This window comes from Zingiber officinale, chromosome 5B (assembly GCF_018446385.1).
Source record: "Zingiber officinale cultivar Zhangliang chromosome 5B, Zo_v1.1, whole genome shotgun sequence".
Taxonomy (NCBI): Eukaryota; Viridiplantae; Streptophyta; class Magnoliopsida; order Zingiberales; family Zingiberaceae; genus Zingiber; species Zingiber officinale.
The window spans coordinates 2679998-2752086 of record NC_055995.1 but is presented as its reverse complement, the minus strand read 5'-3'; the positions used below and the strand labels follow the sequence as shown (position 1 = coordinate 2752086).

The window sequence follows — 72089 nt, the reverse complement described above, 5'->3', positions numbered from 1 at the left end:
TTAGGTATAGTTGTTCTAGCATGATATGACCTAAAATTTTTATTGAATTATCATACTTCCTATTCTCATGATAACAAACTCTTAAATCATAAAATTTAAGTCTAGCATGCTTTTTATCATGACACAAGGGAATTGCATTATTAAATGATACCTTAAGTTTGTTCTTAAGAGCTCCCCCTTGATTTCAAATCCCTCCTTCGTTCTTAGTCGAAATTCTCCCCTTGGACATTGATTCTGATAATGCCCTCATTGATTCATGAGAAGCACATAATGTACTCCTTGCCCTTTCGTATCATGGGACTAACTTCTCTCAAATTCTGCTTCACCTTGGGTGCCTCTTGAGCATTTTTCTTCATTAATTTGGGATATTTGTTCTTATAGTGTCTTTTCTCCCTACACATAAAACATATTATCAGAAGTTTATCATTATGAATTGCGTTTGCTATACCTTCTTTAATCGTAGAGGTGATACATGATTCTTCTTCATTGGTTCATGATATCAAGGTTTCTTCTTGTTACGATGTCAATGACACATACTCCCCCTCAATCCTTGAAGTGGATACTTCTTCAATTTCCTCCTTGGATGTTGAATTCCTCTTAGAGTCCTCTTCTTCTTTATCTAATGAGTCTCCCTCTTTGGATCCGTCTTCATTTTGCATTGAGGTTGGATCTTCATGGAGTTTAACTAACTTGCTCCATAACTAATTTGCATCCTTGCATTTACCTATCTTGTATAATATGCCATTAGGAATCAAATTAACCAAAATGTTGGTTACATTTAGAGTTGCTACTTAGTCCATTTCTTCTTAAGAAGTTTTCCTTGTCCATCGATTGGAGTTTCAAATCCCTCCATTAGGATCAACCACTCATCAATATTCATCATGAAGAAGTTCTCTATTCTTGCCTTCCATTGATCAAATCCTCCTAATCTGAAGTATGGAGGTGCTTGAATGTCATATCCGAATCCATCCTGAGGTTTAAACTTGAGCTCCCTTGATACTGTATGTATGTCTCATATGTTTTAACTTTTCTCTTCTACAAATGTTTAGATGCAGAAGATGGCAACTTTTTATGGAATCTCGGGGAAGGATCCATTGTATGCAGTCTTACACTGCTTTTTTGCAAGAGGTTGTTTCCTGGATTCGAACCCGTGACCTTTTGATCATTTGACAATAACTTTACCCTTGCGCCAATGCTCCCCTTCTTAATAAATAATTAATATGAAATTAAAATTAGACTATAATAATTTTAATATAAACTTAATTAATTATTTAGATGCAGGTGAAAGTCTGAAAGAGAAGAACAAAAACAGAGCCAACAAACCAACCAAAATGACCTCCCGCATGTCTATAGTTGTGGCTTGTGCAAAAAGGTCAAGAGTAGTGCAATGGATGGAGAAGATCAGAACACGAACACATCAAAGAAAGAAGTCAATTAATAATAGAGCTATACGTGAAGTTAATTTAATGGTCACTTGATTTGATTAATGGGGTTAAATGTAACCATATTTGTTTAAGAGAATAATAATCAATTTTGAAAATTTTCAAAGTTCTCTGTGTAAACTCGAGAGAGAGCTTCACATGTCTTTAGCATAATAAATAGAAAAATAATTAATATTAGACACGGTAGGAAAAGAGAGTTGGTTTTTATTTAATATATATTTTTATTTTTAAAAAAAATAAAAGAAAATTTAATTGAGTAGATTTTTTTAAAATTTTTAAAATAATAAATTTATTGTGTAAATAAATCTTTTTAATTTTATTTTCAAAAATAAATTTTAAACCGACATGAATTTTTTTTTATTTTGCACAAATTCTTTTGTTAAATTTTCATAAGAGGGACAACTTTTATTAAGCTTGCGACAAATGACAGATCAAATGTTTAAAAACAAGGTGAGAGACAAATTTATTGATGATGAGTCCCCTTTAACAGCCTTCTCCTTTATGGAAAAACGCAAGATCCATGAGCTGCCAAATATGAAAGCAAAAAAACTAATTAAGAAATTATCTAATAAAAGATGAACTCTATCTAAAGAACATGAACTATTAAAAAAATTATTATCGATCTTAATCAAAATCAACTTACATGGATTAGACATCGTTATGAATCCATCACCAGTACAAAATTGTTGCTGAGACTGATGATTCTTATAGTTGAGGTTCAGGGCAACAGAGGCATGATCTGCCACTGTGTTGGGATTATAGCATGAGCCCCCTGGTTGAATCGAGCTACAATCAACAATGCCATTGCATAAGCTATCGATGTCCCTTTGTAATACAGCTGGGCTTGCAAGGGGGTTTGCTATGCACCATGTTTTTGCCTATAAATGCACAAACACTTATTCAATTAAAAATTACAATAACCTTAGCTTATACACGTTAATTGAGAAACGAAGTAACTTACGACGATGCGATATCCTCCAAAATATCTCGACTCTTTACAAATAAGAGAAGTAAAGAGGTATTGTTAGAACCAAAATTTACATATGAGAGTCAAATTTAAGCATGAATATCTCTAAAAAGCATGGTAAAATGATAACTCTTACTATTGAACTATGATCAAACCTGTTGCAATAATATAACACGAGCAAATGATCATATTGAAGAGCACACAAAGGATAACTCCTTTTGTCGATGCCATCCTTCACTCTAGTCTTCTTATGTGCAATGCTTGTTAAGTGATATGTATTTCCTCACTTCTTCGTTGACTTTTATAGAGGTGCTATGAAATTTCTCAAATGATTTATGGAAATCCAAAACAAGAAATAGTGACCATAGAAACTTACCATTGTCCATGTACTGGTCAGAAGGTATATTTTTAAGGCATATGTATTTGTTTAGATTTAAAATAAATATATTTTATTTATAATACCATCTATACCCTAACCATAGTAAGCATGCATTCATGTTTCACACAATTTATAATGAAAATAGTCTTTTTAAATCAATTTTAAACAATATTAGTCATGTCACTTTTTAATAAAATAATATATTTTAAATATGCCAAGTACCACATATATAAAAATAATAACAGTGGAAGTAATGGTTTAAAAAAGTAAAAATATTTATCAATAACTGTTTTTGACATATTCTATAATGAAAATGTGTGATAGTAAAAAAAAAATATTTTAAAAATCTTTTGATAATAAAAAATACAAGTGAATAACGACAAGCTAATTTTTATTAACGTTATTTATTATTAATATTAAAATTATTCTTGCAGTTGTAATTTATAATTATCTTTTTAGAGTATTTCATGAGATATATAAATTTAGTTAAGTATTAAATTTATTATTATTTTAATGAAATATTTCTGTGTTTTGTTACAATTGGTGATGTCATTAGTCAGGGATGAATAGCGATACACATTATTTTTGTTTGTCTATTTTCTGTTGGTCTACATAAGGTTATCGAAAAATATAAAGAACATATACAAAACAAAACAAGAATAAAAATAAGAGATTCAATGATATACTTGATTTAGAAGTATCTATTTTGACTCCATGACCTAGATTTAGATCGATAGCATCACTATTTCTTTTCTTACCGAAGACCTTATAAAAATGAATAAAACCTCATATAAGACATATTCTTACCATCAAATACAAGCAAAATACAAATATATAGATAAAAATGACTACAATATAAATAAATAATGTACACTAGGAATCTTTGCTTTGCTTTGCTCGTATCGTGATTGCTTTAGAATGTCTTCTAAAGGTCTAGAATGCATCAACACTTATTTTCAAAATCTTCAAGAATTAGCATCTAAAATACTCCACGACACTCTCTTTTATATAATATGGCTCATGATTGGAAATCACCCATTAGTCGACTACTACTCCTATTAGTCGATTGTTCTTCTAAAATTTGTACGTTACACCTATAAAATGGCTTTTCCAGCTCAATATTGACCACAACAGTTAACTGCTATACCCTATCAATTGACTTCTATATCAACAGTTAAGTTCCCAAATCAACTCAAAAACTTGCTGGTGCTGGGAGCACAACATGTAACCAGTGTTTTGATATATGAATAAGGTTAAAGTTAAGTTTGTTGTGATCTAACAAGTTGTGTCAAGTGTATAGAAGTAGATTACTTGACAAATGGTGAAGTCTTAGTTGGGAACCAGGAAGTGGTAAAAACCTAGTGGAGCACAACATATAACCTAGAGTTTTGATGTATTACTGAGGTTAAAGTTAAGTTTGTTATGATCGAACAAGTTATGTTAAGTGTGCAGAAATCGGTTACTTGATAAATAGTGAAATTCTAGTTGGAAACCAATAGTGGGAAAGTCCTAGTGAAAATAGGCAACTGAAGACCTGATTGGGAATTAGGCATAAACTAAGTCTTGGTTGGAAACTAAGCAAGAAATGGGATCTAGGTGAATAAAGTCTAAGTGGAACAAGTTGAGAAATGAAAGCTTGGTAGACATGTCCAAGTAGAGTAAGTTGGGAGTTGGAGCTTGGCGGGCAAGTCTAATTGGAATAAGTTGGGATATGAAACTTGGTAGGACAAGTCCAAGTAGAGTAAGCTAGGACCTAAAGCTTAGTAGGAAAAGTTCAAGTGGAGTAAGCTAGGAGCTAAAGCTTGGCAAACAAGTCCAAGTGAAATCAGCTAGGAGCTATAGCTTGGAAACTTAGTCTATATGAGTTAGCTAGGAGCTGAGCATCTAGACCCAAAATAAGTATGAGTAACTTTACATTTCTATCATACTCATTACGCATAACCATTGCAGAAGAGTAAAGCTCGATGGTTTTAGGCAACCAGAGGGAGTCTAGGCAACTTGTTGATGATAACTCTCAATGAGGGAAATCGGAGAGTCCAGGCGACTAGAGCATATGAGAGACCGGAGCAACTTCTAGATGACCGCTCGGGAAAATGCACGAAAAAGAAATACTCCTTCCAGTATTTGTTGGAAGCCTACATTTTATCAAAGAAAATCAAGCCCACTCGGGCTTGGAAAAGGAAAGCCCTCGACTCAGACGACTTGGGATAATAAAAGTAATGGAAGAGTCGGGGAATAAGGGGAATGTCGTGCAGGCGAAAAAGAACCACCACCTCGCACAGCAACCGAAAGGAGTTCGGCACTAGCTGATGGAGGGAGACTCAAAAATATTTACACATGGAAGAAAAGAAGAGGTGGATGGGAAACCGCAGACAGACAGTGAAATGGTCCCTAAAGAAGCAAATATAGTCGGACAACGGATAATTCAGCCGATCGAAAGGAGAAGGAAGTATGACTTCATATTTGGGAGGAAACTCAAAAGCAACTTTCAGACTCTCAGAATCGTCGGCATCAAACCAGGACTCGGTAGAAATGTACCAAAGCCCTGGGATGCCGACGGGAGGTTGCGATGAACTTGCCATTGCAAAACAAGAAAGAAAGAGAAGGAATAAAGTGGTGGAATGGTCGTTGGAACATTGAGACGCCGAAAAACTCGAGAACGAGGAAGAACAGACGCCGGAAGACGTGAAAACAAGAGGAGATGGGGAGAAAACTTACGGGAAAGGTCGTAGGAGGAGCGAAAAAGAAGGATGTCACCGGAGCATAGGAACATCGTCGAAGAATTCGCTTCAAGTGCGCAAATGCGGCGACACGCACCGGCTTATAAGCCCGGGGGTCAGCCGACCGGAGCCATCCGATCTAGGTCACGGAAACCCAAGCCAAGATCTCATCGTTGAATTTGAACCACCAAACGTCACATCATAGCGGATATCCGCCTGTCACATCCGACATGCGGCAGCAGAGAGCAGGACATGTGGTACATTACCACGGGTCAACATTTAATGAGGGCATGGGAGCGTGCTCAGCCTTAATGCGAAGAGATTTGCATAATTTCCCATAAATCTGGGTGACATAAGCCTCGCTCGTGCTCACCCAGATAACCCAAGAAAAGATTTCACAAGTACAAACCTTCGTTGTGCCGATCGGATTAAGGGTGCATATCTACGGCCAAATGACAAGCTTCAATAGGTCGATCGACAAGGAGCGGTCGCATCCCGATCAAAAATTGTATAATGTCGAAGGTCGATCGGGTGGAAGACTGCTCAGACAAATTGTCCAGTCAGTCGGACTTACTTCCTCTTTCGACTAGACTTAAGGGGGAGACATGTGATGCTGTGATAATGAGGGGCCCACCCCCGCGGTCACGTTGGAGGTCAAGAGAGGTCAAAGTCAAGGTGGTCAAGCATGCCCCGACCAAGGATAAGGCTCCGACCTGCCGTCGTCTTCGACACGGGGAGCAATCAAACGAGCGACGCTCAAGGGAGACAATGTGCAGAAGCCGAGTCGAGCGGTTACCCCGCTCAGCCAGACAGCAGAGTTTGATATGGCAGAGTTTAACTTCGGCCGAGCGGCTACCCCGCTCGGCCTGGCAGCAGGCCTCGGCAGTGACAAAGTGGACTTCCGGTCGAGCAGATATACACTGAGGAATAGCGAGGTTCCGGCCGACCAGACGGGGCACCAAGGTGGTGGAATTCCGGCCGAGCGACCAACCCGCTCGGCCTAGCAGTACACTCCTGATGATATCCAGTGATATCCTTTTGGGAGTTGGTGCCACCGACACGGGGCATGGACTGCCAGAAGATCGTACGACGGAAGCTTCCACTGTCACTTCAGAAATATGCTCGGCTTGTTAAGATTGTTGGTCGCTACTTGGAATTCTGTTCTACTTCCCCTGTACAAAAATTTGTACAAGCACAGAACTTTTCTAACAACCTATGTGTTCCTCATGAGTTAAACTTGAATTGGAAACGAAACTTAACATTTTTACTTCAAGTTCAACTCATGTGTTCTTCAATAGTTAAAACTTGGATTGCAAACGATACTTAACATTATTAATCCAAGATCATCCCATGTTACAGAAATTGATTAAATATCTATTTCAAGGATTGACTTCCAGGTTAAACATAATGAGACACTCAGCCTTCTTGGGTATGAGATCATCCACCACTTCCTAGACAAAGTCTTTCAAAGAAATTGGATATTTAAACTTTTTACAGTAACCCTAGGTTTAACTACAGAGACCTCAATAGAAGCACAAAATCAAAACACTAAATCGAAACACAAAAAATGAAACACGAAATTGCTAGCCTCTTATGTTGGTATTTCAGGATCCATACAAAGAAAAACTAGTTTCGCTGCGAAATTAAGAACTAGTTATACCTTTCTTTGTAAACAAAGACCTCTTGATCTTCTGTTGTATTCCTCTCCTTCTCTTGGACGTCGTGTGGGTGACGATCTACCAAGATGAAATCCACCCAAACCACTTCTTCTCCTCCAAGAAATTTCGGCCACCAAGGAATACCAAAATAGGAAACTTTCTTCTCTTCTTCTTCCTCTCAAGCAACCAGCCACCAAGTGCTCCTTCTTTTCTTTCAAGTTTCGGCCACCAAGAAGAGATGAGTGCCGGCCTTAGAAAAAAGAAAGGGAGAGAAGAAACAAGGTGCCGCCGGCCTTAGAAAGAGGAAAGGGAGAGAGGTCGGCCACCAAGGAAAAGAGAGGAGAGAAATTGTAGAGATATGTGTGTATTTCATAAGGCACCCTCTACCTCTCTTTTATAATCCTTGGTCATGACAATAAAAGAAATTTTAATAATAATTAAAATCTCTCTCTTTTAAATTTCCTATTGTGATGGCTACAAAAGGAAAATTTTAAAATTAATCTCTCTCTTTTAAACAATGTAGAAGACTACAAAAAAGGACAGATTAAAATTAAAACTTCTCTTTTAAATCATGGTTACAAAAAAGGAAAGTTTTGTCAAAATTAAAATATCTCTTTTTAAACATTATAGATAACTACAAAAAAGGAAAGATTAAAATCTCTCTTTTAAACCTTTGTAGATAGCTATAAAAGGAAATATTTTAAAATTTAAAATTCTCTTTTAAAACCATGTGGATGACTATAAAAGGAAAGATTTTAACAAAAAAAAATAAAATCTCTCCTTTAATCCTATGTGGTCGGCCCCTTGCTTGGGCACCAAGCTTGGTCGACCACCTCTTGGGCTCCAAGCTAATGCTTGGCCAGCCCCCTTGCACCAAGCAAGGATGTGTTCGGTCCATTACTTGGGTAAGAAGTGGATTTTATGGATATAAGACTTTATAGAGGCTACAATAGGGACCGAGAGGAGGAATTGATTTTGGTCTCTCGATGAGCTTGAGCTTCCTGTGTTCGCCCCGAACACCCAACTCAAGTTTATCAATAATAACTCATACCACTAAAGAGTTATTATTGAACTACCGCACCAATCCCAAATTACATTATGGGCTCCTTCTTTTATGAGTGCATTAATCTCCTTGTGTTTAAGATATCGAATGTCCATTAATTAACGAGTTACTGACAACCCACTTAATTAATATCTAGCTCCAAGAGTAGTACCGCTCAACTTCATTGTCATGCCGGACTAAGTCCACATGTAGGGTTTACATGACAATCCTTATGAACTCCTCAAGGGGACATCATCAACCTAGATTACTAGGACACAGTTTCCTTTTATAATTAACAACACACCATATAAATAATAGTATTTCTCAACTTATCGGGCCTATTGATCCAACTGAATAAATCTCACCCATTGATAAATTAAAGAAATAAATAGTAAGTATATGTGTTTGTTATTATATCGGGATTAAGAGCACATATTTCCAAAATAACAGAGGTCCTGTTCTTTTATGCAGTCAGTATAAAAGGAACAACATCAAATGATCCTGCTCAATACACACATAGTATACTAGTATAATTTTATAGTCAAGATAAACTAGTCCAAATTACACTACAACCATTCTAATGGTTTGTCCCAATCCATCTTGGTTGTGAGCTACTATTTATAATTTATAAGCAACTGATAGCATGATCTTTTGTGTGACACCACACACCATGTTATATAAATTAAATGGACAACTGTATTTAACTAAATGCAAACATTCGACCAATGTGATTCTTATTACAAAATAAATGTTTATTCAATAAATGTTCAAACAAAAAGTTAGGCTTTTAGTATACATCCTAACAAAGGTACTGTGTCAGAGACACTTTACTGACAAGTTTTTTCAGGAAAAGCTTTGAGAAACGTGCACGCGCGCTATCGGAACTCTATATAGAGGGGAGTCCAACCATCGGCGGAGGTATGCAATATTCACGGTTTACGCTACAGTGTTCTTGTTGCTCCGTCTTATTCTTCATTGTCGGTGACTGCGTTGAGCGTAGAGGTCTAACGCCGGGACCCTTTCCCTTGTTCGGCACTGACGTAGTCTGTGTTGCAGGTCCGAGCGGAGTTCACAAGAGGTCAGCGGGAGCGCCACATCCCCAACTTTCCGTCTCTTCGACTTTCGGACAGGATCATATAGTTTAAAAATATTATTATCATTTAACTAAAAATTAAATTTAAAAATAGTTATTCATTAAACACTTAAATTTTATCCTATATTAATTTTTAGCTTCTATTTCTAAACCCTGGTATTTTAATTTTACATTAACTTCAAAATAATCACTTTAAAATAAGAAAACTCTCCGAAATACTCCATATTCTCCGTATGGCAAGCAGGCTCCACGAGGGAAAGAGAAGTGACCCACTCCGCCACGTGGTACAACGTTATAAATTAGTAATAATTTGATAAAAATAAAGTGGATAAATTTAGTATGAGTCGAAATTTATCAGTTTTTTTAAAAAAATTATTATAACATTTAAATTTTACTATTATCGAGTTGACAATTTATTAGATTTAGTCAACCTCGGGGCCTAGACTTAAACCCTAGAGCTGTCCTGTGGTTCTCAATCTCATCAACGCGCCGTGTTGGATCCGGCTGCGAACCACTGGGCGAGAAGCATTGGAGAGGATCTCGAGAGCCCAGGTGCCGCTCTGCGCTACCTCTTCTTCCCCATTCCTTGATTTCCTGACGCCTTTCATTTTCCAGGCATGGCGCCAAATCATGGATCCATGGGGCTTCGTTCTCTAATCTGCGCGCTGCTGTCCATCTGCGCGGCCGCCAGCATCCGGCCGATCTCCGATGCTCATAGATCTGCTGCTCTTGATTTGTTCGTCCCCAGTGGTGGATTGTTTCAGAGGTTAGTTGGTCGGTCTCGTCACATTTTAAGAACTCGCCAGATATTTAGTTCTGATCGGCGTTCCCTCTTGATCGGAGTTGGGCATCGTGCATCGATCTGAGATAAATTCACGCTTGGAATGCTGTGTTTCCTGAGGCACGGAGAACACTGTTTGATTTGACTTGGCGTTTATTTCTCTTGAGAACTTAGAATTTTCCTTTGTTTCCGTCATTTGTACTGAACTGATACTCAAGTGGGGAAGAAAAAGGAGCAGGAGAGTATCTGAAAATGAGGATATATATAGAATTCTAAAATAAGACAGCGGGAGATTGCCTCCCCTATGTTTGTTGGACCAATTGCAGAAAAACCTTCCTTTCTTCCAAAGCTTTTCTCTTTTGGGCAAAAGGATTGAAATAAATTTATGTTTCTCTACGTTGTTAGGAAATCTAAGCAATAATTGGTAACTGAATCTCTTCACTTCCCTTTTATTTTTGTTCATTAATAATCTTCTATCCTTAAGTTAAGTGTCTTGGGTTGAGATTTGATCCTAAGTGAATTTGAAATGAGGTCAGGAATGTATTATGTTTGATCTGAGCTAATATCTTTATTGTCTACGACATATAGAACTCATTGTCGTTGTGGAGAAAATTCTCATTGCATTAACTAGATCATTAAATATCTGATTAAGATGCAGGTAAATTTTCATTTCAGTTTTAGTTGATAGCTAGGAATGTAGTTCCTTGGTTGATTCCAGTTAATAATTGCCATTGTTGATTACTGTCTAATCTCTTGTGCCATTATCACTGGCTTGCTTACAAGTCAAGGATGGAGTATTCATTTGTCCTCTGGAAAAAAAAAAAAAAAAAAAGGCAGTTCGGTGCACGAAGCTCCCGGCATGCAGGGTCCCGGGGAAGGATCTATTGTATGCAGCCTTACCCTGCTTTTTGCAAGAGGCTGTTTTTAGGATTCGAACCCGTGACCTTTTGGTCACATGGCAACAACTTTACCGTTGCGCCAAGGCTCTCCTTCGTCCTCTGAAAAAAAAAAGGTTTGAAAATTGAAAATAATAGTGTAGGTTTCCTTTGGACTCAAAATGTCATTGTTATGCTAAATTTTCAGAAAGATACTCTTTTCTACACTTTATGATTTTTATCTTATCGTCCATATGCATGCATACCCAGTGACCGACTCATAAGATTGGGTGTCAACATCCCTAATTCAACCCATTGCTTAGTCCATTTGGTTTGAGTTGTTTCTTGCATATCCTTTTTATTTTTTTTAAAATTCTTTCATTCCTTTTCTAAACCTATATTAACATTTTGGTTAATTTCAAAATCATTATCTTTTTTTAGTTTTAGACAAGGCTGTTTGATGGAATGTCTCGAAAGTTTATGTTGTTTTTCTTAATTCTCTTAGTCAGCAATAGAATATATCTAACATGCATTTTGACTTGCAGCCTAGAGGAGACTTATGAAGCATTAAGGACGTTTCAGATTCTTGGAGTTGGAAATTTTTCTGACATTGGCCCTGCTACATGCCCAGTTATTATAGACAACCTTACATCACCAGCTTCAAGTCCTAAGGACTTGTTTGATGCAATAAGAGTGAACAGTATCTTAGAATGCCAGATTGGTTCTCAGACTTTTAAGGTACCTAGTTGCTTATGTTCATTGTGATTTTTAAAGTGCAAAGTAACTTTATGAGGGCCCCCTTAATTTTTTTTTTTTGCTTCTTTCCCTTTTAGGATGTTGCAGAAAAATTTCAAGATTTGATAAAAAGCACAGACAAATTGATGAACTTCTATTACTCCATCCTTGGTTTGCTTCATGTCAAGGTATGACCCTATGGCAATTAGATTACCATCTCTTCTTTACCTTGGTATCTATATATTTCATTTACTTCAGTTTTGTGATAGTGCTACTAATTTATAATTTGATATTCTATTATTTAGTTCTTTGTCTGTTTCCTTTTTACTATCTGGATCCTGTGATATTTTTGGTTCTAAGGCAAAACTCTTATGCAGGCGCAAGGAGTTAGTGTTGTCCTACCTGATGCTGAAGGGGTTTTCTATTCAATCAAGGTGATATAATTTCTTTTTACACACACTTTGATAATTTTCTATTTTTATCTGTTATCTTTGGGAATGACTACTAATGTTAGCAGGCACTTAGCCAAAATGATGGAAGATGGCAGTATGATAGCAACAATGCTGAATCAAGTACTTGTGCTGCTGGTATTCTCTTTTCTTTTGGTTGATGTCTTATCTTTTCGTACCTTGAATCAGACAATAGTTTTTGAAGGCTTCTATGTTATTTAAAGTATAAATTGAGTTAATTATTCATTCTTGTTCCATCTGATATTGTTGTAGGTATAGCACTTGAGGCACTTGCTGGAGTTGTTTCGTTGGCTGATATAGAGTTGGTTCAATCTAAGGTGATTCCATTATATACAAGATTTATAAACTAAATTTTCGATAGTGATCACAATTCTAATTTTCCTGGCATATCTAATTCTGCTGGACCTAGAATTCATTTTTCATTTATTTCTACTGTTAAATTAAAAGCAAAACCTAAAATTTCGTGTCATAGAAACCCCACGAGTTAGGCCTTTATATAGAAAAGAAGATAGACATCAAAAGACACAAATACCCTTTTACTTATTCTAACACTCCCCCTCAAGCTTGAGAATATAGATCATATATACCAAGCTTGTTACATATGTAGTCAATCCGGGGACCTCTAAGTGATTTAGTGAATATATCTGCTAGCTGATCATTTGAATTGACAAAACTAGTAGATATTTCTCCAGATATGACTTTCTCTCTAACAAAGTGACAGTCAACTTCAATATGCTTTGTTCTCTCATGGAAGACTGGATTTGAGGCAATATGCATAGCGGCTTGGTTGTCACATATGAGTGACATTTGTATAACCTCTCCAAACCTTAGTTCCTGAAGCAACTGTTTTAACCATATAAGTTCTTGACTAGCAATAGCCATAGCTCGATATTCTGTCTCTACACTGGATCTTGCCACAACATTTTGTTTTTTGCTTTTCCAAGAAATAAGGTTACCTCCGATAAATATACAAAATCCAGAAGTGGACCTTCTATCAGAGGGAGATCCTGCCCAATCTGCATCAGAATATCCTACGACGTTAGTATGTCCTTTGTCTTCATATAAAAGACCCTTTCACCACCCCTGATATATCGAACAATGTGAGTCACTGCATCCCAATGTTCTTTGCATGGGGAGCTAAGAAACTGACTTACTACACTCACTGCAAATGAGATATCCGGACGAGTGACAGTAAGGTAGCTTAGTTTCCCTACCAATCGCCTGTACCGTTCAGGATCTGAAAGAGGCTCCCCCTGATTTGGTAGGAGCTTGACATTAGGATCCATGGGATTGTCGACTGTCTTTGAGTTTAACATTCCTGTTTCTTCCAGAATATCCATTGCATACTTCCTTTGGGATATAATGATCCCATCTTTAGAATGTGCCACTTCTATCCCTAGAAAATATCTGAGTTTACCAAGATCTTTTGTCTGGAAATGTTTGAAAAGATGTTGTTTTACTTGTGAAATTCCAAGATGATCATTACCTGTGATGACAATATCATCAACATAAACCACTACATAGACGCAACCAGTAGCTGAGTGGCGATAAAAAACAGAATGATCAGCCTCGCTTCGAGTCATGCCAAACTGTTGAATTATGGTACTAAATCTACTGAACCATGCTCTAGGTGACTGCTTGAGACCATATAAAGACTTCCGCAAGCGGCATACAAGACCAGAGGACTCCCCTTGAGCAACAAAACACGGAGGTTGCTCCATGTAGACTTCCTCGAGTAGGTCACCATGTAAGAATGCATTTTTGATGTCCAACTGATGAAGGGGCCAATGGCGAATTGCAGCAATAGACAGAAAAAGACGCACAGAAGACATCTTGGCAACAAGAGAAAAGGTGTCGCCATAATCCAATCCAAATACCTGAGTATAGCCTTTAGCGACAAGACGAGCCTTAAGCCGATCAACCGTGCCGTCTACACCAACTTTCACCGTAAACACCCATCGACACCCAACCACTGACTTCCCAGGAGGTAGAGGAACGAGGTCCCAAGTCCCACTGCTCTGTAGGGCACTCATTTCATCAAGCATAGCCTGTTTCCATCCTGGATGGGCAAAAACATCACCTGCAGTCTTTGGAACAGAAACAGACGACAGGGAAGACAGACAATAATAATAGGATGGGGAAAGACGATGATAGCTTAAAGAAACATAGTGAGGAGAAGGATTACAAGTGGAACACATACCCTTTCGAAGTGCAATAGGAACATCAGAGTCAGGAGATGGGACCGGAGGAAACAACGAAGGACTTGGCTCCACAAATGTGCCCACAGCAGTGTCAGTGTTGGTCGGCGGCAAAGCAGAACGAGGACGGCGCTGATAAACCTGCAAAGGAGGAGACGAGGCAGGAGGTGATAGAGACGCCTCCGGAGGATAAAAGATAGTCATCGGTGCAGGTGGAGAGGGAGAAACTTCGGCCTGTGAAGCGGAAGGACCAAAAAAAGAAACCGACTCAAAGAATGTGACGTCAGCAGAGATGAAGTACCGACGAAGAGTAGGGGAATAACACTTGTACCCTTTCTAAGACCGTGGGTACCCAAGGAAGACACACTTATGAGACCGAGGAGAGAGTTTGTCAATGCGGGGATCAAGAGCATGAGCAAAACAAATAGAACCAAAGACTCGAGGTGGTAGAGGATGAAGGGACTGATGTGGATAAAGCACCTGATGAGGTATTTTACCCTGGAGAGTGGATGAAGGCATGCGATTGATGAGATAACACGCAGTAAGTACCGCATCACCCCAAAACTGATGAGGGACATGAGAATGGAGAAGAAGAGTCCGAGTGGTTTCAAGGAGATGACGATTCTTGCGTTCTGCAACCCCATTCTGTTGAGGGGTATGAGGGCAAGACGTGCGATGCAGCACACCATGAAATGTCAAGAAGGTACGAAACTGAGTAGACAAATACTCGCGTGCGTTATCACTTTGCAAAGTTCGAAGGGAAGTACCAAATTGAGTTTTTATTTCAAGGAAAAAGGATTTAAAAATAGAAAACAATTCGGAACGATCCTTCATTAGATATAACCATGTACAACGGGAAAAATCATCTATAAAAGTAACAAAATACCTTGACCCCATTGTAGAAGAAACACAACTCGGACCCCAAACATCAGAATGAACCAAAGAAAAAGGAGACATGGCCCGACTCTCCCCAAAACTGATGAGGGACATGAGAATGGAGAAGAAGAGTCCGAGTGGTTTCAAGGAGATGACGATTCTTGCGTTCTGCAACCCCATTCTGTTGAGGGGTATGAGGGCAAGACGTGTGATGCAGTACACCATGAGATGTCAAGAAGGTACGAAACTGAGTAGACAAATACTCGCGTGCGTTATCACTTTGCAAAGTTCGAAGGGAAGTACCAAATTGAGTTTTTATTTCAAGGAAAAAGGATTCAAAAATAGAAAACAATTCGGAATGATCCTTCATTAGATATAACCATGTACAACGGGAAAAATCATCTATAAAAGTAACAAAATACCTTGACCACATTGTAGAAGAAACACGACTCGGACCCCAAACATCAGAATGAACCAAAGAAAAAGGAGACATGGCCCAACTCTCAATACGAGGAGAAAAAGAACTACGAACATGCTTACCTAATTGACACGACGCACAAGATAAAGACTCTAAGTAAGAAAGACTAGGATGTAACTGTTTCAACTTATTAAGACCTGGATATCCCAATTGAGCATGAACAAGAAGTGGAGATGCCGACGCCGAACCAACAAAAGAGGGTTGGTGAAGTCGATATAGGCCATGAGATTCACATCCGAAGCCAATCATCCTCCCCGTACTCCGGTCCTGTAAAGAAACAGACGTGTTTGTAAAAGAAATGACACAATCAAGAGATCGAGTAAGTTGACTTATCGACAGTAAATTAAAAGGAGCACCGGGAACATAAAGAACATTATGAACTGAAAGAGATGAAGAAGGATGAACAATATCAATACCCTGGGATTGAGTTTGGGAATCATTGGCCATGGTGACCATTGGTAAATTACCAGAAGTAGTGAGAGAGGAAAAAAGGGATTTATTACCAGTGATATGATCGGTGGCCCCAGAATCAAGAACCCAAGGACTCGAAGAACGAGATATGCCAGCAAAGGAAGTACCAGCGTCTGCAATGGTAGCAGTGGAGCCCGAAGCCTGTCGATCCTCAAACCATTTCAGAAAGTCAGTATAGGAAGGTGTTGAAGTCGAATCAGGTGTTAACTGTGAAGTGGAAGCTGAAGGAGAACAGAACTCTGAACAATCTGAGCAGCACGAGGAGGATGACCATGTAGACTCCAGCATTTATCAATCGTGTGTCCCGGTCGGTGGCAATGATCACACCAAGGGCGTCCTTTGTCACCCTTGCGAGGTGGAGGTCCTTTGTGTCGAGAGACCAAAGCTGACGAATCGACAGGAACAGAAGAAGACATCATCAAGACTTTGGCCGGGACACGGAGAAGAGTCACCCAGGTATTTTCCATGGTAGCTTCTGTGGGGCTGCCCAGGATCTGGTCACGGACATGAGAATAATCTGTGGGCAGACCATATAAAGCCAAAGACATAAAAAATTTCTTTCGATTTTCAAACTCTTCAACAGGATCGGCCGCAGGTGGGAGCAGTTTATTGAAGTCACAAAGAAGGCTAGAAACTGAACCCAGATAATTTGACATTGAATCCTTAATCTGATTGGCGCTGAGGATAGTCATGAGATCTTCACAAACTTGATAGAGTCGCCGAGAGGTGTTTGTAAAGAGTTGTTGAGCTTGTGTCCAAACAGCTTTGCAGGTTTTATGAGTACGGAAGACATTCCTAAGAGATGAATGGATGGTGGCTCGGATAATACAACACAACTGAGCGTCAACCTTCTTCCACAGAGGACGATCGGCGTCTTGAACATCTTCTTCAGTTTGAGTGAGATGTGTCTCATACCCCTGCCCAACAAGCCAAAGTTCAATGTGAGATGCCCAGGAGATATAATTTTTACCATCCAACTGCTCGGAAGAAAGGGGTGCAGTAATATGGTTGGTAAAGATTGAGGTATCTGGCTTTGGGGCGCCAGATGTAGCCATGAATAGAACTGTGAACCGGACTGCGCTTGCTTCTTCTGCCCAATCGGATGAATCCGGGAACGAGAATAGCCACTGGAAAACTCACAGCAGGGTCGGATGAGATGTAGAAGTACGGAGATGCCCTACTCCAGCAGGAACTCTTCGAAGCTTGCTGATGGGCTGTTGATGACGGAGCAGAGACAGAGCAGAAGCAGAGGCGAAGATTCTTGGCTGCTGATGACAGAGCAGAGACAGAGCAGAAGGATGGGCTGACGGAGCAGGACCAAGGTTCTGTGGTCCTCTGGTCAGAAGGTTCTGTGCAACAGAAAACGGCAGAGGCTCCTCTCCCGCGAGGGATCAGGTCGAAGCGCAGCGCAATCGAACGCAGAGACGGGAGAAGGATTCGGGTTCGTGCTCAATCCTTGGTCGCGAGCCTCAAAGAGGAGGGCGAAGAGATCAAGGAAGAAGCAACGAAGATATGGTGGAGACGAGGCGGAGCTCGGCGTCCACGAAACAGCAGGCGAAGCTCGGCACTGTCGCTGGAGGGCTGTCGCTGCTGGAGAATTTGCGCGGCAGAAAGAGACGGCCCGTCGCGGAAGGAACTGCTGTCACGCAAACCCTAGCCGCGAGAGAAGAAATGTCGCGAACCAAGCGGCGCGAGGAAGGAGGAGGGCCGACGAAACGCGATCGAGGAGCGGGCACTGACCTGGAAACCGTGGAAAAAAGGGAGGGCGATGATGGAACGTGGCGGCAAGCAGCTTCGATTGGGATCCAGTCGGAGTCTCGAGGGAACAGGAATTCGGCGCGAGGTAACACGAATTCGGCGCAGGAAGAGAAAAAGAAATTAGGGTTTTGGCTCTGATACCATGTCAAATTAAAAGCAAAACCTAAAATTTCGTGTCATAGAAACCCCACGAGTTAGGCCTTTATATAGAAAAGAAGATAGACATCAAAAGATACAAATACCCTTTTACTTATTCTAACATCTACCAATAGTTTTTAGTTAATTGAGTTCTTGTATGCCAGATATTCCCGTATCTCTTGATTATGAAGCTGATGAAACTTATCTGGTTATGCTGCTAAGATTGTTTATGGGGGTCAAATTGGAAATCTAGGCAATGTCAATGACCCACTTCTTCCGAGGAAACTCATCCAATCCAGTCGAATGCATTTGAACTGCCCCCAACTAGTGGCCGCCTCCCTCTGATACCTGAACGCGGATCAAACAGATTGAACCCATCCGTCTCTCAACCTTTTCTTAGAACTCCTACCATTTTGATAAGAAAATGAAATGATAGTGGTGAATGAAATGAAGCTTGTGATAACAAGATATAAATCTAACCTGTTAATCCATTCTTTTAATGTGCCATTTTGAAATTCTATGACTGGGATAAGGGTCACAATGCACTGTAAATCCATGATGTGCAGAGTCACATGATATTTTCAACAGGAATTAAATATATTGAGGTCATTGAGGAAATGAGAAGCATGATATCAGTTTAAGTAGTGCAGCCTTCTCCTTTATGAACTTGGCTGAAGGGAATGTTGAATGTGGTAGGTGAAAGCCTTATTTAGAATATCTTTTACAGTATCGTTAATGTTGGCTTTCTGTGTTCTAGAGTGAACTAAAGGTCCATTAATGGTGGATATGGAATGGTAACTGTTTGAAAATTGATAACATGTTTGATATGGATTCATCAAGTTTGCTTCAATCTCTTAATATTATTAAATTCGATCAGCAGGTATACACTATACAATTCTATGATTTATGTTTCTTTACTTTTTGTTTCTCCTTTTGGGAGGCAATAGTAGAAAGATGCAGATGTGAAGACTTGAGTGAAGGTAGAAGGAAAAAACCAAATACTTCTCTAAGAAATTTATACCATCACCCCAACCCTTTTATGAGCAATTTTTATTTGAAGTAACATGACCCTTCAGCGAAAATAGTAGCCTCTTCCACTCATTACTACTGATACTAAGTTCTACAACAGCATACCAAACCTAGTCCATGCCTGCTCCACCGACATTCTATTTTTTGTTTGGATTTGTTCCAATTATTACACAATTCAGAGTCAGCAGTAAATTTGGAATTTGATGCATCTTCACAGAAGAAATTTGAAGTTCCAGACCCCTTTTATTATTTTCTTGAACCTTATATTTCCTATTTTTCTCTACTGATGTTAATTAACAAAATTATTTGATACTTTATCCAAGCATTATCTGAATTTTTTTGACTGTTTTTGGCAGATTGGAACTATTAAACATGATATTGTCAAGCTATTTGATAGCATCAAGAGCTATGGTATATATACTAGTTGTTTCTATTTATTTTTTTATCAAATTTCTCCTATATAATTACTTCCCAGTTTGTTTTTCCTATATACCTGCAATATCCAGTTATCTTCAAATTATAAATGTTCTTTGCTAAGTTTCTTTTTGGATCATATATGAACCTTGGTATTCTTGTTGTAATATAATGTCAAAGAAACATTCAACAAATTGTTCTAGAGAGTGGGTTCGATGCGTTATAAACTATGCTACCTATCAAGGGGAACTATGTGAATTCCCAGGCACCTTCTAAGTTAATTCTTCTGCGTAGTGCAACACAGTCACTTATTTTTGTTTGCATTTTGCTTTTTTGCCTCGGTGCTTTTAATGATTTGATTGCTAAAGAATCTCACCTCTTGTTGACCAATATTACTCTGGGAAATTAAAGGTGAATTCTTGAAGTTTTGATGCTTCTGAGCTAAATTGATAACATTTATCCATCAAAATTGATCAATGACATATAATATTGAAATTAGTTTTTATTTACATGTTTATAATATATCTCAATTAACCACATTGTAACCTGGATTTGTATTGCATGACTAGAACTAGGAAAGACGTAAGTGCAATATATGTATACATCTCGGTTCTTCAACTTTGATGCCAATTCTCCTTATTGTTGTTAGTTCTCTGATTGGTACTTTCCTATTTCCCTCTCCTCTTTTGATAGCATTTAATCTTCTTCCTGTGATTGGCAAATGAAAATTTAAGCCTGAGTCATAGGGAAAGAATTGTCCTACCTTGGCTAAATATGGACGATATCAAGTAAAACAAGCCCTACCATAGTCGATATCAACAAACCTATGTTGGCATGGGTAGCACGAACTCATGTATTAGTAAGTCAAATGATGAACTATAATGTATGAAAATTTTAGGGGATTTTTTTTTTGCTCACAAATTAGATCCAATTTTAAGACTACAATGTGGGTTGAATAGAGCATCAAAGTTTGATAAGGATTTCCTTTATGAATATGTTGTTTGTGACCAATGATTTTGATGCGATAATATGGAGTAGAAAAATCAGAAATAAAGCCGAGGTCTTTGCTATCATGAACAAAGTTTCTAACCTTCATCGATCTTTAGACTTCATAGAACTGAGTGTCTTCTGGCCAATCAAAAATTTCTAATTAAAGAATGGATTCCGCTTATTTTCAGCCAACTCAATTGTGCTTTAAATAAGGGATTTCCAAATAGGAGGTATAATATCTAAATCGACATTTTGATCCCTAGATTGCATCCAAGGAATCTCACTACATTCTTTTTATATACATCTTATGGGCAAGGTGAGCACTGAAAGCTCTATAAATTATGAATTTTACATGCCTGCTGTTCTGCCTCATGTCTTTTCTGTGTTTGTAATAGGGGGAACTTAACAGGACTGTTTCCATGCTGAATTGCTGTATGAGCCAATAATGCTAGATGGTCATCAATGCATCATCATGCAAGATTAGCATTGTTTGGTCCATTAATTTCGTTCGATTAATATATGTTTCTATCATCTTTTGGTTGTATTATTTTTCTCGAGAAAAATCTATGTGCTAGTTATTGTATTGGACTAATGTGATAACAAATTAAGAAGGTCCCTCATGTTGGAAAAATCCAAGCAAAGCCCTAGAAAAACCTTCCAATCTTACCTCTTGATCAATGTTTCAGTTGTTGCATTTGATTCTCTACAACAATTTTTTTAACAAGACATTTTTTCAGTGGTATATTTGGGATTATTCATGTAGCCTTTTATTATTTTTGTTAATGTTGAGAAAGCCTCTTGTATGATTTTTGTTAATGCTGAACAAATGTTAACTGATTGATCTGTTCTGAAATTCTGTCCACTACTTGTCCATCATGTATAATGTATTTTACTACGTGTGTATTATTTGGTGTGCTGTCTATGAGATATGAACTGGACATGATACAGATGATGGAACTTTATATTTTGAAGAAAAGCACATCGATGGTAGTGAATACAAGGGTCCTCTTGCAACAACAGCCTCAGTTGTGCGTGGTGCTAGTGCTTTTGCAGCAATTGTTTCTGAGAAGCTAAATGTATGGTTAATAAACTCCAGAAGCTATAGTTCCTCATTAGCTGAGTGATATAGACATCTGTGTATTATCTTCAAAGCTGAATTTCCATGCAGATTCCTGGTGACAAACTGGTGGGTATAGCGAAGTTTCTTCTTAGTGTTGGAGTTCCCGGTAGCACCAAAGACTTATTCAATCAGATAGATTCACTATCACACATTGAAAACAACAGGTATTATAATAGACTAATTAAAGGCCTGTCCTTATATAACTGTTGTAGTAACTTTGAATATAAATTGATAACTTAAACTATTACAGATTTCCTATTTTATAGGCTAATGTTCTGTTGTACCCGAGCAATCCAATATTGTTCCCTTTTTATAATGCCAATGTTATTTTTATGACTATGTTTCTGATGGTACTATGCTTGATAGAAAATGTTCTGATATCTGAAAGGAAAGATTCATCTACTTTTATACCATTAAGAATTGAAAATGTTAAGAGTTAATAATTATAGATTGTTGTTTGAATTATGCCATTAGGTGATTATTAAGGCGTGTTAGTTCGTTGCTCAATATATTTGATAATAATATTTTTCTTGTTTTTGGGAAAGATCCAGTATCCCTCTGTAAAAATAAATTTTATTATATGAGGGATCGAAACATGATGGTTATTTTTTTTTTTTTCATTTCATTTTTTTTTTGAAAGGAAAATGAAGTAATTGTTGAATCCTTCACATTGCCTAATGAATCCAGAAGAACAAATTATACTAAATGATAAGATGAAGAATCAGGAACTCAGGAATCTTTCTAATGATTGAGAAATTTTCTTATAATGATTTTATTAATACGAATCTTGATATGCATTTATTTATGGGCACTTAGTGATCTCAAGCTTGTTATCCTCTTGAATTGGTTTCTTTGCTTACTTTTTTCTACCAAATTGTGAGTTTTCTAAGTGTATACTGGAGACACATGACAATATTAGGAGGAATATTGCATTGAATAATGGTTATTATAAAAGTGCATGCTGCTTTGCCATAGCGGCTAAAAGAGTACAACAGAGGGAATTACTTTTTTTATGTACATCTCCTTCAATATTCCCTGAAGAATCTTCTTGTCGCCTCCACTAAACCGAACTACAAGATATTAATTTAAATGCTTATATATTTAACTGGCCGATGGACATGAGCATTGTCCAATTTTTAGCATAGAGGATTTGTTAACTTACTCGATCATTTTTGTTGTATTGATTTTGCCATAACGGGTACTTGTTCAATCTAAATTTCAACAGTTATATTCATCATTACTAGCATTAGACTTCTAGGGCGCAATCAATGTAAAAAACATTTATGATTCCTATAACTTCCAATCCTTGTTCTTTGGAGGCATGCCTAATGATGGCGGCAGCAATTTGTCAATGCTCGAGTTTATCTAGGTGGAGGAAAATGATGCAAATAAAAATATATATTGTTAAAATAAATTGATCCTAAAATAAATCAAATCGTTGTCTAAATATTGATTTTATTTTATTTATACTTGAAGGAGTAAATGCTAAACTCAAATCTTGATGGAAAATTCTGGAAGCGAAAGATTTTAGGCTTAGTAGAATAAAGATAAATATATGGAATTTAAGTTTAGTAATATTACACGTAATGAGATAATTGTTTAGATAGGCGATGACGAGTTGTTTGAAAATGAGAGCTTTAAGCATTTAGGTTCATTTTTGTAAAAGGATGGAGGGATTGAGAGAGACAAGTAGAATGGTTGAAATGGAGGAGAGAGTGGGGTTTTTTATGTGATCGTAAAGTAACTCTAAAACTTAAAGGATAGTTTTACAAAATGATGGTTAGTTGCTATGTTATATGGGATAGCCGCTCGGCCGGGGTAAAGTAACTCTAAAACTTAAAGGATAGTTTTACAAAATGGCGGTTAGTTGCTATGTTATATGGGATAGTCGCTCGACCGGGGCTCCGCTCCAACCAGACCCCGTTGCTTGGGCGGGACCCTTCCGCTCTGTCGACTCAGTTGCACTTCCGTGCGGTGACTGTGTAATAACATGCCCTCCTCCGTTCGGACAAGCTATCTGGTCTCCTTTGGCGCCCTGCTGCATATCATCCCTAGCTAGATGGGTGGTCTGCTCGAACATGTCTCCCGTCGGTCTGACCCGACCGGCTATTGCAATTGTCTTCCGTTAGGCCTTTTGCCACCTGGGCGTTGACCACCTTGACTTTGACCTCCACTTGGCAGTTGACCCCGTGCTAGGTGGGCTTCCCTCATCGCCACATCAAGCTCAATGACGTAGATGGATTCATATAGCCGACCCCACTTAGTAAGAGAAGACTTGGTTGTTGCTGTATTCTTCAATTTAGTTTTATTGCTTCTAGCAAACTTAGTATAATTTAACTTGAGTCTTATGATGGAAGGTGAACAACCAGCTTCCTAAAACTAATCTGTTAATGTCATCAATAGATGCATGTTCATTTGGCGCTAGAAAAATGTTTTTCTTCTATAAAACATGGAGTCTTTGGCATCCTATTAGAGATGCATAACTGCTGCCAGCACCTGATTTTACACCATTTTATATTTGTAACATGGATATGAACTCAATCATGTCTTAAAAACTTTAATATATTGTAAATTAATAGTTTCATAAAGGTCTAGAACACGAAGATTCTTGGTACATAAGGATTTGTTGTTCAAGAAGATGTTCGACGTTTTATTACTCATCACACCAATATCAACGCTGTGGGCATTAATTGTTTGGTGCTGCTTTGGATATTTTCACTTGATCTTGATGGGATTGTGTTCCTTTGTTGCTGAGTTATAAGTTTAGTTTATTTGTTTATTCTGTCCTGAAATAAAAATTTTAGCAGACAAAAGTAAATATTTTTTTTTGTCTTTCATCTGTTGTAACGATGCATATTCAGGTAGATTACATTTTTTATATTCTGTGTATACAAGGAAGTAGTTCTTTGTGTCTTTAGTGATTAATTGGACACTATTTTGGTGCTACAGGATCTCTATTCCTCTTATTCTTTCACTTCCATCCACAGTATTGTCTTTGACTTCAAAAGATCAGCTTAAGGTGATTGATTCTGTTGCTCGAAATTATTTTTACAATTTATTTATTTTCTTTATTTCTGTGATGTGGTATTTAAAGATGTTATCATTATTCCCTTTTTCTGAACCTCCCTATAATTGTCTTAAGTTGAGTTAGATCCCCTCTCTGTCTGGCCTTCTATAATGTTTGTTTTTAATTTCAAGGAATGGTAAGTCATACTTGTCTAAACTGTCTATTTTTGCTTTGCGTTTAGTTTTGTCATATATGTTGCTTCATAAGCTTCATGGTATCTCAAAAAGTATGTTGTAAGTTTCACTAATATTTTTTGAAGGTATCATGGCTATTAGTCATTCATTTTGTCTTTGGCAATCCAAATAGTGTTGCACATGTGCTAGATTGTATTGTAGCAATCTCGGGTTTTATGATTTATTATTCATGATCAGAATGCCTAATGCATTTAAATTACCCAAACATAAACTTATGCTCTTGTCCATACTCTTAAGCTAAGCCCTATATCGTTTGTGCTTATCTCAGGTTGAGGTGACTACAGTTTTTGGTTCAGCTGCACCTCCACTGACAGTGAATCTTGTACGAGCTTCCAGTTCTGATGTGAAGAACAACCCTATACTTGAAAACCAGGTTACATATTTTTCTTTGTTTTTTTTTAAAATTATTTAACAAGGCCTGATATATCCATTCATAATGGTGTGCTAAACTGAAAATTTTAGCTAAATTCATACAATATCTTTATCTGGAAACTGTAGGAATTACAATTTGACACAGAAAAGAACGTTCATTACTTGGACATCCTACCTCTGAAAATTGACATCGGAAAGTATACACTTGAATTTGAGGTAACCTCATATTAGTTTTTGCTAGGTATGAAGTTTCTTTTTATCATGTACCAATTAGATTTTCTGATTGTGCTGGTTGCAGATTTCACTTCATGACCCAGAGAATTTGAATACATATGCCACTGGAGGGCATGCTCACTCATTGATTTTTCTAACAGGATTGGTCAAAGTAGACAAGTCTCAAATTGGAATTTATGATACTGATAGCGAGTCTTCTGCAAGCATGTTAAAGTAACACCTTCATATCACAAAATATGTTTAAATATGCTTTTGTCTTTAGCACTCTGGTGTTGACCTGTGGTTCAAACGTGTAATTAATTCATTTGTTAACAACAATTTTCAACTTTGGGTTATTATTTCTTTTCTTCTTTATTTTATTTAGCTGATTTTCCATGTTAACAATAATTTTATAAGATGAGTTCAAATCGAACAAGAACATTTGTACTATTCTATGTTTGAACTTTCTCTGAGTTTACTCCTGGATGTGCATTTTGATATGCACTATAGACAATTCATTTTTTTTCCTACTGAATAGAACACATACTCTATCTTTCTTTCCTTCAGATTGGATTTCTTCAAGGATGACAAAATTTCACTAGTGGCAAATCATCTTCAGAAGTTGCGCCTAAGTTTCCAACTTTTCACGCCTCTTGGAAACACCATTAAGCCACATCAGGTCAGTTGACAAGGAAATATTATGTATTCATAAGAGAATAATTTTGTTGTAATAATAATAATAATAATATGTGGCTAAACTACTCATAACTCTTTTAAATTCTAAGTTGGTTTATGACTCTCCTTTAGATGATATCCAAATGCAAAATTGAAATATACAATTTTTATATATAATAAGAGCTTTATTTATTGTGTTTTAGTCTGATTGGAAATATTTGGTAACAGGCGTTTTTAAAGCTGAGGCATGAAAGCAAAGTAGAGCATATCTTTGCATTGGAGAATTCTTCCCGACAGTATAAGATAATACTAGTCAGTTTGTTTCTTCTTGATACAGCTTGAACACTATTGACTCTTAATTTCTTTAATATGGCATGCCATTTTTTTCAAGTTGCTGATAGTTTACATTGTGTATCTTTCTGAATTAATTGGTTGTTGATTTAAGTGTATACTGATTAAAGGGTGTGAGCTTTGGATGATAAATTGCACGTTTGTTTATTGTTGGCTGAATAAAACAAAGTATTTGATCTTTATATGCTGTTTGAAATCATTGTCTTAATAGAACAATGAAACTGGAAGCAATTAGATGGTACATCGTTATTGGAAAGCTTCTTATAACCACAATTCTTGCAGGATTTTCTTGCACTCGTCGAAAAATTTTATTACCTCTCAGGTAGATATGACATTGAACTTGCCGTTGGAGATGCAGCTATGGTACAATATTCCTAATACTCTGAGTGATTCTTTATTGATTTAGGTTGTGTAAATCTTTTTTGTTGTTATGCAGGAGAATTCATTCCTCTATGTTCTCGGATACATTGATTTAGACTTGCCAGAACCACCTGAGAGGGCATCACGTCCTCCATCACTCTCTGTCGACCCATATGCAAGATTTGGGCCAAAGCAGGAGATATCACACATATTCCGGGCCCCGGAAACAAGACCACCAAAGGAGCTTTCTCTTGCATTTCTGGCTTTTACCCTTGTACCACTTGGAGGGTTTGTGATAGGGGTGAGCTGTGTCTTATTTGACAATATTATTTCACAAATACTACTTTCAGCATTTCCTTGGCAAAAGATGCTAAGTAGACATTTTGGTTTATCAACCACTTTCATTTCTGAAAAGATGATTCAATTTTCCTTCAAATATGGAAGCTGTAATGTTATGGCTATAAGATTTTTGTTTGTTCAGGCTAGAGTGCTAGTTGATGGATTTCATTTTGATGCTCAAACTAAAGCAACCTTCATAAGTCATTGTTTTGTTTCTCTTTACACATTGCTTTGCTTGTAGACACATCTGAATTGGATGTTTTTGCTGTTGCTGTTATTCACTTGTTATTTATCAATCCTATGATTATCAGTTATCAATGTCTATTTTGGTATCTGTGCAGTTGCTAACTTTGGGAGTAAATTTGAAGAGCTTCCCTTCCTCATCTGTCCATGCCTTGTTCTCCCTACTCTTTCATGCTGGCATTGCTGCTATTCTACTGCTCTACGTCCTTTTCTGGTTGAAGGTGCTCTAATTTTTTCCCCCGTTTCAGTTTTATTATGATATGCATTTGTCGATCTCTAATTGTTAGCTGTCTTTCTGCAACAGTTGGATCTCTTCACAACTCTGAAGGTCCTTGGCCTTATTGGAGTTTTCCTCATCTTTGTGGGTCATAGGACTCTCTCCTGCCTTGCTTCAACATCAGCGGGGAAGGTGAAGACTAATTAATGGTAACGCGAGTGCCGAGAGCTGCATCATTAGTTAAGATGCCATACATGATCATGCACTTGAAATTATTTAGACATCACCATTGCTCTGGTAAACTGAAAATATGACAATTTTAGCTTTTGGATTACCAAGCAATCCGCAGGCTGACTGTTTTTTTAGGATGTGGCAGTAAATTTTGTTTAATTATGGAATTATGATTGCATACGGATCTGTGTTCCTTGAGTTTAATTTCCTCGTCACTGATTGTATTTATGTATTTCGAATATTGTATTATCATCCTCAAATTAGTTTGCTGAAATGCGTAGTTGGATCTTATAGTCGTTTTGTGCACGGCATTAAAAAAACTATGAATGCTAATCACTAAGTGAGACAATTATGTATATGCCATTAAGATTCCACACTAACTTGCATTTGGATTATTGATGCAGATTGTTACATTAGTAGGCCAAATTGGAGGACTAAACAAGAATGAATTGATGTATAAATAGGTAAATAAAATTAAGGCAGATGAATCTATTGATAGATTTAATGTTTAATTAGTATCAGACAAGAATATTTGTGTCAGTTTGACCTCAATAATGTATTTAATGATACTAGCTAGTAACATGAAACAAAATTGTAATTTCTCAATCCAGTGACGAACCAGCACTAACATTGAATATTTTTTTTTAATGTAGATTAAACATAAACATTCATTATTAGTCGAAATGAGAATGAGATATCTTCACCAAGTAGCACAGGAAGGTTTAAAGGGAGACAAATCGTCATTCAGCTCTTGGAATCCCATTGATTCACCAGCATCCATTGTTCTCTATTATTATTATTATTTTTTTTTCAAATTTTTTGATAGTAATAAAAAGTGATTCGCTCGTCTCAATACATCCATCAATCCATCCTCAAGTCAACACGGAAGAGGTAAATCATAGATGACTACTAGTCTTGGACAATTGAATAGCGCATGAGGATAGTATACACCTGACTACTAATCGAGATTTGACCTCAAATCTCATAATTTATAATGATAACATTTCTATAACATATATGAATTATTTCCATAAATTTGGCCGATGTATATTTAGTGACTCTACTGTGATGGTATATGTAATTTGGTATAACTATTCCCCATTTCTTAACTATGCTTTCCGATTTGACAACCTAAAATTTTCATAAAACGATTTTCAAGTATATAAAAATACTTCTTTTTGTCTTTTTTTTGCAAATCTGTTAATTCCATTTAATTTGGATAACTTAAAGAAGCCTAGAAGATTTTCAACATTGTCTCTCTTACGAGTTCTACTCTTGAAACCGAAGGCGTCGTCGGCCGACGGCTGGCCGGTGCTAATCAACGAGCCGGCGACGCCTGAAGGTCGCTGCCTCCACCGCCGCTGCTCTCAGAAAAGTTCCTGCTTGCCGCCGTGTAATGCCGTCGCTGGTGGAGGCTGGGCCGGTTGAGCGTCAAACAGAGCAGAGAGGTCGGCCATCCCCGGCGATGATTGCAGGTCCAGCACAGAGAAGGCAGACGGGGGCGTCGCCAGCTGCGGGGACGAAGTGGAAGGCGAAGGCGACGGCGAAGGCATTGCGGCCAAGTGAGCTTGCAAGTAAGCCAGCTCTGCTTGTAGGTTGCCCACCTATATAAATATAATCCAAAGAGCTAGCCAAATTTAAAGTCGAAGAGAATTTCTCTGTTTTAAATTAAAGACGCGGCATGGAATTTGAGCTGGATCATCACCTGCTGCTGGAGGGCGAAGATGCGGGCGACGCAGCCGTAGACAGGGTCGCGGAGGCGGGCATGGGCCTCGAAGCAGACGGTGATGACGGCGTCGAGGCGCTTGTGGACGGGGACGTGGAGGAGCAGCTTGGAGACGTTGCTGGCGCCGAACACCTTGTGCACCGCCGCGAAGTGCGCCGCTCCCTGCTCCGAGTCGAAGTAAGGCGCGAAGATGCACCCGCTCACGCACTTCCTCCTCAGAAACTTGCAGGCCCCGCACGGCCCACCGCCCCCCAACGCTCGTCCTCCTCCTCCTCCGCCGCCGCCGCCGCCGACGCTGCCTCCGGCACTACAACTCATGTCACCGGCCTCCTCGTAGTGGTAGATGAAAGGAAGATGACGATGATGAAGAAGTGAAATGAATTAATGGCGTATGTGGGAGGTGGAGGATTTTGTCTTATCGGTGGAAGGTGGGTCGCATTGGAGTTACAATTTGATGCTTGTTTGCTTCTGTATTTATGTCTTCAAAGCCACGCCAAGCAGCAGCCGAGCCAAAGCCAAGCTTCTTCTTTCTCTCAGTCCCTGTCTCTCTCTCTCTCTATCTCTTTCTCTCTACACCCACATTTATTAGCAGATTGCGTGAAGCAAGAACATATGGAAATGAAACATGGCAACACAATTCAATCTCTTCTTTTTTTGTTGCGATTGCTTCTGTCACTGAATACATGAAGGAGCACACTGCGTGCTCTGTTCTATGTCTCTGCTTCTCAATTAATCGGACATGAAGGTGCATGTCCGCGTCCATCTCTCTCTCTCTCTCTCTCTCTCTCTCTCTACCTCTCAGTGTGGTGGACGCGTAGAAGGTAAAGGCAGCAAGCTTCGACTTACACTGCATGTCTACGTTAATGACCCAATTAAATGGCATATGTTTCTGCTCCACGAACTAATTAATGCACGCACTACCTCCCAAGATGAAAATGCATAAGGACATCTCCCATAGTTATAATCCCAATATTTTAGCGCTCTAAAATGAATTTTATTTTATAATCTCAATATATCACATTAATAATATAAAAATTTATTAAAATATCTCTAATGATTATATTTTTATGATCCAATTCAGTTGTATGATTATATTACATTAATTTTGAATCCATATCAACTTTCTTAAATATAGATTATATCTTAAATTTTACATTTTATGTAAACAAAGTTTTTAGCATCAGCAAATTCATTTTCTAAAAATTAAAAACATATATATTACATGTGAATAAATTAGGTAATAGAAAGTAGATATTATATAAGAAAGAGAAAAAAATAATTAAAAAAAGTGAGAGAGAAGAAAATAATAAAAAAAATAAAGATAATACAAATTTTAACATAACTGATATAGTGTAGTGAAAAATAATTGACTAAATTTCATAAAGTAAATAATTTAATTTAAATTTTAAAAATATTATGGAAAAATGGATTACAAACCTCAAATCTCATTATTGTCTATAATGGTTCAAAATTTTATATTTATTTATTTTTTAATTTTATAAATCTCTCATAAACCTCGAGATGCCCCAATGAGAATGACATGAGAAGAACTGCAATTCTATGTTGTCGTTCAGAGAAGAAATAATGAAACTGATATAGAGTGTATTTAAGAGTGGGTATCTAAATTTAATAAAGTAATATTTTTATCATAAATTATATATTTTGGATAGAAAAGTAATATAAATACTTTTACATTCTGCAAGGCCTTGGACGTGCGATCCATCGCCCAAGCTCTACTTTCATTACTACCATATAGAATGCAACTGTACGATGAGTCCTTAGATATATATCTAGGGTTTGAATTTCATTCAAAACACATTATACCTGTGTAAAATTTTCGTGGGTATTAATTAATTTTTTAAATATATAAAAAAGGCACTTTAAGTTTTACGCACACATCACGTTAAGATTTATGCGTGAAATGGACAGGGGCACTTGGCGTGCGTGAATCTTGAAGGATGCGCCCCTACACGCACAGATCGTGCCAAATTTTATGTGCAACGTGAATAACCTTTTTAGGCCATCATCGGTATAGTGCCATTGCGCGATAATTCTATCCATGATTAAAAAAGTACTTTCTTTTCGCATTTTTTCATTTGGGATTCCTATTATATATATATATATATATATGATTATTCTATCCATGATTAAAAAAGTACTTTCTTTTCGCATTTTTTCATTTGGGATTCCTATTATATATATATATATATATATATATATATATATATATGATTATTCTATCCATTATTAAAAAAGTACTTTCTTTTCGCATTTTTTCATTTGGGATTCCTATTTTATATATATATATATTTGAAAAAAAAAAAGCACCTCAGACATTCCACACGGTAAATCTCATAGCCATCCTACAATCATATGTAGGGTATTTTCATCCATATTATTGAGAATTGACCTTGTCCATTATATTTCTATAAATTTATCATCTATCATGTAGTGGCCAATTTAGTTAGGGTTGTAAATGAATCCTGAATGTTCATGAATAATATTCGTGAATCATGTTCATTAATAAAACTCTTATCAATATGCTAAATAAATTAAAAAAATTTAAAATAAATAAATAAATTTGAATTATCAAGTTTAATAATTAATCAAACAAGGAAAAATTTTAAATCATAAAAAAAATTTGAATTAAGAGCTCGATAATATCTAAACTAACTAAGTTCAAGTCAAACTTGAATCGAAAACTCGATAACATCTAAACAACCAAGCTCAACAAAAATAAATCAATCGAATAATTATTTCAAAAGCTTGATTTATTTTAGGCTCGATTTCATTTGATTTAATTATCTTATCAAACAAGTTTAAGCACTCTATATCTTAGCTCGACTTGATTTATTTGCAATTCTAAATTTAGCTATACCCTAGGGGCAAAATGTATATATATATTAATCTATATGATTCGGGTCGTCACCTTCACTTGATGTCCAACCACATCTTTTTCTACATGTTCGAATCCGATAGTCTTCATGTCTACTCAGTGCCGCAATCAGCATTTTCAACAGGGCGAATTCAATAAATTTAAAAAATAATGCAATACAAAATCGAATTATCTAATTATAAAAACTCGAAAATACTTTAAAAAATATAGGTTGAAAATTTTTAAAATTCCAAACACAGTGTATGTCGATCTTCATAATTTAAAAATCTAAATTTCGAATTTAAGAGTTGAAAATGAACCTAAATTCAAAAATTTTGATCTAAGTTCTTAATTCTAATTGACATAACTATTCGTCGATTCCAAAGTTTATCTATAACTCAAAGTCAAAGAATCATTTATGATCCCGCTTCTTTATAATATTTAGCATTCCTATATATGAAACCTCTATTTTGATCTAAATAACTATCATAGTAATATAATAAAATACAGTTTATATTTTACAACTCTTCTTTAATTAATGACACATGAAATAACAAAAAAATGACTTACTCCTCTTGTTACTATGGTTGGATAAAGGGAAAAAGAGCTGCTTGAAAAAGATGCTCTCTAGAAAAATAAAAGGAAGACCGTTGCTTTTGAGAAAAATATAAAAGAAAAGAGAATATAGGAAAAAAGAAACAAAAGATATTTATCTTCTTCGTTATCAACCTTGATTAGCTTTGGTGAGCTCGACAATGACACAAAAAGAGCAAGGCAAAGTAAAATAGGGTTATTCTTGCGGTGCCAACAAAATCCTAGAAAACACGAGAGGGAGAAGATGTGAGGTCTGAGGGCTGCTCTTGTTGCTGGAAAAGGGCATTAGTTGATGTTGTATTTTTAGCTTGTTAGAGAAGAGAAATGAGAAGAAAAGAGAGCTCTTGTGCTTGAGAAGAGGAGAGGAAAAAAATGAAGATTTATTGCCATTGGAGAAGAGGAGAAGAAGGAAATGAGGAAAAAGAAAAAGGGAAAAATAAAAGAGAGAAATGGGCAAAGACATGGCGGGGGCAGTTTGGTGGGGGATCCTGCATGCGTAGGGAGAAAAAGGAGAAAAAAAAAGAAAAAAAAGGTTTTATCAAAAATATCTTAATTCATCTTGAATTGATCGAACTTTATTAAACATTAAACTTGATTCGACCATAATATAGTCAAATCAATCTCGGTTTGAATCGACGTAATCCTTTTCTCCGTGCCTATAAATTTATTGGATTTAGTTCGAACCTGATCCGATTTTAATTTAGTGCCCTTCGTATTCTTTAATTTAATTCATCCATTTATGATTATATATTTTATTTTTAAATTTTAATACTTAACATTTAAGTCATGATATTTACTTGTAAAAATGGTACGAATGAATAAATCAGGGAGAGGGCTTTCCAAATATATGGTCAAATTCAATTTTTTAGCTATGAGGTGGTGAATTGGCTAGTTAAAGTGACGATCAGGCCACTACGTCTACTCTAGCAAGCTGCTTTGAAACCTACATGGTAATGGCTTTCATTCTCCTTTACCTGAACGAGTACTTCATTCGAGCAGGTCCTTCACCTACATGTTAACACCGATCATCGAGGGTTGGCGTAGCCGACATAATCCCTTTGCTGGTCAACTCAGCTGGAGTTGAAATAAAGGAAATGTAAAGCTGTCGAGAGGAAAGAAGAATCGAAAGAAAGTGTAATGACTTCTTCCAGAGCGAAGGTCTTGAGGATTAAAGAAAATATGCAGTAATAAGTTGTTATCAATAACATCTTTTTTTCTCCTTTATATATTATTATTGATCGAGGAGTAATCAAAGAATGTCACATGGATAAGCGAGGTTAGTAATCTTGTTGACGTGGGGGTTCAAGTCAAGGAAAAATCACATCGACCCTGACTCCTTGACACCCCCTCGACTCCTTAGTGCCCCCGACTCCTTGACACCCCCAACTTTGTAGTGCCCCCATCTCCTTGGCACTGGTCCCTTTGGCACCTCAAATTGGGATTTCAAACTATTTCAGGTGTTAGAATTAAAAGAATTCATATATTTTCACAATGGTATGATATTATTTACTTTAGGGGTAAGCCCTCATGGTTTTATTTTTGGGTTCTACCCAAAATACTTCATTCCAATGAAGATATCTTCATCTCTTTTAAACCTATAATCTTTTTCATGTCTTTCCAATATGAAACTTTGATTGTATTCCCAATAATCCTCTCCTCAAATGAAGGATCACAATTACTCTCGTGGTCCGGGTCATCCCGCAAGTAGACCCGACCCCGGGCCGGGTCTGGCCCGAACCCGGCCCGAGCCCGTAACCGGGTCAACAGGCCGGTTGCCCGTTGACCCGGTTCGTCGGGTCGAACCGGCACCGGCCCGGCAAGTTGCCAGGCCAGTTCCGATTCATTGGTTGTAAAATCGGCGAACCGCCGGTTAACCGGCGGGTTGAACCAGCGGTTCAGCCGCAAATTTTTTTTTTTAAATGGCTTGAACCGCCGATTAATCGGCGGTTCATAGCCGTTGGAACCGCCGGTTAACCGGCGGTTCGTAGCCGTTGGGAGGGTTTTTTGGGTATTTTTTTCAACGGTTAGGATCATTTGACCATTTTTTGATCAATGACTATGATTTAGTATCCGTTACTATCAAAACTCTATAAATAGAGAGCTCATTTCATCATTTTTCACACACATCTTCTCTACTCTTAATCTCATTTTCGTATTCTCTAATCTCTACACGCTTTCGTTTTCAATTTTCAATTACAATGGAAGAAGGCCGCGGAGGTGCATCATCTCGAGCTCGGAAGGGAAAGCAAATAATGAATCCGCGGGAGGAGGACCTCAACATTCAATCCACCGATGATGAGATCGAGCATCTTCCGAATCCGACACCCGAAACATAAGGAAGTACCGATGCAATTACTTCTAAGGTTCGGGAACTTCCTCCTCTAAAGTCTTCTATTTTCACTAAACATTTTGAGAAGGTCACTCTTCCGTCGGGAGAAATGCGTGTAAAATGTAAGCACTGCAATGGTTCCTACAAATTCCAAGCCGGCGGTGGCTATGGGTCGTTGAAACGACATGTAGAAACGAAGCACCCGACGGAATATGGACTCGACCGTTCTAAAACACAATTATCAAGATTTTCTTCAACTAGCGGTAGTACCGATTCCGGTTTATTTTTATATTCGGATAATAAATTAAGAGAATCATTAGCTAAATTTATTTCCGTAGAACATCTTTCTTTTAGTTTTGGATCTAAATGCACATTTGAAGATTTTTGTAAAGAATCTCTTAATCCATGTGCTAAACGTGTTCCTAAGACTACACTTACTCGTACAATTAAAAAATTAGTAAAACAAGGAAAAAAGAATTTAATTGATGAATTTAGTAAATTAGATAATAAAGTTTCTTTATGTTCCGATATTTGGAGTGATAATTGGCAAACACATTTGTATATGAGTGTGACTCGTCATTATTATGTTTAATTTTAGAAAAATATGGTTTAACTCATAAAATATTTTCAATATCATTAGATAATGCTAGTTCTAATACCGTTTGTATAGATGATCTAAAATTTGTTTGTCAACCTATTATTGGAGGTTTATTTTTTCATATTCGTTGTGTATGTCATGTTTTAAATTTATGTGTTCAAGATGGTTTAAAAATTTTAGAAAGTTATATTAAACCAATTAGAATTACAATTTCTTATTTATGGTCTCATACATCTATAATAAAACAATGGGATATGTTTTGTAAAATTAATGGAATGAGACCTAAAAAATTTCCACGTGATGTACCAACACGTTGGAATTCAACATACCAATTATTACAAGATTCATTTCAATATAAAGAATTATTATGTTCATTTTTTGCACAAAATACTAATACTAATATATATTTATTTTCACAACAATGGAATATTTGTAGTAGTATTTGTGAAATTTTAAAAGTATTTAATGATGCAACCGAACAACTTTCCGGTGTTTATTATCCCACTGCTCAATTAGTTTTAGAAAAATTTTCTAATATAGTATTAGTTTTAAATGAACATATTAATAATGAATCTTTATCTCCTTGCATCTTAGCTATGAAAACTAAATGGGAAAAATATTTTTATTTAATTTCTGAAATTTATTTAATTGCATTTGATTTAAATCCTAGATTTAAATTAGAAGTTTTACAAGAAATGTTAACTTTATATTATGACGCTTTAATTCCAATTAAAGATTCTTCTTCCCCTAATCCAGTTAATATTATATATAATGTTAGAATTTATTTATATGATATTTATAATCAATATTATGTAAAATATGGAACACAAATTAATATTTCTGAAATTCAACGAACTATTAGTAGTAATTTAAAACTTACAAAAGCACAACTCTTATTAAAAGAACCGACAAAATGTCCACGAGGATCCTCAAGTTCCACACAGGAACTTGAGAATTATTTTACGACTTCTTTTGATTTTAATGAAGCAGATAGTGAAAACTTCGATATCTTAAAGTGGTGGTCACAGAAGGCTCAAAGCTTTCCCGTTCTCTCTGTGATCGCAAAAAAAATTTTAGTTTGTCCAGTGGCAACTGTTGCTGTGGAGCAGACGTTTAGTGCCGGCGGTAACATATTAGATGAACGACGATCAACTTTGTCTCCCGACTCATTGGAAGCCCAAGCATTACTAGACGATTGGACCAGAGTGGAGAAAAGAATCCAAGGAATGCAACTTTCAGATGACGAAGTTGAAGATTTTGATACTGAAGGAACAAATACGACAGGAACAGGAAATGGAAGTGAATGAAAATGTAAAAGGATACAAATGTAAAAGAACTACGTGGGCTTTGATTCCCCTAAAGGGATAGGTAGGCAACTTAAATAAGTGCAAGCCCTTTTTTCAATAAATTTTAATTTCTAATTTTTAATGTTTAATGTTTAATTTTTAATTTATCTTAACATATTAATCTTGAACCGTGGCGAACCGTGAACCGAACCGTGAACCGGCGGTTCTGAACCGTGAACCGTAATCGTCTTGGATGGTTAAGGTTAAGGGTCGACCTGCCTGGAACCGTCGAACCGACAGTTCCGAACCGTCGAACCGTAAGTTCCGAACCGTGGTAAGGTCTACCCGCAAATATCTGATCACTCTTGACCTACTTCAAACCTCCCCACAAGCATCCAGTTATTCTTAAACTACTGCGGGTCTCCCCTTAAGTTCGTTAGATTTCACATAGTACTTATTTTAAAAAAAAATTGATAAAAAAATCAAACTGGTTTATTTCGTACCTTTCGCTCAATGAGAAAATGGGGCATGTGAGACTTTGATTATATTTTCAACATTAGGAAAAGAATAATGCTTGCACGGATATAGAGATTTTTGACTATTTCAGAAAAAGCATAATGATAGCATGAATATTGAAATTTAAGACTATTTCAAGAAGCGAATAACAAATTGCATGGATTTCGGAACACACGGGGAACATAGGAATCAATCATCATTCTATAAAAGGTAGCCTGCTCCAATGGGCTCGGTTACGTGCAAAAATACATCCAAACCCTAGAGCTACTCTTCTTTATTCTTCCTCCACCGTCGTCAAAAACTGATTAGAGCGTTGGAGTGATTACACCAAGGAACTCCCTAGCTATTATTCTAACCCTCTTGCTTCTTAGTCTTCTTCTGTACAAGCTCTAGTGGATCTCCTCGCTGATCCTCGCTGTCGCTAGGTGATTGGCGGCAAGTCAGCATCCATGCCAACTCACTAATGGTTCATTTGTTGGTGTTCCAAGGCAGGATCAAATTGACATCGTCTATAGAAAAACTGAATGTTAAGATGGATAACACTAGAAGACCCAACGTCATCACCATGGTAACAAAGGATTTTGACAAAATGGTAGCTACGATGATGTAGGTAGTATTGCAAGGGAAAACCAATATCCCTTTCCGTCTGGAGCTAATCCACCAATCGAGCTACCACTGCAGTTAGTTGAAGCGACACTGACACCTCACCAGAAGATGCCTCGGCCCGTAGAAACACCTTGGAATGTGTTCCCCGTGTCGATTTGTATGTCAGTCATGAGGAAATCTTCTGTAGAAACCATGGGAGAAAACCCCCACTAAGATTCTTTGAAAGGAAAAGCCTCCATATCTGGAGGTGAGAAAGCACCCCGGACCTTCCTTCTCAATGGGCACCCTCCAAGATGAGTTATCAAGACACTTTTAGGAGTTACAAATTGGAGAATATAATGGTACAATCGATCCTAAAGATCATATATGTAAATTTAAAAATGCCTCTATTACATTAGTATACAGATGACATCAAGTGTTAAGTTTTCTTAACGACGTTCTTGAGTTTGGCGCAGAGGTGGTTCAATCTTCTCCCCACCTCTTCTATTCATACTTTTGAAAAGTTTAAGGTAGTATTAGTGCAACACTTTAGCACCAATCGAAGATATAAAAAAAAACTCACATGATTTGTTTGCTCTCAAGCAAAAGCCCAAAAAACCTTTGAAGGAGTATTTATAATGAATTAATCAGGTGGTCATAAATGCTCCCCTGATTTCCCCCAAAGTGCAGGTTAGTGTTTTCTTGCAAGATTTAATTGATAGAGATTTCTTCAAATCCTTAGTGAAGAAGCCCCCTACCGACTTCGATGGATTCCAAGCTCGAACACATAAGAATGTTCAAGTTAAGGAAGCCTAGTCATCAAAGAGAAAGAAAGCTCCGACTCTAGCTCTCGTCTCCACTCATCCAGATCGTAGAGCCCCTCCTCCTCCTTTACTAAATCGGGAGTTCACAAATCGAATGGGGAAAAAGGTAGTACAAGTAGTGGAAGTAGCCTCAACTCCTACTCCTGAATCTAATCGAGGGTCCCCTGAGGTGACTCAATATTGTATTTACCATCAATCAAACACTCACTACACTTGAGATTGTCAACAATACGTAAGGGAATTGAAAAAGTAGCTAATCAGCGGAATGTCAATCGGAGTTGGTCCAACAAAAGAAAATCTCCTGAGCCTTACAAGCGTCGTTACCATTCTGATCGCGATATCAATACCGATCGACCCTTAAGTCAACGATCATATTCTCCCTCAAAGGAGCCCCGAGGTTCCTCCGGGTCTCGTCGAGAGGCAAATGAGCAAGAAAAAACACAAGCAAGAACAAAATTGATGTCCAAGGGACTGTGAACATTATCTCAAGTAGTCCCATAGGTGGAGACTCCACTCAAGCTCGAAAGGCTCATGGTAGAAGGTTGGAGAGTTACAACGTCAGCACTAGTCAGAAAAGAGGAAAAAGTCCTTCCATAAACTTTGGACTCGAAGATTTAGTAGGAATCGAGGTCAACTATAATAATGCTTTAGTGATCAAGGTTTTCATTGTCAATTATCAAGTAAAGAGAGTGTTTATCAATATTGGCAGTTTTGTTAACATTATTTTTAAAATAGCTTTCAATCAAATGCAGCTCGATGGGAAGGAACTTAATCCTATATATACTCCCATGTATGATTTAATATGGCACAAAATATAGCTGATTGACCAAATGAACCCCTCCCTTTCCTTGGGGAGGAACTACTAATGCGAACTCGACACACATCCTTTATTATTATAAACATTGTCTCTGCCTACAATATCATACTAGTGAGGTATGTTGGGTTTGCAAGATTACAAACATAGTCCCACATTGTAAAACACATGGGAAAGATCATGATTTATAAAGAGAAAAAATATCTCCATTGGCATAAGGCCTTTTGGGGAGAGCCCAAGAGCAAAACCATGAAGGCTTAGGCCCAAAGTGGACAATATCATGCAAATGTGGAGATATCTAAATTCTTTTCGATCCTACAAGTGGTATCAGAACTCGGATTGTCAGAAAGGTTTAACCACCGACTGTGCAAAACAGCCATGGTCTGATTAAGCCATGTGGGTACAATATTACTTCGAACAAGGAAAATGGGGGCTCCTATGTTCGAATTAAGAGGATCATACACTAGATAAGGAAATCCTAGTAGATCGGGTGGACCGAAGGGCAGGAAGACCTGGTGGGTCGAAGGATCGGACTTGGGAAGCATGTGGTCCTTTGTTTGAAGGGGGGATTGTTAGGTTTGTAAGGTTGCAAATATAGTCCCACATTGTAAAACATATGGAAAATATCATGGTTTATAAAGAGAAAAGATATCTCCATTGGCATGAGGCCTTTTGGAGAGAGCCCAAGAGCAAAATCATGAGGGCTTATGCCCAAAGTGGACAATATCATGTAAATGTGAAAATATCTAAATTCTTTTCGATCCTACAAGGTAGACAATAAGTACCTTCCAACAGTAGTCTCCACTTTTTATCAAAAAAATTAAATTTCTAGTGAGAAGCTAGGTTGAGGAGGTAAAAGGTAACTGGTGCAAAATGCTAGGTTGATATAATTTGGACCAACCTATTCAAGGCCTATCGAACTCAAGATACTATTGTCCAAGTCATCGAGGAGGCATCGATATCCTAACTAGAGGAGAATCATAAAAGTGTGTAAGTTTATCCCGGTTGTTCAGATGTCACTCAAGTAGTTACTAACCTTCCTTTAGGGCTTAAACAAAAATTAATTGTATGTCTCTCACATAATCATGATATCTACACCTGGTTGTCAAAGAATGTTATAGGCATTTTCCCAACTATAATAGTTCACCAGCTAAACACACTGCTATAGGTTCGACTTGTTTGATAAAATAAGTAAAATTTCTCGCCAGAGCAAGACCAGGTGATTCGGGCAAAAATTAACAGGTTAATGGAAGCCAGGCATATATAGGATGTTCAATTCTAGACTTGGCTCATCAATGTTGTGCTAGTGTCCAAACCAGGAGCAAATGTAGCATCTACATCAACTTTCGTGACATCAACAAAGCCTATCAAAAGGATTGTTACCATCTACACCGCATCGATGAGCTCAGAGATTCTACTTTCGACTATGAGCTCATATGCATGTGTTAGTGCAATCAACCTCTAAGGTTTTAATGTCCGACAAATATGTTTAATGGACCTTAATCAAGGGAAGTCCTAGTCGCGGCTAGGCAAGGGTCAGAAGTCTACCGAGTGACTAGTCCTAACTGCGATTAGGCAAGGGAAGTCCTAGTTATGGCTAGGCAAGAAAAATCTCGGTAGATCATGGAAGCCAGGTAGAAATATTCAGTAGGTCTGGAGGACCCGATATCGAATTCATGGTGGGTCAATCCGATGCTAAATCTCGGTGAGTGAAGCCAGATGGAGAAACCCCTAAAGGGAGGTAACTCTAGGTTCTGGTGAGTGAAGCTAGATGAAAAAAAAATCTAGGGGGAGGTAACCTTAGGTAACAAGAAGTCTTGGAGGAGTGAACTCTAAACAAATTTGATTGGATGGTTTACGGTCGACCGTGCGTGGTCGATCAGACAGTGGATCTTGGCAAATGTAAGTTTAGTTTTACCATAATATTTTGTATTGCTATTGTTGCTATTGTCTAATGTAGTATTGTAGGAAAAGTCTTAGTGGATCAAGGATCAGACACTGAGCAGAGAAAGTCCAAATGGGTCTGGAGGACCAATATTTGACAGGTAGGTTGAGATAAGCAACTGGAGAAGAGCGACGATGAGGTCGTGTTTCGAAAAGAAACAACCTTAGGTCATTGATCCAATTGAAGAAATCAAGAAGATTTCAAAGTTGAGATCAAAACAGTTTTACTGTCAATTACTACTCATGCATCATATATTATTACTGTGCTAATTTTATTTTACAGGATTATTTGTTTTAACTCTATTTTACAGGAACCAAAGTTATCGGTCGATCGAACACCATGATCAGTCTACCGAACCAGGTTAATATAGAACAGAGATCAGATCGCGCCACAGCAAACATGGAAGTTAGGCTGATCAATCGACCGAACACAAGGATTGGTCGAGACTTGTGACCAAGGGTAATCAGAGAATGCCACGTGGATAAGAGAGGTTAGTAATAGTGCTGAGGTGACAGTTCAAGTCAAGGAAAAATTGAGTCAACCTCTACTCCTTGGGCGTGCCTCTGACTCCTTAGCACCCACAACTCCATAGTGCCTCCCATCTCCTTGGCGCGTGTCCCTTGGTGCCTCAAATTTGGATTTTAGAGTATTTGAAGAAAAGAATAATACTTACGTGGATATAGGGATTTTTTTATTATTTCAGAAAAAGGATAATGATCGCATGAATCTTGGGATTTAGACGATTTCTAGAAGCGAATAATAAATCGCATGGATTTTGGAGCACATGGGGAACATAGGAATTAACCATCTCTATAGGTAGGCTCGGGCACACACAAAAACACATCCAAAATCTTAGAGCTATTCTTTATACTTCCTCCTCCACCGCTGTCGAAAATCAACTAAGCATCAGAGTGGCTACATCGGGGAACCCTTGGTCGTCATTTTAACCCTCTTGCTCCTTGGTCTTCTTATGTCCAGGCTCCAACGAATCTCCTTAACTATCCTCGTTATCTCTAGGCGATTGGCAGCAAGTCAACATCTATGTCAACTTCCCAGTGGTTCATTTGTTGGCATTTCCAGATAGGATCAACCATATTTATATATGTGAGCTCCTAAATTATAATGGGTTATCGGATCTCAGGTCCTCAGGTTCGTTGAGCTAAAAGGAGAACCCGATAGCATCACTATAGAATATACATTTCTATTAATCCTTACGAGTTAGGCAAGGATAGTTCTGTGTTCATCCTTTACAAGGAGTCTTTGGCTCAGTGTTAATGCCATATAACAAGTGTCGATATTAATTGGGTCCGAACTCTGAAGGTATATACAAATATTATATGAAACTTTAATTAAAATAATTGTAACTTATTTAATATTGAATTGAACTTATTTAATTACTGTTAGGTAGATGGCTCCATCTTTCATTTCTACAAAATATCAATTCTTTTCAATAGTGCTGTTGCCTTAGTTGATTTGGTCCTTAAGAACTGAAATTTTAAAATTAATTATTGCTGGTCTAACTGATTAATTAATCTAAACTTGATACATTGGCTAACTAGTTATCCCAAAAGTTGAAGATGGATGGATACTTATGAAGCCATTGAACTTCAACACGCCGCCATCATGACTCAGAAAATAGATTGAGAGGTCTGAAAGGTCAAATTCAGGATATACAAGAAAGTTCCTTTCGATCTACTTTGTGGTTAATTGGCTCATCTCCACCGTATTGCAGATAAGAACCATATCTAATTAAAGATTTCCAATTAACTGTCAACTGACGGCGGTCACCACGTCATCGCCGTCGCTTTTGGCCCTGGCGATGCGTCGGACCTCACTTCATGTTAGTTGGCACCGCAACTATCCCACGCTTTCTTCATATGCCTTGTCGGAAACCCCTCGACAAAATATTTCCCCTTGGATTCGCATCACATCTCGCCTCGATCGCCCATGAATATTGATAAGGGGATAAAAATTGCCCTTCATAAATTAAAATAATGAAGATCGGCCGACGTAAAAGTTAAAGTTAAGTAGTTAAAGTTAAAGTTAAGTAGCTAAAATTATTAGACCGGATGGATTACGAAATCGTGGATTGTGGATGGTCGAACGAACCTCTAGAGCTGGTTAGACGCGAAAGACCGACTAGTGAAAGGCCGACTAGACGGCCCAAACAGCCATTCTCCACACTTGCAGGCGAGATTAAAAGTCAAATATTAAGTTATCCGACTAACCGTCCTAGTTGGTCGGAGCTTAAGTCTAATCGAATACAATACGCCTTTCCAACAACAGTAAGGCCGAGTGAAGAATATTGATAAGGGGATAAAAATTACCCCTATTAAGTTAAAATAATGAAGATCGGTTGGCGTAGAAGTCAAAGTTAAATGGTTAAAATCACAGGGTCGGATGGATTACGAAACGGTGGATTGTGGATGGTCGAACATACCTCTAGAGGCGGTCGGACACGAAAGACTAACTAATGAAAGGTCGACCAGACGACCCATGGCGATCGTTCTCTGCACTTGCAGGCGAGATTAAAAGCCAAATACTAAGTTACCCGGCCAACCGCCCTAGCCGATCGGACCTTAAGTCTAATCGGACGCAATACGTCTTTCTGACAACAGTAAGGCTGAGTGAAGAATATGTTGGTAGCTCTATTCAGTACAACAGAGTTGGTGACGTTCCGACAGAGCGACCCCCGATCAACCTATAGCGGGATCCACATATACGTCTTATCATACTCTTTTGGAAATTTGTACCACTGATAACGGAGAATGTCATACAGATAAATCGTACTATAAAAGTTTCTAATATATCACATCAGAAATTTACATGTTTATTTAAGAAAATATGTAAAGATACTTTTCGATTTATCTTTTCTTAGGAAATTTTTAAAAAAGTACATATACTTTAGGATACGTGCACAGACGATACAGTGATATTATAAAAAAAGTATCTTTATCTACATATGAAGATATGTAATTTTTCATATTTGAACATACTCATTACTATCGTCTTTTTACTGATCTTTTTCTCTTTATACATAAATCATTGACTTAAATATTAGAAGATTAATACTAAGAATCCTTTTTTTAAACCCGACACTAATACTTCTAATTTTATAGAACACTACGTAATCTTTTTCAGTCGACCACCTCAACCTTCCAACATGATTTAACTAACTACAAAAACAACTAATTAGCCAGTAAAAAAAGTAAAGCATGCAGAGTCGGCCGGTAAACTCATGATCCACAGAGAGGAGTACAATTGCAGACTTGCTCGGCTCAAGGAGACGTGCCGGTGTTTCCCAGCTCTGCTCATTTCTGAAACTGATGGTACTTGACGATAACGACGTTTATCTCAAGACACGTTCTTCACTAATTCTCTAGTCGGCGAACATTTTCTCTCTTTTTTCTCTGTCGTGCCAAAGTGGCATGTCGGCTTGAGCTTCAGGATGCATGAACTTGGAACGTAACTGAAGTCGATACTTATTACAATTGCACAATTTGGAGGATCGAGTTAGTTGAATCTTGCACAAGGGACGCCGTCACTGTGAAACAGGAAACGAGGAGCACACTGTGCCGTTGCCCTGCGCCCACCTACTCACGATCAATCCAAGAAAACTGTGATAAATTAAAGGTCGTGGTTTTAGATTAAACTATCAAAAATCTGACTCGACCAGATTGACTTTTCGGGCTCGGCTGAATCCGCATGTTCAATGCGTTGACAGATGTCTCTCAGGGGAGCTCGGATTAATCAGCTCCGGGATCATCGGGGTTCCACGGTCGGAGCAATCGGTGTCATACGTCGTCAGATCCACATCGGATAATATTGAATAAGAAAATTGGTGAAGCTTCCAAGAAACAGCGAGTTTGGAGGCGCTGTCAAAGCGTCATCCCTCGTTAAGCCTTGTTGGAAGAAGAACGATAACTTGCGAAGCACCGCCGAGTCAGTTGATCGTTGAGGAATTAAGCTCACTTATGAAGTTTGACGGAGCAGGGTCGAATTAGTTGAGGCCATGTGTATGGTCAAAGAGAAAAGAACGTGGGAGTGACTCAAAAGATCAGGAATGGGTATAGAAAGGATCTAGACATGTGGCGATCTAAGAATGTTGCTGGTGTTTTTATGGTAGGATCTATCATCAAGTTTGCTACTGTGGGAGAAAGATCCTTGGGCTGTCATTTCAATGCCACCTCAGCTGGCTTGACAATATCTATTACAATAGTTTGAATTAAGTTCATGGGGAAAAAAAGGATGCAATGCACATTTAACACTGACTTGTATGAATGAAAACATAATTATAAAATGGTAAGGAGAGGCATCCCTCCCTCTTGAGTCCCTCTCATAAAAAAAGAAAGTGGGGCTTGGGGTTTGATAATTGTTTCTCAGCCACACCGGTTGTACCTAATTTATTAAGGAAAAATAGCGAAAGATGACGTACCAACCACCAAACTAACATACAAATTTCAACATTTTATTTTAGAATGAGTACAAATTTATAAAAATCAACCCACAAGATTCACCCCAAAGATATTTTTTAGATCTTACTAGATTTTTTTTCCTATATAAGCACTAGTGTCTTTGCTATATAGGTCCTTTTGGGGCAGTGTGATAGTTGAGATATAGAGTCTTTGCTATAACCTCATTAGCTGCTACTTTGCACCAAGCATAATATTATCCTCATGGGCGGCTAATACAGTTAATTTATATGGGTATTGCTAAAAATTGATATATAATTGATCCTAACGGAAACGGGTGAGCTGTTGCGGACTCTGACGGAGGGGCCACTCAGATGCCTTTTTCGTACGTGCTTCCAAAAATGGACTCTTGCATGGTGCTGATGGATGATGATGACTGCGCCGGCAGTACCTGAGTTCTGCGCACACTCAAACAAGAACACGGGTGTTGGAGGCCAGAAACCAAGGAAAAAGTCCCCAGAGCAGGCACTCCGATGCTCAAGTCAAGTACTTTTTCTCCAGAAGAATAGTGTATGAAGAAGAAGAAAAGTAGAAGTCAAGTGCAAATGTGCGAGAGAGCGTACCTTCGTGAAGGAGAGGACCTCCCTTTTTATATAACATTACGTACCTTCTGGAGCCTGACCGATGTCAGAGAATGTCGGGTATTAGGCCTTGTCGGGTGAGGGAGGACACGTGTCATCCTCCTATGGCCTAAAGGAAGGTTCTATTTACAAGTGACTGTCGACCGTTGGAATATACCCTGACACTTGACAATTATTCTCTGACATGCGGTTACGATTCTCTGATCTTGTTGTCTTGTAGTGCTTCCCGACAAGGAAGAAATAGGGCAGCCCTGGATGATCAATCGGGTATAATACCTGGTCTAGACCTTGGAAGGCAGAGGTTGTCGAGAGATAGTCCCGGCGCTGGCCGAGAGTTGGCTGACCGAGAGCTTTAACTTACTGGGGAGCATCGAGTTTACGTATCGCCAGGGTGTGAGGGCTCAACCCGTCAAATCCTGGTCAGGTGTCATCCTACTGTCTACCTAGGTATTTCAGATATGGAATCCTGATCTGTTGGAATCCGGCCGGGAATTAGGTTGCAGACATTGTTCCCGACCTGTTGATCGTCATGTCTCCTTGACTTCTGATTGTCACGTACCCCTGACTACTGTCACGTACCCTTGACTTCTGACTGTCACGTACCCTTGACTTCTGACTGCCACGTCTTTATCGGACTTCATTATCATGCACCGTATCAATAATATTTCACTGATTGATTCAACTTTTCCTAGTGTTATTACCAGATGAATTTTTATAATTTATCTCTTTCTCAGATAGTAAAAATCATTTTAAGGAGTTGTGAGGCGCTCAAGGCCTATGCCTAGGGTTCTAATATTATTAGGGCTCATTGATTAAATAATTAAGTAAAGACATTAAAAAAAATTAAATTGAGACATTAATATTAATTAATGATAGCATATACATTAATAAATATCATGCTAACCCATTAATGACATCTTATTAATTAATTCATTATTCCTATTTATACATTACACATATCCTTATTTCCTCCAAATTACAATTAGTCAAGATTTTATTTTATTTAATATTATTTTCTCATGATTGCACTTAGCCAAGATTTTATTCTATTTAATTATATATCTTATAAAACTAATAAACTCTTTCCTTCTCAATATTTCTAAAAACCCCAAATTGTTCTTTCACCAATGCTTCGTGGATATTTCTTTTCTCCTCATTAATTGTGTATGTTTATATCCTCTCGCCGGTGTCTTTTTTCTTTTCTCATTAATAATTTTGTACGTTTATGCTCTCTCACCGATGATACTTTCAGATAACACCCTCCTCCTCCTTCGCTGATAATATTTCTTTCTCACTTTTTCTTTTTCTTCCTCGATAATAACATGCATCAGAGATTTTTTTATCCATACAACATAAAGTAAAATGTTTCATTAAAAAAATTCAAAATTAAAATTAATAAAATTTTATTTACGTTCAATGTCTCAAAAGATTAAATAATTTAACATTGTTAAAAAAAATTATCTAAATATTAACAAGAAAACTAAATTTTATATAAAAAATATTTTATTTTTTAAAAAATAAATCAATTTTTTTAAACCGCTCATTCTCAATCCCAAATTCAAATAGAAAAAAAAAACTTACGAAATTTTTTTTAAAATATATTAAAGAATTTTTTTAATTTATTTTTACCTAGGGCCTCGGGAAATCTTGAGATAGCCTTGGGAGTTGTCGTGATGACAAGACTGTCAACTAATATATTTACTATAAAATTTTACAATTGGTACGTGAAAAAAAAAATATAACACTTCTTATTATATGGTACTCTCTTCCAAAGTAGTTATGAAAAAAATCAAAAGAGCTAAGCCTAAGTATAGAAAAAAAACCTTTACTCTTATTGTGTTGTCAATAATAAACATTTGCTCCTAGAGTTTGTGTCATGGTAAGAGACATTATTGATCTTGTCCAGAGTCCGAGTCAGACGAAAACCGGATGAAGTGTCGCTAGTGTTAATGGGGAGGAGACTTCGATGCTGCGGTCGCACGGGCTTCAGAGAACGGACCCCTATGTGGCCCTAAAGAACTGCTGGGCCCGCGCCGGCGGTACCAGATCCCTACACACACTCAGACAAACACACGGAACGTTAGAGACCAAGAACCAGGGAAAAAGTCCTTGGAGCAGGCCCTCCAATGCTCAAGTCAGGTACTTTTCCCCAAAAAAATAATGTACGAAGGAAGAAAAGTAGACAAGTGTGTGAGTCCGCGTACTTACGCAAGGGAGAGAATGCCCCTTTTTATATGCCAATACGTACCTTCTGGAGACGGACCCCTGTCAGAGGATGTCTAGTACCCAAGTTGTTCAATTTCTTCTTCAATGTTGTTCTACAAATCTATCTGAGCTATTAAGAAGGTCTGAGCTACCAACCTGTCTAGTACCCAAGTGGTTAGGGAGCTAGCCATTTTGTCCAATTCATCAACCTGTTGGTTATCTGCCCGAGGAATTTTAGTTACTGTGACTTCCTTAAAGTCCTCCTTTATTTTCTCATATGCTTCCTAGTATACTTGCAACTTGTTACAGTTAACCTCGAAGTTGTCTGCTACTTGCTAAGCTACAAGCTGAGAATCCGAATATATAATGACCCGAGCAGCGCCGATATGTCGAGATGCTTGTAGCCTTGCTAATAGAGCCTCATATTCTGCTTCATTATTGGTGCCTCTGAAATTTAATCGGATGACCAATTGTAAGATATCTTCGTGAGGGAATATCAGAAGGATCCCCACTCTGCTTCCTTGTTGGGTGGACAACCCGTCTACGTAAACCTTCCAAGTTTCCTCAGAATCTTCCTGGCGAACCTCTATCAAAAAGTCATTCAATGCCTGAGCTTTGATCGCTGTGCGAGGTTGGTACTGTATGTCGTACCCTAGCTCGGTTGCCCATTTGATAAGACGTCTTGCCACCTCCACGTTAGTGAGAGCTTTACCCATGGTGCTATTGGTTAGGACAGTAACGAGATGCGCTAAGAAATAGGGTCTTAGGCGACAAGCCGTGAGTACCAATCCATAGACTAACTTCTCTAGGGTCGTGTATCGAGACTCGACCCCTTTCAATAAATGACTGAAGAAGTACACTGGCTACTGTACATCATCTTGCTCCTTGACCAACACCGCCCCTACGGCCTCAGGGGTGGCTGACAAGTACACCCAAAGTGGCTCTCCCACCGTAGGTTTAAACAAAGAGGGTAAAGTCTCCATGTGCTTCTTTAGTTCTTCAAAGTCCTGATTGCATTCTTCATCCCACTGAAATTTGGCCGCTCTTCTAAGAACTTTGAAGAAGGGCAGTGCTCGATCTGCTGATCGGGATATGAATCTGGACAGCGTCGTTATCCTGCCTACTAGTTTCTGGGCTTCCTTCAGGTTTTAAGGGGTCTTCATGTCTCGAAGCGCACACACTTTTTCAGGATTGACCTCAATTCCTCGTTCAGTAACGAGATATCCCAGAAACTTTCCTCCTCGAGCCCCAAATAGACACTTCAACGGATTCAACTCCAATCTATACTGCCACAATGTGTTGTAGGTTTCTTTAACGTCAGTAATCAGATTGACGGCTAGAGTAGACTTGATGAATATGTCGTCCACATAAACCTCCACGTTACGACCTATCAACTCTCTGAATATCTTGTCCATCATTCTCTGATAGGTCACTCCTGCATTTCTTAGTCTAAAGGACATGACAGTATAACAGAAGGTGTCATCGGCTGTGATGAAACTGACCTGCTCTTGATCTTCTCGTGCCAGAGGGATCTGATGATAACCTTGATATGCATCCAGCATGCAAATCCTTTCGCACCCCAAAGTTGAGTCCACCATTTGATCAATCCTGGGCAACGGATAACAATCCTTGGGGCTAGCGCGATTGAGATCGCGGAAGTTGATGCAGACCCTCCACTTATTATTGGGCTTAGAGACCAAGATCACATTAGAGAGCCAGGACGGGAACTGTACCTCCCTAACGTGACATGCTTTCCTGAGCTGATCCACCTTATCTCTAATGATCTTATTCTGCTCGGTCGAGAAATTCCTCTTCTTCTTCTTCTTAACCGGTCGAGTGTCAGGCAAAAGGTGCAACTTATGCTCGGCTACCTCTGGCTTGACTCCGGGTAGCTCTTCAGGGGACCAAGCGAAAACGTCCTTATTGCGAGTCAAGCACTGGACTAAGTCCGTCTCGACCTCAGTGGGTAAATCACTGGATATATGAGTGAGGCTTTCAAGGCATTCAGGATACAGTTGAACCTCTTCCCAAGGGATGAGATCCTCGGCGATAGGCAACGGCTCCTTCTGGATGACATGAATTCTACCATCCTGGGTTCTCTGGGCCTTGCGAGCCTCTACCTTCACCATGTCTATATAGCATCTGCGAGAGACCAACTGCTCCCCTCTTACTTCCCCGACCTGGTCTCCTACTGAAAACTTTATCTTTTGGTGGAAAGTGGAGATTGCCGCCCGAAACTCATGTAACTCCGGTCTTCCCAAGATGACGTTGTAGGAAGATGGTGAATCTACGACGATGAAAGTGCTCCTCCTTGTCCTCACCAAAGGTTCATTTCCCAAAGATATGACCAGCTTAATCTGGCCAATGGGACGTACCTCATTGTCGGTGAAGCCATACAATGAAATGGCCACCGGTTACAGCTCGCTGGCGTCGATCTGCATGCTCTCAAATGCACTTTTAAACAGCACGTTGACAGAGCTCACAGTATCTACGAAAACTCTGGCTACGCAACTGCTGGCTATGACGACCTTAATTATGAGAGCATCATCATGGGGAAGCTCTAACCCCTCCAAATCTTACGGCCCGAAATTGATTACGGGCCCAGCAGCTTGCTCCCGACTGCATCCCACAACATGTACCTCCAGACGACGCTCATGAGATTTTCGCGCCCTAGAGGAATCCCCATCTGTAGGCCCTCTAGAGATCATGCCAACCTCCCGGATGACCACGTTGCCTCGATTTTCTTCCTCCCTGGCTTCCCCAGGCTCCTGGTCACGACCGGGCTGTTGATTCCCTTGCCTGGAAACATCGCGCTGAGGTGTGCCAGGCTGGCCTACCCCAATCGTGACCTGTTAGTTGGCCAGTATCCTTTGTTGAATCCTGGGCGCGATTTCTGGCGATGGTAGGCCTAGGTCAGCAACACGCCTAGAGTCTTGGGCGAACTGAAAGTAATCACTAGTGGCATGGGTGTGGGAGCGATGGTAAGTGCAGTAGCACGGTCCCATGACCCAGGCCTTGGGGCTTGAACAGCAATGACCCGCAGAACCGGTCGGGTATCCAGATTGGGACTGAAGGGTAGTCGGGCGTCCCGAGTACGCGGAAGAGGCTGGGCTGGTGATGAGGTGACCTCTTTTCTGGTTTGTTGGTGGAAGTAAACACCTTGACTACTTTCAGTCGAGCAGCCTGAGCCTCTTCCACGTTAATGTAGCTGGCAGCCTTTCCCAACATCTCATCGAAGTTTTTTAAGGGATCTCGAATGAGGTCCCAGAAGAACTCCCCTACTACTAGTCCGTGAGAGAAGACACTCATCAATATTTCGGAGGTGGCTAATAGAACGTCCTGAGCCACCTGATTGAAACACTTGATATAACTTCGTAAGAGCTCAGCTGACCCTTGCTTGAGCGTGAAGAGATAATGATTCATCTTTTGGTACTTCCTGTTACTGGCGAAGTGGCACAAGAAGACTATCTTGAAATCATGGAAACAAGTGATGGATCAGTTTGGCAACCCATCAAACCATTTTTGTGCTGAGCCAGATAAAATATTAAGGAACACTTGATAGTATCACTATATTGATGCAACATGACAACGTTCCTAAACTTACAGAGATGATCTTCTGGGTCCTGACTACCATCATATTCACCGATAGCAGGAGGCCTGTATCCCTTGGGTAACTTTTCACCTAGCACCCTTGTAGAGAAGGGCACTTGCTCCTCAGGATCCATTCTGAGCTCCTCCTTGAGAACTATAGCTTTACCCTTCTTAGAATCCCTGGGCGGGGATCTTTATGCCTCAGAAGCTTGTGGTTGCTCCTTCTTATTATAACCGCTCGGGCCCTTGTGATGGTAATCAAGGCCCGACTCTCGATAGAAGGTCGAGGGAAACTCCTCGGGCTGCTTTCTTTTGGACCCTCTATCGGAAGCGTTGGTCGGCTCCTTAGAAATTGTCGGCATCTTATAAGGTTGAGAAGTGGTGGTCTGCTTCTCGGAGGCTGCCCTCCTTTTGGCTTCTTTGTACAACTCGTATTCTTCTTCTGTCATGGTTATGTTGATTCTGTCGGTGTCCTCCATTTTTACGCTCCAGAACAAGCGAAGAGGTTCCCACAGACGACGCCAAATTGATCATGTCTAGAGTCTGAGTCAGACGAAGATCGGATGAAGTGTCGCTAGTGTTGACGGGGAAGAGACTTGGATGCTGCAGTCGCACGGGCTTCAGAGAACGGACTCCCACGTGACCCTAAAGAACTGTTGGGCCTGCGCTAGCAGTACCAGAACCATGCACACACTCAGACAAGCACACGGAACGTTAGAGACCAAGAACCAGGAAAAAAGTCCCCAGAGCAGGCCCTCCGACGCTCAAGTCAGGTACTTTTCCTCCAAAAGAATAGTGTACGAAGGAAGAAGAAAAATAGACAAGTGTGCGAGTCCGCGAACCTGCGCAAGGGAGAGAACGTCCCTTTTTATATGTCAATACTTACCTTCTGGAGACTGACCCCTATCAGAGGATGTCGGGTGTCAGGACTTGTCGAATGGTGGATGACATGTGGCCTTCTCCTATAGATTGGAGGAAAGTTCTACTTGCAGATAATCCCAACCGCTGGAATATACCCTGACACACAGCAGATATTCTCTGACAGGTGGTTACGATTTCCTGATCTATTGTCATGTAGTACCTTCTATCCTGCCCAGGTGTGATTGAAACAGCCCTGGTTGGTTTGTTGGGTGCTGGTGAACAGACTGGTCGGGCCCCTTTTGCCGACCTTTATGATTCCGACCCCACCGAGGGTGATAAGTTTACTCACGCGGGCCAGCTTGACAACCCCTGATCGGTAAAGCCAGGTCAGGTTTGGTCCTGACTGTGCTTCCTTCAGTAGCCCTAGTTTCCCGATTGGTAGACCCCTTCTCTAGCTTCATACACCGGATGGCCCCGGGTGGGTTTACTCCATATATTGACTGTCATATCTCCTTGTCTTCTAACTGACGCGCCCTCTTGACCTCTGACTGTCACGTCCTCTTGACTCCTGACTGCCACGTCCTCTTGACTTCTGACTGCCACGTTCTCTTGACTTTTGACTGCTACGTCCCCTGATCAGATCCTACTACTATGCACCGTATCAATTATGTATCTGTCAATACTAAACACTTGCTCCTAGAGTTTTGTGTAATGGTAAGAGATATATTATGTATTTCTTAATTTTTTACGTAAGTCACGTATATGATTATTGAACTATTGGTATAATTGGAACACTATATTATAAATCATCGTACTTCTTGAATTTAGCCGATGAACGAAATATGAAATTGAACTGTCTATTGAGATTAATCAGATTATAAAATCTAAATATAAGGTAAAAAAAAAGGCTAAATAACTTTAATCCCTTCCTATGTTTTCTATTATATAGTAATTTGTTCTTCTATACTTAAAAAACAACACTTAACACCTTTGATACGAAGTCAAAAGAAAAACAAAAGAGTAAATGACCAAAATATTCATTATTTTATTAATCTAAACTCTAATTCTTAACGTTAAAACTATTCTGACTGAAACATTCTTACTGAAAAGTAATATGAGACTTTTTGATAAAAATAAAAAGTAAAAATAAAAAGTCCCATATGACCATTGAATGTTTAACTTTAACCAAATATGATCTACATATAGGTAAAAAAGCTCACTTGTTCTTAAAAGAAAAAACCTCACAAAATTTATACATGCACCAATGCAAATAACAAAAAGCAACAACATCCAAAAACTCATTCCATCACTATCATCAAATCAAAAAAAAGTTAGAATTTTAAATTGATGAACCAAAACCAAATGAAAATAAAATAAAGTTCATCAAATGTGGCATGTAATGAAGTATAAATGAAGTGTTGGTATGATAAAATTACACCAATATACACATCAAAGACACTACAAAATCTAAGAAATTTATATGCTGTTATAACTATAAGATTAATGCTCAAATATCTTAATATACTATATAAACTTAAAACTACTAATATTTAATGGATGTCAACTGCTATTTGTATAAAAAAAATTAATGAATATAGATTATTTAGATGGATGAATGAAATAGAAGAAAAAGAAGCATAAGACTTCAATAATTTCATCTTCTAAAAAGTTCAAGTTAAGATTAAACTTTCAACGATTTAATATCAGATAAAAAAATTATAGATTAAGTGTTATTTTTTAAATATAAAAAGATAACCACTACTCGGTAGAATAGAGGTTAAAAATTAATCTCGACGATATAATGTCTAGCACATGATACGTTGTCACGTAGAGATTAAAAGTTATTTAGTCTAGAAAAAATTCAATACTAAACACTTACTGTATTAGCAACCCAATAAATCATTGCATCATCACTTTTTTTCATAATAGAAAAAAAAAAAAAATCATATGCACACACTGCCTTGTTGGATACAAGGAGTCAAGGATGAAGGTGGAGCTACTAACGGCTAAACTAAACGTTAAGCTCCTCGACCTTCGAGCTGGAGGGCCGTGAACCGTGATCTGCTGCGCGGTTGGCCGACTCCAATCAGCCACCGTCAGTAACTGGTAGAGCAGCAGACAAGTCGCTGCACCGTCAAAAAGCTTGTCTCCGTGTCGTCGTCTCATACCGCAACATCCGTCGACTCTTTTGACTGTGCGTCTGCCGCCCTCTCTATAAATTCACTGCCACCCGCTTGCTGCAGAATTCCCCCAATCCTGAGTTTTCCTTCTTCCCCCCATCCTATCTCTGTGAGGCTAAGGTTGTGGTGACGGGAGTTCCGGCAGCAAGATGGCCGGAGTTTTAGTCGTTCTCGCATTTGTTGCCTTCTTGATCGAAGGTGAATTTTAATTAGGTGCTGCTTATAAATCGGGCTCTGTTTCCTCTGTTTTGTGACTAATCCTGCTCTGGTTTCAGGGGCTTCGGGTTCAAGGTTCACGCTGACGAACAACTGCCAGTACACCGTTTGGCCCGGTTTGCTTTCGAGCGCCGGCATTGCTTCGCTGCCCACCACAGGCTTTGCTCTGCAGTCCGGCGAGTCGCGTAGCCTCGACGCCCCCGCCGCCTGGTCTGGCCGCCTCTGGGGCCGCACCCACTGTTCCACCGACTCCGCCGGCAAGTTCACCTGCGGCTCCGGCGACTGCGGGTCGGGCTCCGTCGAGTGCTCTGGCGGCGGGGCAGCGCCGCCCGCCACCCTCGCGGAGTTCACCCTCGCCGGAAGCGGCGGAATGGACTTCTACGACGTGAGCCTCGTGGACGGGTACAACCTCCCGATGCTGGTGGTCCCCGAGGGCGGCTCCGGCGGGACGTGCGGCTCCACGGGGTGCCTGGTGGACCTCAACGCCCTGTGCCCGTCGGACCTCAAGGTGGTCCTCGCGCAGTCCGACGGCGGCAGCGAGGGCGTGGCGTGTAAGAGCGCGTGCGAGGCCTTCGGGACGCCGGAGTACTGCTGCAGCGGCGCGTACGGCAACCCCAACACGTGCCGGCCGTCGTCCTACTCGCAGTTCTTCAAGAACGCGTGCCCCAGGGCGTACAGCTACGCCTACGACGACGCCACCTCCACCTTCACCTGCGTCACCGGCTCCGCCAACTACCTCATCACCTTCTGCCCCAGCACCACAAGGTCGCAACTCGCAACCTACCCGTCTCCCTCCTCCATTTGTTAATTAGTCATTTTCTCGGCAGTTGCCGGCCACGCTTGACCATCAATCGATTGCTCGCGCTACGGAGTCTCTGTTTTCAACTAACGCATTTCTTCTTTCTCCTGCTTTCCGACGAACAGCCAGAAATCATCGGGCTCGAACCCGCAGGCAGTGCCGGCGACCAGCAACACCAGCGCGATGGTGTACGTGGGCGGCGAACAAGCCAGCGACGGCGCCGCCCTAGCTGTTTCACGCGTGCCGCTGCTCGCCCTCGCGCTCGCCGTCCTCTCTGTGATCTCGTAGAAGCCACGTCTCGAAGCGCGGACGGCCATGCTTCAGTCACGTGGGCTCTCTGCCATTTTTCGGCCGTTGGGGCGTCTACTTCTATCCGTACTCTCCGTCAGTTAAACCCCGATTTTACACGCAGTGCAGGAAGACACGTCATATGGCAGAATCTTTCACCTACAACACAGTAGCCAACTTATTGACCGGCAGACAGAGTGGGTCCATTTTTTTTCTCATTTGGGTAGGTGTGAGAATTATTATTTTTTATTTCAATTTGTCCTGCCAGAGAATGTAATTCTTAAAATAGAAATTGATTAATACAATGATATACGATATGCAGCCCTTGTTGTGGCTATCTCTGTCGGTCCTGGCGGTGGCCTTAGGAAGAAATCGAGAATCCTCTCTGTAAATAAAAATATAATATAATATAATATAATATAATTAGATTAAAATATCTCGTCGTATTTATTGCAATAAGATTTGCAATTCATTAATTACACATGTCTCAGTAGATCATGGTGGTTGTCGTGTCGTAGATGGGTCACGTCCGAGATGAGCCCTTTATCTAAATGGATAATGCGATAATGCCAGCTGCACAACTTTTAAAATATCCATACGTATTACAAGATATAAGAATTATCACATGCAAATATAATAATAAAAATAATAAGCCGGTTTGTATCGATTCCATATAGTTCGACGGGGTAGGATCCGACCGGCGCCGAATATTTGGTGGGATGAATCGATCCGTTATTGACGGATTGAGAAATCTTCAAGCTAACTTAAAATCTAATTCATAAATCCATTAAATATATATTAAAAAGATTAAAAAATTTTAAATTTAAATTATAAATTATAAATTAAGCGGGTCAAATGTAAGAATTCATTAAATCTTCTATTTTAATTTTAAATTTAGAAGTTTTTTTTCAATGTCTAGATCAATTCTAGACGGATCAGCCCGTCTCAACCCAGTTTTTAATGGATTGATAAAATTTTAATATAATATATTTAAATTATGTAGAAGGACGGATCAATCCAATAAATTCAATTCAAATTGATGATTCTAATTATATATCCTTTATTGACATCAAATTTTTAATTTTCATCCTCATATACATCATGAATTGGACATCCATAATGATATTTATACTCATAAAAGGATTGAATATTCTTTATACTAATATTTTTTTTTTTCATTTCATCCCAATAATATATATATATATATATATATATATATATATATATATATAAAATATGAATAAAATTCCATTAAATCTATCTCTATACAGATTATATGAATATCCTCATTATCTAATTATTTAATTGAATATACCAAATCTCTTTTGTATCCTCCTTGGATCATATATGGAATTCTCAATTGGATTTTTAGGAAATTATCCACCCTAAATAAAAGGAGATATATATATATATATATATCAATCGGAAATTGAAAAGAAAAATAGAAAATGATACAAATCTCCACAAGTTGTACATATAACCCCAACTCCAATATTCCATAAACTGAGCCACCTCTACTCAACTCAAGTCACAAGCCAGAAATATAATAAACCTAGTTAGCATTATTTATTAGCTCTAAGATGATCAATATGGTTATATAAAATTTTTTTATTGATCATCAGAATAAATCGAGAAGTGTTAGTGATGGATAGTTAAGAAGCCCAATACCTTTTTAGTTACGCATCTTATTTGGAGAAAAAAAAAATCATATTATAACTTAAAAATCAAACTATAAATACTTAAATAATAATATGAATATACTATGGTTGCACCATAGTTGAGGCATCTCAAGTCATAAGTCAAGCTAGGTGTGCTACTGGTGTAGACCAACTTATACCTGTAAATTAGTAAAAGAGAAAACACCCGAGTTCCAAAGTGACAAGCTCATCTCATCTCTAGTTTATCCAGTTCCAAGTACACAAGACCTTTAATATAAGTTTGTATATGCTAAACAACTCTTTCTTAATGCACATACAATCGTTACTTAGATATCAGCCACCGAACTGCCAAAGACACACAATAATACTAAATTGTCATGAGAATAAAATATATCTTGTTAAGACCACCGATTAGGTAGAGCCAATTGATCTATATTGCAATCATATGCACGTTTAATACACCACTACAAAACTCCCCAAGGACCGACCCACAATCTCTTAATGCTCAGCATTCCTCTTCTAGAACCCATCTCTTCAATCGATCTGTATAGCAATTCCTCGACGGTTCTGTGTTTCCCGGGTAGTGGACGGTCCACTACCTGAGTCCGGTGGACTGCACTGCCTTTCCGTTGGTGAATACTGGCGCCACAAGTGTATCATTTCCCTTCCAACTTTGTGCCCACTTCCGCTTTGCTGCGCTCCAACTCTTGCCACTGACCACGCCCGCCTTCACTCGCCACTCTGGTTTTGACTGCTCGACTAGGCGACCAGGGACGAAACATGCTCTAGAGGGCATGCTGAAACGTGCGGCTCTGTTTCATGCTCATCGCACTTTGATCGGTGGAGGGGACTCATAACCCACCGAGTTGCATATCCCTGGCCTCCAGTGGCCCTATAAATCCAAGGACATCAAGTAAACAATCGAATGGAGCTGCGCCACGAGATGAAGATCTCCGCGGTCCTTTGCTTTTGGTGCTTTCTGATCATGCAGGGGCTAAGCTGGGCAGAGGAGACGCAGGTGTACGTGGTGTACATGGGAGCTGCCCCTGCTGATTCCTCCGTGGACATGCTGACGGAAAGCCACCTCCAGCTTCTTGCCTCTGTTTCCATCAGGTTTAAATGTAACAATTAAGTGAGTCGAAAACGTGAGCGCGTCCACTAAACAATGCCGTTAATATAATGAATCAGGGGAAAGAAGCTAATTAGGAGCTACAGACATGGATTCTCAGGGTTCTCGGCGAGACTGTCGAAGGAACAGGCCGTCGCCATTGCCCAAAAACCGGGGGTCTTGTCAGTTTTTGAAGATCCAATCTACCAGCTTCACACTACCAGATCATGGGATTTCTTGCAGCAAACGTCGGTGGAGATCGACTCAAATCTCGACGAGGATGATGCGCCCTCTCCACGTCCAATTTCGGACACCATCATCGGACTTTTAGACACAGGCAAGATTCATACTGCATTTCCATCTCATTTTGCATTGCTGAAAGTGAAATATTTCTTTTCAAGGAATTTGGCCGGAATCGCCCAGCTTCAGCGACCAAGGAATGGGTAGTGTTCCAAAGCGATGGAAGGGGATTTGCATGGAAGGAACGAACTTTAGTGCAGCTAATTGTAATAAGTGAGCTGAAATTTAAAGAAGAGTTTTTAGTGTTTTAGCTGACACAAAAAGCGATACTCTGAGCTTCTGCTTCATTTATCGACAGGAAGCTGATTGGAGCAAGATGCTATTCGTCGGACGAAGACATTGCCGCCGTTTTCCCGGGTGAATTGTCTCCTCGAGACACCAACGGCCATGGCACGCACACCGCTTCCACCGCAGCAGGGAACTCGGTGGCCGGCGCCTCCTACTACGGCCTGGCGGCGGGCACCGCCAAGGGCGGCTCGACCTCGTCGAGAATCGCAGTCTACAAGGTCTGCTTCTGGGATGGCTGTCCCGGATCCGCCATCCTCGCCGGATTCGACGACGCCATCGCCGACGGAGTCGACTTGTTGTCGGTGTCGATCGGAGCTCCGGCGATCTACATGCCCGATTTCGACAAGGACCCGATCGCCATCGGAGCGTTTCATGCCGTGGCGAAGGGGATCACCGTGGTGTGCTCCGCCGGCAACGATGGGCCCACCTCTTCCACCGTCACGAATGCTGCTCCATGGATTCTAACGGTTGCAGCGACCACCATCGATCGACACTTCGAGTCGGATATCGTCCAGGGGAACAACAAGTCGATTGAAGTCAGTGGAATTCTCATTCTCACTTGTCTAAGTTTAATTTTGAAAAAAAAAAATCAAACAATTATAATTCTATTTCATCTGATTTCCCTTCACTGTTGGATTCAGGGAGAGGGTATCAACTTCTCTAATCTGACCAAGTCCCCGGTTTACCCCTTGATATACGGGGAAGCTGCAAGGTCTAACTCAAGCTCCGGTGAAGGATACGCAAGGTACGTAATTCACCAATATCTCTGTTTGATGCATGCATTTGGCTTGATTATTTTTCTGAACCAGTCACTGCGACTACGAAACGCTCGACTCGAAGAAGATCAAAGGCAAGATCGTTCTTTGCATCAACAACAAGAACGACGACAGCTCAGAGACTTTGAAGATCGATGGATTGCAGAGTTCGGGAGCTGTTGGTGCCATCTTTATCGATGACTTGGAAAGAGCCGTGGCTAATATTTACACCTCCTTTCCTGTCACCAAGATCTCCTCGCGTTCAGCTGACGAAATTCTCAGCTACATCAACTCAACCAAGTAAAGCCGATTATTTTGATGATTAATTAAAATGATCAATGTTCGGATTCACAGTTAGAACTAATTCCATTTGGCTTCCTTGAAATTAGAAACCCCGTGGCCTCCATTCTGCCTACGATTACAGTTAATAAATATAGGCCGGCGCCGGCGGTGGCTTATTTCTCCTCAAGAGGTCCTTCGTCGCAGACAAGTAACATTTTGAAGGTAAGAAAGTCCTCAAATTAAATCTGCTTATCGATTACAGAAAGTTAGTTCTCTTGTTTATAAGTCAATCTGCATGCAGCCTGACGTTGCGGCGCCGGGAGTCAACATCCTCGCGTCATGGATTCAAGAAGTTGATTCGTCGGACAACGTTCCCCCCGGCCAGAAGCTTTCGGGATTCAACCTCGTCTCTGGAACTTCCATGGCCTGCCCGCACGTAACAGGAGTTGCGGCGACGATCAAGGCTTGGAATCAGAAGTGGAGTCCCGCTGCTATCAGATCGGCCATCATGACCACCGGTATATAATTTCGATATTGATCCTGCTTCGTGAGCACCACCATTGCTTGTTTAACCATGCATCCTGCGGTCCTCTTGCAGCAACTCAGCTCAACAATGATAAGGCTCCGGTGACCACTGACGCCGGATTGACCGCCACTCCCTACGACATTGGAGCAGGGGAAGTGAGCCCAACTGCTGCACTGCAACCAGGCCTGGTCTACGACATAGAACCTGATGACTACCTGTTCTTCTTGTGCAACTATGGCTACTCTCCTTCCAAAATTAGCCTCATAACTACCATTCGGCAAGGTTTCGAATGCCCGGCGAACTCGAGCAAGGATCTCATTTCTAATCTCAACTATCCGTCGATAGCTATCTCGAACCTCTCGGGGAAGGGGTCCAAGATTGTGAGCCGGATTGTTACCAACATTGGAGCTGAAGATGTTACCTACAATGCGACTGTCAATTCTCCGCCTCAGTTAAACGTGAAAGTGGTACCGGACAAGCTCCACTTCACCAAATATGTGAAGAAACTCAGCTACCAAGTGATCTTCTCTGCTACAAACTCTTATGCGAAGGCTGACCTATTTGGATCGATCACTTGGTCAGATGGAGTTCACAGAGTTAGAAGCTCCTTTGCAGTGAGAAGCACTTAATTATATATATCTCATGCCATCTAATTGTAACCGAACGATATCTAGAATCCTAATTGAAGTGATAAATAGAAAGAATCATAAACTACTACATTCTCTTGACTTCATCATGAACTGACCTGTAAATCATACACAATACATCAGAGGGAAACCAGTAATAAGGCTATAATTGGCAATTGCAGTACAAATATTCAGAATCATTTCTTCCCCAATTGTTTTCAGAGCAAGTATCTTAGGTAATTGGTAAAGATGTTGTTCACTACGATCTTGTAAGCCTTTTCTGTGGGGTGGTAGCTGTCCCAGAACACATACTCATTCACGTCGCTGCAAGTGGTTACTGTCTTGCTGTTGCAGAGGAGAGTGACCTCTATTTCTCCACTTCCACAGCACCCTTTTGTGGACTCCTTAAATCCTGCGAAAGGGCAAGAATTCAGCAGTGAAATTTACATGGAGGAGATCAGAGATCATCAGTAGTCATCACCATAATAGCCAGGTCTTTGAACAAGATCAAGAAGAATGTCGTATATGTCGATGTAGACAATCTTCACTTGAGTAAACTCTGCTGAAAGACCTTTGATCACAGTCTCAATCCTGGAGTTGAACAATTGGGCCGCTTGGTTCCGAGTCGCTTCGCATCGTCTTTCTTTACCTCCGCCGAGAGTTCTTTGCGACGGCACGCAGCCGATAGGCGGAAGACCCACAAATCCGATCTTCCTCGCGCCGATTCCTACTACTTGCTGAAACAAACCACCACCACCACAACATATATACGGAAGTTACACATTATAATAGCTCCTTAAACAGGGTGATATATTTATGTAGCAATTTACTAATTAGGCTGGCACCCTGATGAATTCTGAAGCAGAAGAGATCAACAAGTTGATGTAGGAAGGAACGTCATAGTTCCTCCGGAAGGGGGTGGTGAAATAAGTGTTAGCGAGATCGTCAGTTCCCGCGCAAATGATGAAGAGGGCTTTCGAGATGATTTCCGCGCCTCGATCTGGACCAGCAATGGAGTACAGCCTTGCTCTGTACTCACTGAAGAGATCGAGCTGATCCTTCATGGGTATTACATTCTTAAACAAGAGCAATTATAAGTTAGCATCCTTCATCAATTACTTCACAGTTAATTTTCAAATTATGGAACGAAGAATTGTGGGATTAAGTGGACGATCACCAAGATTTTGGGGGTGAGAGGGTCATAGCCCGTTGCGCCGGAGGCAAAGCTGACACCGGTTAAGATGTCCTCGGGTGAGAGATCCACGCCGAGGTACGGGGGAAGTAATTGCTTCACACCTAACGTTTGAGCTGCATGTGAAATTCAACTGCATTAGCTTAAGTAAATTAAACTGCACAGTAGAAAACACACACCTATTAGATCAGTGGGAATGAAGCCGTTGGAGAACCTCCCCGTGGCGCCGCCCGCAAAGTTCTGGCCGTAGGGCGGGAAGTTGCACTTGATGATGGTGGTCAGCACGTCGTTGTTGCCTGGGTCGACGATGGAGTCCCCGAACGCGATGATCGCCGGCACCAACGGCGCTGCTGCCGTTGTCCGGTTCGGAGAGCGCACCAATGCGCATGCAAACGGCAGCTGCAGCAGGAGGAGGCCTGCAGCCAGAACTAACTGATCGGCTCTCATGAACTCCATGTCCATGTGCAAAGTGAGTGTGCGATATACCTTCTTAATTTATAGGGCAATTGCATGCCGACGCAGAGAGAATATCGTGTGCGGGTCCGTTGATAGATTGAGTCATGAGCAGGGAGTCCAGGCTAACTTCGGGTTGGACCATGCGCTGTAAGGAGCCGACAAACTGTTTCATGAGTTAATGGGTTCGGTGGCTCTAGTTGAGAGGGTCAGCGTGTAATAGTAGAACATATCTAATTTTTCCTACGAAAGTTAAAGCCATCCATTCATGTTCGTGAGTTGTAGGATGAATTAATGTTAGTGCACCTACCTCGCTAGATTAGCTAAGGCCAGTATTAAAGAATCACTTATTCGGTATTCCCTACCCTTGTGGCATACTGTCCTCCTACTGTGTCATCCACAACATTGTTATGTCCTTGCTCGAACTCTCGACTCTTGAGGAGTCACCATCAGCTACGTACGTACTGCTACCATGCATTCACATGTATATATAAAAATTATTTCCTTGTTATCTATTGATCCTGTCTGACATGCTAAGATTGATTATCGTATTGATCACCTAACCACGTGGTCATACGAAACTTCTACGAGGGGTCTAGGATGGAAACATATCAAGAAGAGGAGGTTAGAATGACGGCAAAAGGATTCACTGATGCAGTCACTCCGACGTTCAAGTAAATCTTCAGAGGAGAGATGGAAGATACAGAATTAGGGTTTGATATACTATGTATGTGTACCTTTTCTTATGAGGGTCGACTGCCTTTTATAGGGTCATGATTATTCACCACATTCTCCTCGTGTCGTTTGTTTCTTGTGATCGCTACCACATTTCCGAAAATAAATGATCATCGCTGTTCATTAATTTTAGATTGAATAGTTGCGTTTTCCACCTATTCCGCGATAATGGCTGTGTTGTCATGTCTTCAATAAATAGCAGTTCGTCGCTTTAATTCTTGATAGCTAGGGTCATTTCAGTTTAGCTAGGAGCGCTCAAAACCCAAGTCGGGAGTCGAGAGTCAGATTCGAACCCTAGTCAGAAGTCGAGAGGCGGGAGTTAGATTGGAATCTGACTCAGGAGTTGTTGGGACCATAGTATACTTGAAATTGACTTTTGACTACCACCTTGGTAAGATTGTGGACATCTTCGGCCACATGGCCTCTCCTAATTATCTCTATATCACTAATCTCTCCTTTAAGTCTAGTAAAAAAAAAAAAGGCGAAAATCTAATTGACTGAACTAGAATAACATGGCATGATATCTTTTTTTATCCTGGTTATCCGGATACATGGCAAAGAGCAAATCCTAGGTGCGACCTTTAACAAGATCTACGCCTTAATTGCTGCCACGCCTCTTAAATATGGGACATGCTTTATCAGCATTGGCTTTCGAGCCTTGAAGACACCTTTGTCTCCAAGGTTATATCACATTAATACGAGATGACCCCTAGCAGGGAAGACTGAATGTCTACCTCAGCGTAATGATTATTAGGGGCTACCACGATCTATGTGCTTGATCATGCGGCCAATGATCCCCTGTGTTTTCAAGATGGTCTGAATCAAACGGTCCTAATTAGATGTATGCAAATATAAATTTGGTTATGAGGCCTGTTGTCACATTATGCAACCCTTGTTTGTGCTCACGTCGCTCTTCGTCATCTTCTCTTTGAGCTTTTTGCATTTTTTTCTTTAAGTAGGTCGCTCATCTATTTTCTATTTGTCGTTCACCAACCTACCTTTAGCCCTCCCCTTTCTTTGCCAGCGTATGTGCCCTGGTATTGGCCTTGTGATGGTTGTGAGGTCTTCATCTACTCCTTGGTATAGGTCCATGGAATCAAGCTTTATAGTAGTGGAGCGTTAGATCAACTAAGGAACCTATGAGATTCCAACCAACCATGGCCTAATACTCCCCAACTGGAATGATAGCCATGACCATCCGCCTCCGGGATGTGTGACTTCTTCCGAAGTCATTTGCTAAGTGAGTTACGCTTTCCCATTCCTACTTTCTTTATCAAGGTGTCCCAATATTTTCACATTCCCTTATATCAATTGGGGTCAAACTCATTCCGAATTTTAACCAGAGTAGTTATCCTGTTTCATCTGTACTGAATCCCTATATCTGCTCGACTCTTCCATTGCTTCTTATATCCAAAGAAAATAGAGGAAGGAGTATTCTTCTTTTCATCTCTAGTTGACCTTGGCCTACTCAAGGAGCTTCCATCATCACATAAGGGGTAGAAACCATAGTTCTTTTTCATCTAACCCTCGAGAATTGTGTCCTGGCCAACTCGCCGACAACCAAATTACCCCCACCTCCCATTTAAAAAAAAATCATCACCTGGAGCAAGGCTATTTTCATGCCTTAGAGCAACTATATGATATAAAGTTTGATAGCACTTTCTTACTAGAGGAGGGTTTGCTTTATATGTTCGGACTAAGCCCCGTTTCGGCTCCCCTTCAACTCCCTTTTGGTAAACTCTTTTTTTTTCCCCTTATTTTTGAACTTTGATTTCTAACTTAAGGCTTATCTTTATTTCTGTAACTGCAACCTTGTTGAAACCTTTTTGGGACAAGCGATGAAGTTGTCATATGCCGAGTTGGAGGCTCGTGGAGGCAATAATCAATAGGGAGGCTCCACCAGTTCTAGTACTAGTCTTGGTTGAAATATCACCTCAAGCATCAACAGGCGCAGAGTCCACACTCTGGGGGGGCATTGGGGCTCCTTTATGGATAACTCAAAAAATATGCTGATAGTTTGATTGTGGCCCCTCTCCATCACAGGCTCAGGACTTGGTTTTCCCTCCCTCCTCATAGAATTCCTGTGTGAGAATTCTGTCCCTTGATGGTCCTTTACCTCTACCTATCTAACTCTTGACTCCCCTTGCGGGGACAACAGATAATCCAAAGGATGTCAATTCCTTGCATCCTCTAGTTCTGCCTCCTCCCAAGGCCACGACCCCAACTTCCCTCCTACAAGGAGATCTAGGGGCCAGCTTATTGCGTCCCCCATTGGGACTCGATCTTCTAACTCAAAAGCTAGTGCGACCACTATGCCTATTTTTTTTTTGCTCAAGGTAACGACCCTACTCTATCCGATGAGGGAGCCCCCAAGGACAAGTAGTTCCAAGAGAGTTCTAGTTAGATCTTACTCTCCTTGGCTTGTTGGCGAAGAGGTGGAAGGATGGTGAAGCGGTTGCAGAAGGTCTTGTAGGATTGAGGCATATGAGAGAGGGAGGGTGAATCACGTGAATTTGAAAACTCTTTTTTTTTTTACTTTTAAAATAAGTGCGAGTGTGTAGCGGAAAAAACATTTAAGAAAAAAAATATTTATTTGATTTTATTTGGTTTGGAACCTTCGACAACTCTTACTCCAAGACTCAAGTCATCTGGAATTTTCTGATGGATAATCTACTAACAAAGAATCGAGTACAAGAATAAGATAAGTATAACAACTTTGCACTTCCTTAGCAATAAAGCAAATAACTGTAAATTAAATTTTACCAACACACAAATGAAGAAGTTCTGAGCTTAGGTGTTGGAGTTGATCCGTGTGCAACAGTTGGGCAAAATAGCGTTGTAGAATGTCATGATCATGAATAAGCGTAGAAGATTGATTCCTAAGGCTGTTGTTCAAGGCTCCTTTTATAGGCATTTTCAGGCACTTGGACCACCCTTGTCGTCTATATTGAGACCTATCCAATCCTACTTTATCACTAAATTATTCATTTTCGGGCGCTTGGACCACCTCTAGGAGCCTGGATTGTTGACGTGGCTACACGTAGGTGAAACTTTATTCGGTAGCCACAATCAACTCTCGGGCGCCTAGACCAACCCCGGGTGCTTGGACACTAATGTGTACCATCCAATCAGAGTGTGCCAACTCATGCTATTCGAGTGATTGGATTCAAGAGCATACGGGTGCTTGGATGATGCTCAGACCTTTAAGCGCCTGGATCTTTCTCGGGCACCTAGAGATCCTTTTTTTTAGCCAACTTTCAACTTTAATTTTCTATACCAGAGAGTTAGCAAAATAAGAATAAAATAACATTGTTAATTAGATCCCGTCTTACTAAGACTAGGATCTAGTCATATTTTCAACTTAAACTTCTAAAATAGATCTAATCTGGATTAGCGCCTACAGTCCCACTGGGACTCATCCTCATTGGATCACTCTCCTTCAGTGCTTACCTTATTTACCATTGCAGACTTACTTGATGCTTGACCCACCAAGTCTTCCTGCCAGATACTCCATCTGGACTTCAGCTAGTTGTCAGGTTTTACAAATCCAACTGGACTTCCTCCTAGATATCAACCTATCTAGTCTTCTTGTGCCAGTTATTAACCTAACTAGACTTTAGTTTGATGTTAGGTCCCATCAAGTCTTTCAATCCTGCACAATTGATGAATAAGTTAGAAAATACAACATCTAACTTTAACAATTTGTCATGCATCAAAATCTAAGTTTGATCGTTAGTGCTAACTGCACTAACAGGTCTTTCTCATAGAGCTCTAGTAAAGGAGTTAATGGGAATTAGGGCTGAACATATGTGAAAGCTTATGGTCTTCAGTTGTCGATTCTTGGAAGTACGATAGGGTCATCATGAAATGCATGCTTGTATAACTATACTAGAGACCCATTTGGCTTCTCTAAAAACTAAAGCTGCCCTGGTGCAAGTGGAATTGACTTGCCTAAAGAACCTGAGGGATGACCTAGCTATAGAGCAATCATAAATCCTTTGTTTAAAGAAAATTATATCCAAGGAGAAGTTAGATAGTCTTCAGGTGAAGTATGAGGCTAATCAGATGAAGAGGGAGGTTGATTCCTTAGAAGCCCAGAGTAAGAAGCTAGAGACGGGAAGGAAAAAGTAGCAGAAGGAAATCAAGAAGCTTTGACCGTTAATCTCCCATATATCTCCCTTAGAATTTCTTTCGGTACCAAGTGTCCGGTCAACTCTAACCCACTTAGATTTTCTTTTTTAGCCAACCTTCCCATTGGTCTTGCCCTTGCATAACCTCCAGTTAGAAATTCTCAGTCAAGTATTCGGTCAACCTCGACCTACTTGATTCTTCTAGTCAACCTTTGACCATTAATCTCCTATATGGATAATTGCACATGCAATCTCCATATATTGTCAACTATCAAAACTTAAAACTAAGACTCAAGCTTAAGACAACTCAAACTTAGTCAATCTGGCCAATATTGACTCAGGGAAAATTGCACCAACACACCCCCTTGGATGTTCCTATAGGCCAAGTTGTTTTTTGTTGAAGCGTTGGTGATGTCTTGACAAGTTGAGGCGGTAGCTCTCCCAAGGAGTTGGGCACAGGCGATACCGACTGATGATGTTTGATATCTCAATATCCTCAGCGTTGGGTCTTCCAGTGTCGTCTATCTTATAACATCTCAGTTCAGTTCTTAACTCAGAGTTTCCACAAATGATGTCAATTTAATACTATATGAAAACGTCGATGGTTAACTCGTCGGTGATTGTATGCTGAGATTGACTATTGTGTTGATCACCTGACCACGTGGTCCTGCAAAACTTCTATGAGGGGCTTGGGATGGAAATATGTCAAGAAGAGGAGGTTAGAATGACGGCCGAGAGGTTCCCTGACGTAGTCACTTTGACACTCAAGTAATTCTCATGAGGGTGGCGTAAACGAATTAGGATTTGATGCTCTATATACGTGTACCTTTAATTTCTCATGAGGGTCGACTACATTTTATAGGGTCATGACTATTCACCATGTTCTCCCTGTGTTTCTTGTTTCTCGTGATCGTTACCATGTTTCTGGAAATAGATGATCATTATTACCCATTTATTTTATTGTCCATTTATTTTTGAATGAATAGCTACATTTTCCATCTTCCTCGTGTTAACGGTTATGCTATCCATGTCTTCAACAAATAACATATCATGGTTTTAATTCCTGATGGCTTGGGTTGTTTCGATTTAGCTATAAGGCACTCAAAATCTAAGTCGGAAGTCAAGAGTTAGATTAGAACCCAAGCCGAGAGTTGGGGGTCATTGGGACTATAGTACACTTAGGGGGCGTTTGATTTAAGGGAATAGGAATGAGGAATGGGAATGAGAATCATTGATTGTCATTGTTAATGTTTGGATTATAGGAATAGAAATACAAATAAGGGAATGAATCCTTAAAATTGGGTAATAACTCATTCCCATATACCTCCCCTTCATTGAGTCATTACCCTATGTTCATCAATTAAAATATTCCCTTATTCCAAAAATATCATTGATCTAAAACTAAAATTTTCTCCCTTAATATCAAATATCAAAATATATTTATTTATTTTTTCTTTCATATCACTTCTCTCTCCTTGTTCTCTCTCATCATATTTTCTCTCTCATCATTTTATCACACACTTTCTCTCTGCTTAATCTCTCCTATCACACTCTCTTTCCTCCTTTTTTTCTCAGTACACTTTCTCTCTCATCGTACTTTCTCTCTCCTCAATCTCTTCCAGCGCACTCTCTTTCTTCTTTTTTTCTCATCATACTTTCTCTCTCCTCAATCTCTCCCATCACACTCTCTTTTCTCTTTTTTTCTCATCACACTTTCACTCTCATCACACTTTCTCTTTCCTCAATCTCTCTTGTCACTCTCCCTCCTTTTTTTCCTCAACACACTTTCTCTCTCCTCAATCTCTCCCATCACACTCTCTTTTTTCTTTTTTTCTCATCACACTTTCACTCTCATCACACTTTCTCTCTCCTCAATCTCTCTTGTCACTCTCCCTCCTTTTTTTCCTCAACACACTTTCTCTCTCCTCAATCTCTCCCATCACACTCACTGTTCTCTTTTTCTCTCATCATACTTTCTCTCTCATCACACACTCTCTCCTCATTTTCTCTCTCTTCGTCCTCCTCCATCATACTTTCTCTCACATCATATTTTCTCTCTCAACTTCTCTCATCATGCTCTCTCCTATCACACTCTCTTTTCTCATTTAATTTTCTCTCATCACACTTTCTCTCTTCATTTTTTCTCATCACACTTTTTCTCTCATCATATTTTTTTCTCACATTCATCTTTCTCTCACATCTAATTTTTTCTCTTATTTTCCTTTAAGGGTAAAAAAGAAAATTTTGATTTATTATGATAGAAAATATGTAACTAACCAAACATTGCTTTTAAGAATGATATCCATGTTTATACTCATTCCCATTCCACAATACAATGATTCCTATTTCGGTTCCTATTCCTAGGAAAGAACCAAACACCTCCTTATTGTTAACTTTTGATTGCCACCTTAACAATATTGTTAACTTGTTTAACCACATGATCTCCTCTAATTACCCTTGTATCATCAATATTCTCACCGGACGCCCTTCATGGCTGCCCACCAAAACCACACCACACTAGTCAAGATATGTTATAGACTGTTTTTCAATATACACGTAATATTTTAAATATCGAGTACAATTTTTTTTTAAAATTTCCACCATCATTTTGACACTCATCAATATTTCTAGGGAGTCTGCTAAGTGCTATAATTAATGGCCTTTGATAGAGACAAAGTAACCAATATTTCTTGTCTGTTTTGTGGTACTTGCCGATAATCATGCTATTTCTCTTACGTGGCCACTGTGCTCGCTTAATGCAGAGTTGCCAATACTTTCTCCAAGTGTTTTTTTGTACTAGTGTTTCATTGTCGCTTGTTTTCGAATCATTATGTGCTGCATGCATGCAGTAATCC

The 72089-nt window shown here is 39.4% G+C and overlaps 4 protein-coding genes and 1 pseudogene across 4 annotated transcripts; 3 read left to right on the top strand and 2 right to left on the bottom strand.

Annotated features, from left to right (window-relative positions):
* Positions 1-9714: 9714 nt before the first annotated feature.
* LOC121983921 (dolichyl-diphosphooligosaccharide--protein glycosyltransferase subunit 2-like) lies at positions 9715-28189 on the top strand. Its single transcript, XM_042536619.1, has 20 exons — positions 9715-9853; positions 9917-10067; positions 11503-11695; positions 11791-11880; positions 12070-12126; positions 12210-12279; positions 12415-12479; positions 19467-19521; positions 21463-21590; positions 21683-21798; positions 24584-24653; positions 25164-25268; positions 25394-25483; positions 25566-25714; positions 26048-26159; positions 26384-26467; positions 26789-26869; positions 26943-27167; positions 27547-27669; positions 27753-28189. The coding sequence occupies exons 2-20, from the start codon at positions 9919-9921 to the stop codon at positions 27870-27872; spliced, it is 2082 nt and encodes a 693-aa protein (XP_042392553.1). The 5' UTR covers positions 9715-9853; positions 9917-9918; the 3' UTR covers positions 27873-28189.
* Positions 28190-28989: 800 nt separating this feature from the next.
* LOC121987201 lies at positions 28990-30309 on the bottom strand (annotated as a pseudogene).
* A 25311-nt stretch (positions 30310-55620) lies between these two features.
* On the top strand, positions 55621-57498 carry LOC121983920 (thaumatin-like protein 1). The gene is made up of 3 exons (XM_042536618.1): positions 55621-56076; positions 56154-56859; positions 57019-57498. Exons 1-3 carry the CDS (start codon positions 56028-56030, stop codon positions 57179-57181), a joined length of 918 nt encoding a protein of 305 aa, XP_042392552.1. The 5' UTR covers positions 55621-56027; the 3' UTR covers positions 57182-57498.
* A 2251-nt stretch (positions 57499-59749) lies between these two features.
* LOC121983917 (CO(2)-response secreted protease-like) lies at positions 59750-62815 on the top strand. Its single transcript, XM_042536616.1, has 9 exons — positions 59750-59952; positions 60028-60284; positions 60349-60460; positions 60546-61071; positions 61177-61280; positions 61345-61590; positions 61680-61794; positions 61874-62090; positions 62171-62815. The coding sequence occupies exons 1-9, from the start codon at positions 59765-59767 to the stop codon at positions 62725-62727; spliced, it is 2322 nt and encodes a 773-aa protein (XP_042392550.1). The 5' UTR covers positions 59750-59764; the 3' UTR covers positions 62728-62815.
* Positions 62800-64381, bottom strand: LOC121983918 (GDSL esterase/lipase EXL3-like). The gene is made up of 5 exons (XM_042536617.1): positions 64096-64381; positions 63902-64032; positions 63570-63800; positions 63206-63461; positions 62800-63136 (listed from the first exon to the last, which is right to left on the bottom strand). The coding sequence occupies exons 1-5, from the start codon at positions 64376-64378 to the stop codon at positions 62943-62945; spliced, it is 1095 nt and encodes a 364-aa protein (XP_042392551.1). The 5' UTR covers positions 64379-64381; the 3' UTR covers positions 62800-62942.
* Positions 64382-72089: the final 7708 nt, after the last annotated feature.

Bases quoted from the DNA above. Each gene is read 5' to 3' on its own strand.
- LOC121983921 (XM_042536619.1), top strand. From the start codon at position 9,919: ATGGCGCCAAATCATGGATCCATGGGGCTTCGTTCTCTAATCTGCGCG. The intron at 11,696-11,790 runs GTACCTAGTTGC...TTTCCCTTTTAG, and splicing joins TTGGTTCTCAGACTTTTAAG to GATGTTGCAGAAAAATTTCA. The intron at 11,881-12,069 runs GTATGACCCTAT...ACTCTTATGCAG, and splicing joins TTGGTTTGCTTCATGTCAAG to GCGCAAGGAGTTAGTGTTGT.
- LOC121983917 (XM_042536616.1), top strand. From the start codon at position 59,765: ATGGAGCTGCGCCACGAGATGAAGATCTCCGCGGTCCTTTGCTTTTGG. The intron at 60,285-60,348 runs GCAAGATTCATA...TTTCTTTTCAAG, and splicing joins CATCGGACTTTTAGACACAG to GAATTTGGCCGGAATCGCCC. The intron at 61,591-61,679 runs GTAAAGCCGATT...CCTTGAAATTAG, and splicing joins AGCTACATCAACTCAACCAA to AAACCCCGTGGCCTCCATTC.
- LOC121983918 (XM_042536617.1), bottom strand. From the start codon at position 64,378: ATGGACATGGAGTTCATGAGAGCCGATCAGTTAGTTCTGGCTGCAGGC. The intron at 63,462-63,569 runs GTGCCAGCCTAA...GGTTTGTTTCAG, and splicing joins CTGCTTCAGAATTCATCAGG to CAAGTAGTAGGAATCGGCGC. The intron at 63,137-63,205 runs GTGATGACTACT...GCCCTTTCGCAG, and splicing joins TCAAAGACCTGGCTATTATG to GATTTAAGGAGTCCACAAAA.
- LOC121983920 (XM_042536618.1), top strand. From the start codon at position 56,028: ATGGCCGGAGTTTTAGTCGTTCTCGCATTTGTTGCCTTCTTGATCGAA. The intron at 56,077-56,153 runs GTGAATTTTAAT...CTCTGGTTTCAG, and splicing joins TGTTGCCTTCTTGATCGAAG to GGGCTTCGGGTTCAAGGTTC. The intron at 56,860-57,018 runs GTCGCAACTCGC...TCCGACGAACAG, and splicing joins TTCTGCCCCAGCACCACAAG to CCAGAAATCATCGGGCTCGA.